The sequence below is a fragment of the Protopterus annectens genome, chromosome 5.part0 (assembly GCF_019279795.1).
Source record: "Protopterus annectens isolate FY-2018-M chromosome 5.part0, PAN1.0, whole genome shotgun sequence".
Classification (NCBI taxonomy): domain Eukaryota; kingdom Metazoa; phylum Chordata; order Ceratodontiformes; family Protopteridae; genus Protopterus; species Protopterus annectens.
In genome coordinates, this window is record NC_056735.1 from 891,819,622 (window position 1) to 891,891,710 (window position 72,089).

Sequence of the window (72,089 nt, forward strand, 5' to 3'; positions counted from 1 at the left end):
CTGTACTACATGCTGTATTCCACTGCTGCTGTGATATAAATGAAAAAGATGAGGGAAGGTTCTGGCTTTTTTAATGCAAGATGTTATGCCTGCTACTTTTTCTTAATTGGACCATCTTATCATAGCAACCATAGAAATGCAAAGCTATTAGAAGACACATGTGCCTTGCTAATAACCACAGTTCTAATAACCTTTTCAAGGACAGCAAAGCCTGTAACTCATGGACTGTAGTTTAGGGTGCCCATCTAAATGTCTAACTTATGTTTGAAGGCAGACAGGGAACCACACTGCTTGACATGCAAAGATAGAGGGCAGGATTCACGAAGGCTTGCATGGAGTCTAAGAGTAGTGTAAGACTCCATGCAGCCTTCGCGATCCAGGAACAGCCCAAAGTCCGTGTAAGAGACCAGCTAAAACGTCTCTTACACGGATTGGGCGTGCATTAGCTAATCACCTCACTTGCAGCCGAATAGCATGCAAATGAGGTTGATTAGCGATCCAGGAAGCCCAAAGCAGCCCGTGTAAGAGCCGTTTTAGCTGCAGAAATGTACTCAGTTGACAACTGAGTACGTTTCTACAAAACTCTAATGGAGCCATGTCAGCTCCAAATAAAGGATGCATATGTGTCAGGCAGCATGCCAATGGCGAAATATGTGGCCATTGGCAAGGTACCCCCATGCAAATATGAGAAATAATTTTTTTTTTTTCGGCGATCGCCGGTGTTTAAACGCAGCCAGCCCCGCGCAAACGGGCTGCGCTATATAAAACATAAAAACGAAGGTTATAAACCCACAAATGTGGGTTTTATGCAATACATGGATTTACAATGCAGGGACCAGCAGACCAAAAACAACATGGCCACAGTTTAGTGGTTGCTAAGGGGGGAAGCTGAGTCTAAGAGATGTAACTAAGTATTAGTAGGAAATCTGATGCAAATGAGTGTTAGGATACTGAATTCCACTGTCACATAGCAAATGAGCACATTCTGAGTAGTGTAAGAGATACATAAGGGGGAGGAATAGAGTAGGAGATAGGTGACATCACAGGGGGGAATGGCAGAAAGAAATGCAGTTCATTGGAGGTCAGAGTTACATGACAGATGTCAGACACATATCATGGAAAGAGGAGTGCCACAACATAAGCATGGGAAAGCCGAGAAATGGAAGGTGTACACTGTTGCCTACACCAAATTTTCTTGCTGGGCATGCATGCGCACGTGCGCGCACCATGAAGCACGAGTAAGAAAGTGTGCGCTCGTGTAAGGCAGACTGAGCATGTGGGAGCGTAGTGGGAGATGTTTAACACTGTTTGCACGGGTGTGCACGCGTCTTAACCCGAATAAGCAGATTCTGAACCGTGTAAGCATGTGTGCACGCATGTAAGCCACTGTGAGCGTGTTTCTGCTGGTATGCATGCTGCTCCCCCCTGAGGAAACAGAAAGGAAAAAGGAAGCAACAGAATCCGTAGGAAGCTAGCAGGGAATACTGCTGGAGCTAGCAGGTGAAAACAATTAGAAGCAGGCAATTACACAGGCAGAATAGTAGCCCAGCCCAGCACTTAAAACTCTGCAAACAGCAGTGCAGGATGTTTCTCTCAAGAGACACTGCAAGACAGGAGTAAGCTATTAGAAGTGAAAACTGAAAAAGCTGAACTCAGAGCAGAAATGTTAGGGGCTGCCATAGCTGTCATAATGAGACATAGGCGACTTGCTGAGGGTTGTGACAATGCAGATGGTGCCAGACAACCCACAGTGAGGAGACGGAGAAGAGTGTACAGGCCCAGGGTCACCTACCATGGGTTACATGAGCTGGAGATAGTAGAGCGCTATAGAGTGGACAGAGACCTCCTGCAGCAAATAGTTGAGCTGTGCAGGCCACACCTCACACACAGAACCAACAGAGGGGAACCCATCCCAGTGGAAACCAAGGTATGTGTTGGCCTAAGAATACTAGCAACAGGTACCTTCCAAAGACCAACTGGTGATATGATGGGGATATCACAGGCATCAGCCTCCGGGTACTGCACCAGTTCCTGGATGCCATGTCAGCACATGTCAGTGATCATGTATATTTCCCCAATGCCCGTGAGGTATTGGCCAGCAATATACGTCTCTTCCAGCAAATAGCCGAATACCCTGAGGTAGTGGGTGCAATAGACTGCACGCACATATGCATCAAAGCACCAGCTGGTGAGCGGGGTAGGGCATACATTAACCACAAGGGCTTCCCCTCCATCAACTGCCAGGTCGTGTGTGATGCCCAGGGCATAATAATGAATGTGTGTGCTGGCTGCCCTGGGAGCTACCATGATTCCCACATCTGGCATTTGACGCAGCTGTACCAGACATTTGCCAATGGGGACATCCCACACGGACACCTAGTGGGGGATGCAGGTTATGCACTGGAGCCGTGGCTGATGACACCCATCAGAAACGCACACACACCTGAACAGGAATGCCATAATGAGGCACACTCACAAACACGTAATGTAATAGAGCGTGTGTTTGGGCTGCTCAAGTCATGGTTCCGGTGACTGGACACATCTGGTGGAGCCTTGCAGTACACACCAACTACATGTACCCAAATTGTCATGGTATGTGTTATGCTACATAATATGATCTTGCAAAAACAGCTGCAGCAGGACCAGCACAGGGCTGGGCCAAACAGCCCCCCACCATTGCCAACGCTATCGCAGGCAGAGCGTGACTCGGAGGAGGAACAACCTGAGCCTGCCCCAGTAGGCAGAAGGAGGCATGCCCAGTATGCCCTGGCCTTGGCAAAGAGGCAACGCATAGCACATACACTGGCTCAGTAGGAACCCTAGGGATGATACCCCCTCTGACTCACTCAAATAATGAAAAAACACCAATGGCCAGCAAGATAGTTCCAAAGCTTTATTCCATACAAAATGGACATGAAAATGCCCCGAATAGTACCAATACAATTGTTCAAACCGGTTTCGGCATCAAGCCTTCATCAGTGAAGCTGAATAACTGAACCACTGATGTATGAAGCACACTTTATATATCCTGACCCATAATAATTCCACCAATCATATTGATTGTTGTGGTGCTGATTACAGCTAAACATATATATCCTCTATCTTTAGGCTTAGATACTCTATTAATGCATAGGAAATAACTAGGCAGCAAATAGCATAAAAATAAACATTATCACAATATATAATATATAATCAATGATACCTGCACAAGTATATCTATATATATATATATATATATATATATATATATATATATATATATATATATCTATATATATATATATATATATATATATATATATATGGGACAATAGAAATTAATATATTAATTCTAATAATCCTGTAACATCCACATGCAATCTAGAAAAAGCATTCTGTAAAAAAAGTGTATATTACTGAAAAAATATATACTACTAACAAAGCAGTGTATAATGCTAAGTATGGTAAATGGCTATTCCACACATAGTAGCCCTGATGTGTAACACTGTATTTATGGCAAAAATAACAATCACCCCAATATAAATAATATAATGGTAATATATGATAAGAAATAGAAAAACATCTGTGAGCCATCAGTGTTGTTTACCAATAGGACAACAACCCCTAAATGAATTATAATTCATAAATGGTCATTAAGACCTGGAGAAAACAAGGCGCCCAGATGGATTATCCAATATTTTTCTTTAAACGTCAATGTATTTTCCCAACCTTGTTGGTGACTTCTGTCCCCCACTATTCGGTCGATGATGGTAAACCTAAAGTTAGCTGTGGGGTGTTTAAGTGTATGTTGATACAAGGCATTAGTAGTTTTTTTATTTTTAATATTGCTCCTGTGTTCACCAATCCTAATTCTTAATGACCGTGAAGTTTTGCCTACATAAAACGATGAGCATTGACATGTAGCCAGGTAAATTACCCAGCTACTAGAACAATTTCCAAAGATTCTTAAATCATACACTTTGCTTGTGTTGGCACTACTGAATTCTTTCGTTTTATTCACCTGGTTGCAGGACATACAGTGCCCACATGGAAAAGTACCCACCAATTCATTACCACTGATAGTCAGCTGTTTGTATTTGGCTCCCCCACTATCATGATGTTTGTAATGTGAGAAAAGAGAACCTAATGTTCTACCCCTTCTATATGAAAATTGGCATCGATCACCCAATAGTTGTCAGAGATATTCATTGGCACATAAAATACTCCAATTATTATCCATGATATTTCTGATGATCTGATGGTTTCTCCCATATGTTGTAACAAATCTCAGGGCACAATCATCTTTCTTAGCTTTACTGGTCTTATACTCCAACAACTGGGTTCTAGGTTGTCTGTCCGAACATGTTTTGGCTGATATAATATCAAAGGGACGGTATCCTCTATCTAAAAATCGTTTAGTTAGATCATTGCTGGCATTCTCGTAATCATCCAATGAAGAGCTGATACGTTTCATGCGAAGAAACTGGGATTTTGGAATATTGCGGACGGTGTGGCGTGGATGCATGCTAGATGCATGTAGTAATGTATTATATTCCAGGTATTTACGATGTATTTTGGTACCCAATGTATTATCCGGGTTTCTATAAACCGTAACATCCAGAAATTCGATAGAGTTTGAATTGCTGTTAACTGTAAATTCAATGCCCCACACATTATTGTTGAGATATTCCAGGAATTCCTGAAGGTATTCAATATCAGCACACCACACCATCCAGCAATCATCCAGATATCTTCGCTATTTACTACCCAAAATACATAAATCTCTGACTTTTCCACCTGGAAGACCTATTGTTTCAGGCCATGGCTCATTGACTGAACCTCTATCAGTTTTCTTGACACGTCAATTGCAACCTCTTCTAGTCCATGTTTGAGCTAGAATCAAAGATACCACACAATTCTTACAGATTATAGAGGATTCACAAATTGAACCAGATTGGTTATTATGTACATTAGACGTAAAATCTCTATATACAAGCATCCCACATTGGGCAGGGTTACAAGCACTCCAATTCTGGCTTGAGAAATCAAACCTATATCCACCTGGCTTCAATACACTCATCATTTGCATGTCTGAAAATGTTTTAAACAAAAATGTTCTATACTTTCAAGTGGAATGTTACTGGCAACTCCAAGGCACAGCGATGGGAGCATCCTTTGCTCCCATTTATATGGACCTTTTTATGGCCTACTTGGAAGAATGTCTGATATATAATACATCGCATATTATCTATTTGGTCGAAATGGACATTTGCCGAAGATATCTGGATGATTGCTGGATGATGTGGCGTGCTGATATTGAATACCTTCAGGAATTCCTGGAATATCTCAACAATAATGTGTGGGGCATTGAATTTACAGTTAACAGCAATTCAAACTCTATCGAATTTCTGGATGTTATGGTTTATAGAAACCCGGATAATACATTGGGTACCAAAATACATCGTAAATACCCGGAATATAATACATTACTACATGCATCTAGCATGCATCCATGCCACACCGTCCGCAATATTCCAAAATCCCAGTTTCTTCGCATGAAACGTATCAGCTCTTCATTGGATGATTTTGAGAATGCCAGCAATGATCTAACTAAACGATTTTTAGATAGAGGATACCGTCCCTTTGATATTATATCAGCCAAAACATGTTCGGACAGACAACCTAGAACCCAGTTGTTGGAGTATAAGACCAGTAAAGCTAAGAAAGATGATTGTGCCCTGAGATTTGTTACAACATATGGGAGAAACCATCAGATCATCAGAAATATCATGGATAATAATTGGAGTATTTTACGTGCCAATGAATATCTCTGATAACTATTGGGTGATCGATGCCAATTTTCATATAGAAGGGGTAGAACATTAGGTTCTCTTTTCTCACATTACAAACATCATGATAGTGGGGGAGCCAAATACAAACAGCTGACTATCAGTGGTAATGAATTGGTGGGTACTTTTCCATGTGGGCACTGTATGTCCTGCAACCAGTTGAATAAAACTAAAGAATTCAGTAGTGCCAACACAAGCAAAGTGTATGATTTAAGAATCTTTGGAAATTGTTTTAGTAGCTGGGTAATTTACCTGGCTACATGTCAATGCTCATCGTTTTATGTAGGCAAAACTTCACAGTCATTAAGAATTAGGATTGGTGAACACAAGAGCAATATTAAAAATAAAAAAACTACTAATGCCTTGTATCAACATACACTTAAACACCCCACAGCTAACTTTAGGTTTACCATCATCGACCAAATAGTGGGGGACAGAAGTCACCAACAAGGTTGGGAAGATACATTGACGTTTAAAGAAAAATATTGGATAATCCGTCTGGGCGCCTTGTTTTCTCCAGGTCTTAATGACCATTTATGAATTATAATTCATTTAGGGGTTGTTGTCCTATTAGTAAACAACACTGATGGCTCACAGATGTTTTTCTATTTCTTATCATATATTACCATTATATTATTTATATTGGGGTGATTGTCATTTTTGCCATAAATACAGTGTTACACATCAGGGCTACTATGCGTGGAATAGCCATTTGCCATACTTAGCATTATACACTGCTTTGTTAGTAGTATATATTTTTTCAGTAATATACACTTTTTTTACAGAATGCTTTTTCTAGATTGCATGTGGATGTTACAGGATTATTAGAATTAATATATTAATTTCTATTGTCCCATATATATATATATATATATATATATATATATATATATATATATATATATATATATATATACTTGTGCAGGTATCATTGATTATATATTATATATTGTGATAATGTTTATTTTTATGCTATTTGCTGCCTAGTTATTTCCTATGCATTAATAGAGTATCTAAGCCTAAAGATAGAGGATATATATGTTTAGCTGTAATCAGCACCACAACAATCAATATGATTAGTGGAATTATTATGGGTCAGGATATATAAAGTGTGCTTCATACATCAGTGGTTCAGTTATTCAGCTTCACTGATGAAGGCTTGATGCCGAAACCGGTTTGAACAATTGTATTGGTACTATTTGGGGCATTTTCATGTCCATTTTGTATGGAATAAAGCTTTGGAACTATCTTGCTGGCCATTGGTGTTTTTTCATGGTTGGTTAGCCGTGCAAGCTCTACGTGAGGGGTATGGTGTTCTTCACTCAAATAATAACAGTGATGCCTAAAATGACATGACCTGCTCACAAACATGTACAGGGAGTGTAATATGTGCATCCGACAGAGGAAGCCCTGCAGCACTACCTGAGGCATGAATGCCATGTGTTATGTAATGTAACACCATGTACTATATGCACACCTGAGGACCGTGACTAACATCCTACCCTCACCAAGCATCATGCCACAATATGACAATGAGATGATCAATTGCAATAATTGGCTAAAGTATTGCAGTTAGTCAAAGGGGATCCAATGTGTGCCAGCCTGGGATGACATGCTGAGCATGACATGATGCTCCACCTGCTAGGACTGGCGTGCACCTATCAGTGCAGGCCGTATGGATACTGGCAAAGGCTGTTGTTACCCACAGCATGCCCTGAATAGGTAAGGCTCAAAACACAAACCTACCTCCATAGGTATCAGAAGGGATAAGAACCTAGATGTAATGCTACCCAATGCCAGACGTCTAAACAGCAAGATGCATGCAGTCCAAACTCACCCAATATGGAGAATGTTGATATCTGTGCTGTAACAGAAAACTGGGTCAAGGCTCAAAACAGCACCCTAACACTACCAGGTTACACCTCATACTGTGCTGTACAGCCTCAAAACATGGAACAAGCTACAAAAGGAGGGTGACTAGCAATAATTGTCAAGGATAACCACACCCCCATGTTGGTACCACAACAAGAAGCAACATGGACTAGCCATGGTCAAGTAACAGTGGCTAAAACTGCCCCCCAGTTTATAGCCTGCTACGGACTACCGTCCCAACACCAGGAACTGCACCTGGCCTATGTTGGAATACATGAATATATCAAGTCCTCCAAACCACATTATATTGGGTGACTGAAAATACCCAAACATATAATGGGAGCATTATACTAGCTCCAACACTGTAGGACAAAAGTTCATAGAATCCATAAACCAAAATGCCCAGGAACAATGTACCACTCCCACAAGAGGGGTAAGCATACTGGATGTGATAATCAGCAACATGGGTACTGGATGGCAAGATGAGAAGTGTATTGCTCACTGGCAAGACCAGACCATAGAGTAATCACACTGGATATACACATCCTGACCACAGTCCATGGCCAGAAAACCACAGTGAAAAACATGTGTAAAGCAAAATTTGCACTCCTCCAAACTGATGTGGAATCCATTAAAGGTCCTGTGCAGGTGCAAAATATGGGCCACACCTCAGAACCTGTTATACAGTCATTCCATCAACACTGCCAGGAATGCTTGGATTATGCAATCCTAAATGAAAAGAAGACACAATGCCATACACGCAGGCATCTGGCATGGTGGACACCAGCTATAACCAAACCATGCAAAAGAATGAGGACGCTACTACATGATAGAGCAAACATAAAAAAAGAAGTAATCACTGATCAGTAGTATGGCAATAAAATATGTCCACACATACAATCCACTAAGGCCAGCCACAACAAGTTGAATCTGTGAATCTTGAGGCAATGTTACACCTGCCCCAAGTACACAGACAACCCCCAACTCCCCCCAAGAAATACAAATATATGTGAGAGATGCAACCATCTATCCAAACTGGAGGCTGAGCTCCCTCAACTCAGTACTCCCAAAACTAGTCAGGAGGAGAAGGTAACCACACACACCACAAACTCAGTCCCACATAGACCTATCACAACTGCAAACCAAAGACATAAACACAGAAAAACATTCCCGGAGGCCCGAATTACAAACACACCACACCAACAGAGGCCTCTAAAGCAGACACCCAGTCAAACAACCTCCAAACATAGCACATGCAACACATAGTACACAAAGCTGGTGTGCCAAACAGTCACAGGCCAGAAGGAGAAACAACATGCCTGATACAGGTGTAATAGGTGACTCCATAGTGAGACACGCTGCTGTCCCGCACACCAGACCGAACAAGGAAAAGGGTACAGTAAGCTGCCTGTAGGCTGCTACAATACGCCACATAACACAAGTATGCAGGTCACCCAAAAGCAAGTAGAAATATGATGCAGTCATAGTCCATGCTGGTGTGAATGACCTGAGATGTACCTCCCCGGACTACATGAAAAGAGACATAGATGAGCTCTCTGATTATGTAGTCCAGGCCGGTATGACACTGACTGTTTGCAGCATCCTACCCTCACCAAGAATGATGCCACAGTACAAGCACGGAATGATCTGTTATAACAAGTGGCACAATGACTGGTGTCATTCCAAGGGGATCCAATGTCTGTCTGCTTGGGATGTCATGCTTGACAAGCCACGCAGCTGTTCCAGGGATGGCTTGCACCTGTTACCCCTGGGTGTCTGGATATTGGATAAGGCTTTTGCCACCTCCATAGAGCCTTTCATAGGCAAGGCTGAAAAGACTAACCCACCACCCTACAAAACATAAGTGGAAAGAAACATAAGGGTAATGCTGACCAATGCCAGATGTGTAAACCTCAATATGCATGCTCCCGAGGCCATCCCCAGTATGGAGAACATCAATGTCTGTGCAGTGACAGAAACCTGCTGCAAGCCTCCTGACAGCACACCAGCACTACCAGGTTATACCACATATCATGCGTTATGGCCCCAAAACCTGGAACAAAACATAAAAGGAGGTTGAGTATCCATATTCAGCACAGACACCCATACGTCCAGGTAACTGACAATGCACAAGGCATTGGAGTCCACCCATGTGCAACTAACCGTAGGCAAGACTGCTCTACAGTCTGTAGCATGCTACAGACCACACTCTCACACACAGGAACCCCACCCAGCCATCCTGAAGACACTGGACAGTATGAATGTCCCACCAAATACCAAACAAGGTACTCACAAATTACCACATAGGTGGTAAACCATTATGTATGGAAGGAGTAATCAGGGACCTAGGGACACAAGTGGACAGTAACCTGTTATGTGACACTCACATTGCCAATGTGGCTAGGAAGACTGTCTATATTGGACACCGTATCATGAAAGGATTCACAGCTACGTCAACAGAGGTCATTGTGCCCCTATACTGTTCTCTTATCACACCCATAATCTAGTACAATGCCTCATTTGGGAAGTACCTTACCTGACACCTGCAGCAGTTAGAAAGACCTCAAAGGTACCTCACCAAGAGGATAAAGGGTTTCAAATATATGTCATATGCTGCCTGGCTGTAGACACCCCAGCTGAATGCAGTCACATACTGCCTACACAGAGGCATTGTATGTCTGTTGTACAAGGCCATGTCCAACACAGGAGTAATGGACATGCTCCACCCCAGAAAACTCAAAGCCATCGGAGCTGTGAAAGTGAGAGATGTCAACCTCAACACATAATGAAATAGGATGTGCTGGAGGGACAGATACATAACCCAGGGGCTACCCACACCCTAGAACAGAATCCCACTCCATGTTAGGCAGAGCCCCTCACTGACACTCTTCATCAGGAACCTTGCCAAGTGGATGAATGATCATAGAGTTACACTGGGGATCTTCACTGTGTCACGTCCAGACAGAGGCACAGCAAAGCAAATCATAAATGGCCATAATATTCATATAGCAAGAGGTGGCGAAAGCCACACACACTCTGGCTAGGCTTACAAATACCCTAGGGTGGATAGCCTAGTATGAACCTATGAACCTATGAAGATACAAATTGTACAGGACACTAAGGATAATCCCAAGGCTTCCACAACTGATGGTAGGAACCGTGTTGGGAATTCACAGATATGCTCTGAATCACACAAATATTACAAACAACATACCAAACACACACACATATTGCCAACATACATCCTGACAGGTGCAGTGCAACCCCACCCCCAGAATGCAAAATATCTATCCCAGCAGACTGCTGGCCCCCTGACATTGCAGATGCTGAGGTAACAGCCAGCATCTACAAAGCAAAACACACAGCAGCAATGGTATGAGATGGTGTCCTGGGCTGAGTCCAACATGGACTCCAAGAAGAATGGAATGCCAAATCACACTACTGCTCAATGTCAGCCTTACCACAGGATATGTACCCAAAGAGCAGTGTACAACAACAGTGGTCCTTCTCAACAAAGGTGTTGCCTGAATGGATACTGAAAACTACCACCCCAGAATCCTGGGAAGCTCGTTCTGCACAGCTATGGAAAGGATCAGCATGTACCACAGACATAAAGATATTGGGGACCTACTGACACCAGACCCTACCCAGTGTGGCTTTCTTAAGTGCAGATCCTGCCCCTAAACATGTTTGACTCATTTGAAACAGTCATTAAGGTCATTGATGAGGGCAATGTGGTCCACACAGCGTAGCTGGATCTTGCAAAGGCTTCTATACAATACCCTACGTGTTCATTATAGATATGCTCACCAGCTTAAATATAAACCCCTATGTCAGTAGAGGGGTTGCAAACCAGACCAAGGACAGAACTGACATGGTCAGACATGCTGCAGCCATGTCAGACTACAAACCAGATATTACTGGCATCCCACAAGGCTTGGTCCTGGGACCTCCCTCGTTTGGTATCTATGTCCCATAGGTACAGGCCAGCATGGAAGGACTGTGTCTGAACATGTTTGCAGAGGACTACAAACTGCCCACCATATCTGACCCTCCAGCTGACACAAGCATCCCACAAAAGGGCCACATAGAAACAGACAACTGGTGCCATAGCCATGTCAGCAAGCTAATTGCAGAAAAGTGTATAGTCAACCCCCGTGGATATACAGTAAGTGCCCACCAATTACCACATAGGTGTGAACCCATTACGCACTTAACATGTAATGAGAGACTTGGGGACACAAGGTGATAGATATCCTGCATTGGACAACATGTGGCTGTAGTGTTTACAGAAACATACCATATACCCACCTAATCATGAAGGTTGTCAGATCTAGATAAGGGGAGGTCATTGTGGCTCTGCAGTCATCCTTCATCAGCATTACAATTGACTACAATAGCCCCTGTGGGATGTACCTCAGCAGACACCTCCATCAACTGTAAAGTCCCCAACAGTACCTCACCAGGAGTATCAAAGAGCTTGCACAGATGCCATGTGTTGCCTGATTAAACAAACTGCAGCTACACACACTGCCATACTGCCCACCCAGAGGCAAGCTGTGCCTGATGTATAAAGCCATGTCCAAGCTGGAATCAATAAACATGCTGCACCTTGTACAATCTGAATGGCAGTGAGCTATGCACATGACAGACCTGAACCCCAGCACTGACATACATAGGACAAGCTGTACTGCATGATCCATAACACAGAAGCCACCCCCACTCATGAGTAAACTCCCAGTACAGGCTATCCATAGAGTCACTCATCGATTCACCTCAAGAGGAATCTTGATGAGTGGATGGGAGATGGTAGGTTTACCCTGGGTATCATTGTTATGTCACAGGTAGACAGAGGCACAGTATACTAACCATGACATATGTCATGGCAAACTCCACTTACAATGTGTGTTGAAGGACAAACACACTCTCCGACTAGCATTAGAAATGGCCTAGGGCACGCTAGTGTTTGCAAATGTACACCTATGTTGTGGAATACACTACCAATGTTGGACAAGCCTGGTTTAAGTAGTTCATATCTGAACATAATGCAACATGGTCAGATGTGCACAACTGGCCCCTAACCAGGCTGTTCTGCTCACTATGGAAATGTAAAGCAGTGATAGGACTAAAGCCCAGGATACTGTCCACCACAGTCAAAGTACTGAACCAGTACACTATACGGTACTACAGTGTTAGGCCAGTATGAAAGGATGTTGACAACTGTATGCAAAATATCCCATGCAAACCCTGCAGGCACAGTATAATCCCTGTTGTGTTCACACACAAAGCAGTCGGACAGTAACTACACAACATGACACACAACACGCAACCATAAACGGGAGATATTTGTTGAAGTTCACACTCATCCACAAATGTGGTGGGCTGCAGAGTTCAAGATATGGAAAGCTCACACTGGGCATGCTCACACACTTTGATAAATGAGACATATGTCAGACAACATGCCATGGGAAGGCTGAACTGGGCATGCTCACACACTAAGGCCAAATCTCAGTTTAGCAGTTGGCCACACATGTCTGGTATTTGTACGTGTTATTCCAGGAACCAACCACATTACAGCAATCTGCCCAGTGCACACAGTTAAATGACTACAGAGACATACGTGATATAGTGGATCCCTCCCATATGCAAACATCTTCCACAGATACACAAGTTGTTCATACAAACAGGGAATGCTATGGCAATAAAGACCTGCAAACAGTCTATCAGCAACAAATAATGTGCATTTGACAATTAAACATATGGTTGTAGAGCTCAACACTAGGCTGTTTGCCCTAGGGAATGACAGCTTAGCCAGAGTGTGCTTGGCGTCTGCCTCCCCACAGGATGCACATTCCCCTTTCTAAACACTGATGATGTCAACACCCTATAAGTACAGCAGGAGAAAGAAAGCCTCCCAGTAATGTGGATAGCTTGCTCCGCTAATGCGCCTGCCTTGAGTGTTATAACATAGTTAGGTAGGGGTTTGAATCCTACAAATGCTCAGTGGGTGTGTATGAGTGAGGTTGGTCTGTGTGATGGAAATGTCCCGTTTGGCAACTGGGAAAACACACTACAAGATGCACATTCCCCTTTCTAAACACTGATGATGTCAGCACCCTATAAGTACAGCAGGAGAAGGGAAACCTCCCAGTAATGCGAATAGCGCCCTCTGATAATGCATTTATCTCGAGTGTCATAACATAGCTAGGTAGGGGTTTGAATCTTACAAATGCTCAGTATGCGTGGAGGGAGTCAGTGTGTGTGCAAGTCTGTATGAAAGAAATGCCCCTTTTGGCAACTAGGAGAACACACTACATGATGCACATTCCCCTTTCTAAACACTGATGATGTCAGCACCCTATAAGTTCAGCAGGAGAAGGAAAACCTCCTAGTAATACAAATAGCATGCTCCGCTAATGCGTCTGTCTGGAGTGTCATAACATAGTTAGGTAGGGGTTTGAATCCTGCAAATAGCAAGTGTGTGTGTTTGAATGAGGGGGATTAGTGTGTGTGCAATTCTGTGTGAGGAAAATGTTCCTTTTGGCAACTAGGAGAACACACTACAGGATGCATATTCCCCTTTCTAAACACTGATGATGTCAGCACCCTATAAGTACAGCAGGAGAAGGTATGTGGCATGGACAATGACTGAGTCATATGTGTCCATGCCTCTGACTGACCTCTATGCTTGTGTTATGTGGTGGACCATAGTGCCCCATGGGCATATCACTGTGACCTTCACCTTGTCCAGCCTGGTGAGCATGACCTTACTGTACCGGACAATAAAGGTACTTAACACAACTGTGACAGGTGTGTTGTCTAGCCGTACAGGCTGTGACTGTTTGGCACACAGGATTTGTGTGCTATGTGTTATGCGTGATGTGTTCAGGCATAATGTATGCCTGTGTGTCAGCTGCAGAGGTGTCTGCCGCTCAGGCAGGATGCTATTCTTAGACTCCATGAATGGCCCAGTGTGTTCATGTGCTTGTATTGCTGTCAGTGTAGGTCTACATCAGACTGGCATTGTAGTCATTGTAGTATTTCATGCCACCTGACAGATTATGCCAGTACTGAGTTCAGAGTGCTTAGTCCCCAGTTTGGCTATGTGGTTCCATCTCATACATGTGTTGTACACCCATGTGTAGGGGAGAGGGTTGACTGTGTACATGTGGCAGCTGTGACATTGCCACATGACCCACATATTCCACAACTGTACCATAGAGGTGACTGACAACTGACCTTTGCACATGCTACCATAGTATTGTGATTGCCATGGTGATTAACAGCACATAGAGCCAATGGTGAACAAGTTACATAGGTTCATAGGTTCATAGGTTCATACTAGGCTATCTACCCCAGGGCATTTATGAACCTAGCCAGAATGTGTTTGGCTGTTGCCATCCATTGTAAATATATCCTGCCATGCCCTTTTCCGAGGTTAGTATACTGTGCCTCTGTCTAACAGTGACACAGAAGTGATAACCGGGGTAAACCTACAATGTCCCATCCACTCATCAAGATTCCTCTTGAAGAGAGTCAATGAGGGACTCTGCCTAACCTGGACTGGGATTTTATTCCAGAGTGAAGTGAGCCTCTGGGTTATGAATCTGTCCCTCCAGCATGTCCTATTTATTTCAGTGCTGAGGTTCAAGTCTCTCAAGCGTGTAGCCTGATGGGATTTGGATATTCTCAGGTGAAGCATGCCCATTAATTCCGGGTTTGACATGGCTTTATACATCAGGCACAGATCGCCTCTGAACAGGCAGTATGCCACTGAGTAAAGCTGGGGTTTCTTTAACCGGTCAGCATATGGCATCTGTTTGAGCCCTTTGATCCTCTTGGTGAGGTACTTTTGGGGTCTTTCCAGTTGCTGCAGGTGTCTGGTAAGGTACATCCCAACAGGGGCATTGTACTCAAGTATGGGCCTGATGAGGGATGAGTAAAGAGGCACGATGTCCTCACCTGATCTAGATGTGAATCCCTTTATAATGGGGTGGGCTATATAAAATGTCTTTCTAACCACTTTGGCCACGTGATTGTCAAATGAGAGATTGCTATCAACTTGGGTCCCCAGGTTCCTAATTACTTCTTCTGTACTTAATGGATTACCACCCATGTGGTACTGTGTGGGCACTTTGTTTTTGCCAAAGGGGATGACTATACACTTTTTTGCATTCAGCTTGAGGCCATGGCTCTGGCACAAGTTGTCTGTTTCTATGAGGCCCTTTTGGAGGATGCTTGTGTCGGCTGGAGAGTCGATTATGGTGGCCAGTTTGCAGTCATCTGCATATTTGGTCAGCCACAGTCCTTCCATGTTGGCCTGTACCTACGATAAATATATACCAAATAAGAGAGGTCCCAGGACTGAGCCTTGTGAGACACCACTTGTAACTGGTTTGGAGTCTGGCATGGCTCCAGCAATTCTAACCATGTGGGTTCTGTCCTTGAGCCAGTGTGCAATCCATCTAGTGACATAGGGGCTTATATTTAAGCTGGTGAGCTTCTCTAGAATGCCAGAGTGGGGTATTGTATCGAAGGCTTCTGTGAGGTCCAGGTAGGCTGTGTGGACCACCTTCCCCTCGTCAATGGCCTTGGTGACTGTTTCAAAGAAATCAACCAGGTTTGAGAGGCAGGATGTGCCCCTAACAAAGCCAAACTGGGTATGATCCAGTGTCTGTAGGTCCCCAATATCTTTATTTATGAGGTCCATGATGATCCTTTCCATAGCTCTGCAGACCGAGCTAGTGTGGCTTATGGGGTGATAGTGTCCAGGATCCATTGAGGCACCACCTTTCTGTAGAGGGACCACTGTTGCTGTACGCCACTCTTTGGCCACATATCCTGTAGTAAGGCTGGGATTGAACAGTAGTTTTATGTTTGGTTGTAGCTCTTCTTGGAGTTCATGTAGGACACAGCCCGGGACACTGTCTGGTCCCATTGATGCAGTGTGTATTGCTTTGGAGAGGGCAGCTCTTACCTGAGCATCTGAGATGTCAGGGGGGCAGCACTCTGCTGGGATGCATATTTGCCCTTTCGGTGTGGATGGGGGGGAGACGTTTGCATTGAACCTGTCAGCTAGAATGTTGTCAATGTCTGTGGGTTTGGTGTTTCTATTGACATTTTGGACTACCTATGAGCATATCTGGGAATTACCACCCAGGTTCCTAACATAACTAAAGAAAGCCTTGTGATTATCCTTAGTGTCTTGTGCAATTTCTCTCGAAGTTGACCTTAGACAATCTTATGAGTGCCTGTAGTTATTTGCTAATACTGATCAGTGATGCCTTCCCTTTTTGGGATTTTGCTGTATCATTTAGTAGCTTCCTCCTTCTATTGTGTAGTTTGTTTATGGCTGGGGTCCACCAGACAGGACGTCTGCCTTTGGAAGATTGGGTCTTGGTCTTATTCAGGATCACATGATCCATGCATTCCTGAAGGTGTCCATAGAATGCGTTTATAGAGGAATCTGCGGTCTGGTCTGTAGTTTCCACAGGCCTTGGGGCTTTGAAGGTTTCCACCTCAGTTTTGAGGAGTGTGAATTTGCTTTAGAGAAGTTGTTCACTGTGGTGTTCTGGGCAGGGGGTGGGGTCAGGATGTGAATATCCAGTGAGATTAGTTTATGGTATGATCTTACCAGTGAGGGATACACTTCTGGTCTGGAGCATAGAGTCCCCATGTTGGTGATGATCAGGTCCAGTATGTTTCCCCTTCTTGTGGGAGTGGTAACAAGTTGTTCCATAACATTTGAGCTCATATATTCTAGGAATCTTTGGCCTAGGGTGTTGGAGCTAGAGTCATGCTTCCAGTCTATGTTTGGGTAGTTGATGTCACCCAATATAATGGTGTTTTGAGAGACCTTCATATTTTCCACTGTTCTCAGGAAGGCTGAGTGCAGTTCTTGGGTTTGGGAGGGTGGTCTGTAGCAGGCTATAACCTGGAAGGCAGTTTCACCCATTGTTAGTTGCACATGGATAGTCTCTGATGCTTGGTGCTTTGCCACCGACCTGGAGGTGTGGGTATCTTTGATGAATATCAATACTCCCCCTCCTTTTGTGGTTTGTTCCAAGTTTTGGGGCTGAAAAGCATGGTATGAGGTATAACCTGGTAGTGCTGGGGTGCTCTCAGTTGCCCTGAACCAGGCATCTGTTACTGCACAGATATCGATGTTCTCCATGCTAAGGAGAGTTTTGAGTGCATGCATCTTGAGGTTTACACCTCTGGCGTTGGGTAGCATTACTCTTAGTTTCTTATCCCTTGTGATACCTATGAAGGTGTGTTTGTCATTTGAGCCTTGCCTAACAAAGGCACTATGGGGGTAGCAAGAGCCTTTGCCAATATCCGAAAGCCCAGGGGTGACAGGTGCAAGCCGTCCCTAGCGAAGCAGGTGGTTCAACAGAAGATGAATATGTGAGGGTGTAGTGCCTGTGATTAGTTAGCAGTAGCATATATGACTGCTCACATGGACAAATGCCAGGTAAGTCATATGCAATGTGTCACAGGCAATGTACATGTGAACAGGACAAACAGTGACATTCTGTCAAGTGAGACATGGACATACATATAGTAAGCTATGCAGATGTCACTAGGAGTCCACAGAAGCTCTGTAACTATGCATTGCAGGTGGGATCAGTATTCCAGGGTAATTGCAAGCAAACATGCATGCAAACAAAGCTACAGTAAGCAGGGCTGCATGTAGTCCATTGTACAACAAACAAGCTGTACCACTTCCAGTAGGTAACACTGCAAATATGCAGGCACTATGCACATGTACATGGAAATACACAGGTCAGATGGCTAGGGTCCAGTCTCAGTGCACACAAGTGTACAGACCATGTACTGTCAGGATGTACAATAACTGGATGGAAACCCATGTACTCATACCTGCAGTAATACACATGTCAAATAACAGACACTGAGCCTTCACTCAGTGGTTCCATACTTAGTAGGATGTATGCTACCTGGCCTGCCACCACTGTATCCCTGACATGTATGGGGACTCTCCCTCCTGTGACAGTTAGTTTTGTGTGTTGGGGCTGTCTAGCATGGTATGAGATGTGAGCTTGCAGTGCTAGGGTGCTCCTGTGTGTCCTGTACCAGTCGTGTAGTACTGCACACATATCAACATCCTCAAACATCCGCATTGCAGAGTCCAGTGTGGGCAACATGCCACTTGCAGTTTACATGTCCATCATTGCGTATTAATACTTTCATTACCTTATCCCCTGTGCTACCTATGTGTGTAGCCTTCTGTTGACATCCTTACCACCAGTATGCCAACATGTGCAGATGATACACTATGGTACTTACCATGGGTGTAGACAACAGTACATGACAATCATACCCTTACTGCATCAGGCATGCTGTGATATACCCACAATTATTTCAGCACACAGTACTGTTAACAACATGATACTATTACTACATGTCTATGTAGTCACCCTGTGCATCAGCAACATGTTAACCTGTACCTGCACTGATGTGACAGATTGCAGGAGGTAGCACAGTTTCATCATATGCACAGGGTGTGAACTTGGTATGCCTGAGTCAGCCACCGATACCACCGATTGACATGTATGTGTATGTGTGTTGGTGAGGGACAGCAGTACAAGGTGGGGCAATATTGATGCAGTGTGTGCATGTATGCAGTAGCCCTAGGTGTTGTCAATTCACATGTGTGTATGGATGCACACAGTTCCACCTCATGGCTGCCATATACTGGTGTTTGTGGACAGCCACAGACTGTACCTGCCAGGTCATACAGATCAGTGTCTCTGGCCACGGACACGGTACCTGTGCCTTGCAGAGGTGCTATGGACCGTATCCAGTACCAACCCAGACTGGGTACTGTCATCAGAAGCAGGTGTTCATTGACTGGACACAGATCCCTGTTGGGCCTGGCCAGAGCCACGTGCACGTGGTCTCCTGAGGCAGTCTGATGACAGCACAGACCCAGCATTGCTGGGGCTGCTGCTGGCACTATGGGGGCGGCCGCGGCCCTGTTGTCATCCGCGACGACTGCCAGCTGCTGCTGTTGCTGGCATATGCCCACGTTGATGCCTCAACCATCCACCATCGCCCTGGCTCATGGACATGTAGTTGTGGAACCGGTCTAATATGTCCCCACAATGTCTGTCTATGACATCGGTGAAATTACGGATGGCAGCTGCAATGTCATGCATACTGTCAGTCATGGCTGTGCGACATGCTGTCAGCTCCCTCAGACCCTGTCTGGTGTACCATTCCATACGTGACTGTGCCTGCAAGACAGCCCGAAACATAGCTGAGGTTGTAAGACCTCTGTGGGCATGTCTGACAGGGGCAGTACGCCCACAGATGCTCCCACGAGAACCCCTGGACATCTGTCTGTGTGGTACCATCTCAGGGCCATGCCCATGGCTGCTGTGTGGGGAGGCATGTGCCACAGATACCACATTACCCTGGTCAATGCCCACTGTATGCTGTCCATCACCTAGGGACATTGGTGACAAAGGGTGTATTGGCAGGATAACTGTGCATTGATGGGGTTGACAGCTGTGTACTGTCAATCGGCTGACCAATGATGGACCCTGGCATACCTTCCTGTGCCATTACACAGATGTCATCTTTATCAGTACCCATGGCACCTGATTCAGGTTCCCTGCTGCATGACACCAGAGCAGCACCAGAACCTGTGGGAGGGAAACAGGAAACACAGTTTACAATGTCTACACAATATTACCAGTGATGCACACATCCACACATGCACAGGTCCAGACATGCACACATGCACACATGCACAGGTGCACAGGTGCACACATGCACAGGTGCACAGGTGCACACATGCACACATGCACAGGTGCACACATGCACACATGCACAGGTACACATGCACACACATGCACAGGTACACATGCACACACATGCACAGGTGCACACATGCACACATGCACACATGCACAGGTGCACACATGCACACATGTGCACATGCACACATGCACACATGCACACATGCACACATGCACACATGCACACATGCACACATGCACACATGCACATGCACACATGCACAAGCACATGCACACATGCACATGCACACATGCACATGTGCACACATGCACACATGCACACATGCGCACATGCACACATGCACACGTACACATGCACACAGTTGCACACAGTTGTACACTACTCAGTATGCGTGATATCAACACACAGACACAGACACACCTGCATGCATACAGAGAGCACTACTAAGTGAGCCTAATATTACTATTACTATCAAGACTATTAAAGGTATTGTTAATATACACTCACCAGCATGGATAGGCTGCATTGCTGTTACACCGGAGGGACCTGCAGAAGTGAGGAAACTAATGTCAGTGGGCACAACTGTGCCATTGTTACTGAATATGATACAGGTCAGTAGTACAACATTCACCTTTCACAGGTCAGCTGCTGATATTGAGGATATCACACTTGCACATTAAATACTATGATGACAGCTACAAACCAAGGACACACCTCACACATGCATTAACTTCCAGTGTACACAACAGTCAACTATACATATGGCATATTACCTGCACGCTCATAGTCTTGCTGCTGTGTGGCTCCAGCCTCCATCATAATGCATGTCTGCTGCTGTTGTTGTTGCTGGCGGACTGGAGCCACTACACTCATGAGTAGTCCCTCCAGTCTGGTGAGTGGGGGATGTGTAGCCACCCCACCACCTGTGGCGACCTGTTGCCTGTGGATATCCGACGCACGCTGATGGACATTTCTGATTAAATCACTGCAGTGATGTCGTACCTGCTCATATGTACTATTATGCATGCCTATGTCATTTACCCGACGGACCAGGTCTTGCCTCAGTGCAGCCCTCTCCTGCTGATTCTGGCTGGTGCGGGAAAAGAGTATTGCATAATTCCGCACCAGGCTCTGGTGTATCTCCTCATCCTCAGCTGCGGAGTAAGCTGGATTTCGCGGGTGAGCCATGTTCCTGAAAAAGAAAATAACCTGATATCAGCAATATATGTCATCAGAATTTTGCACACATACTACACATGCTACTCGACTGTTATGATACAACATATCTCACATATATAGCATCTGTCTGTCTATTGGTGGATACACATGTAAATGGCCAGGTATCAGTGCTCAGCCAGCAACTGTGCAACAGTACCTGGCACATTCCATATGACATACTACCAAACCCCAGCAGTCAGAACACTGATTCAGGTCCAGAGCACCTCCTCACGCTGTGGGTTTGTATCTAGGTACTGTATGGCCTACATCATCAACTACTGTGATCTGACCACAAACTAATTGCCCTGGATATACATATCCCACCTCCACCACCAGCACAAACAACTATAGTGAATAACATTGCAGATGCAAACTTTACACTTTGTAACAGTGACATGGTATCCTTTCAGCCCACTGGGCCAGTGGAAGACACAACCCACAATGCTGACCTCTACACAAATGCTTTCTACAGACATCTCCGAGAATGCATGGATCATGCAATCCCATATATGACCAAGACACTCTCCACAAAGGGATAGCATCCTGTCTGGTGGACCCCAGCCATAGACAGATTGTATTACAAAAGATGGCAGCTACTGCAAGACAGAGCATAATTCCATAAAGGGAAGGCATGTCTGAGCAGCACTAGTAAGGCTCTATTTTCCCTCATACAAACATCTATGGGCAACTTTGAGAGGGAAATCAAGAGGGACACTACAGATAACCAGAAGGCCTTCTTCAGTTATGTTAGCAACCTGGTCAGAATCCCTCCTCTATGCTCATAGTTAGTACACAACAACAAATAATTCACTGAAACCACAGATATTGACAACATTGTGGCAGACAGGTTCAGTGCAGGTGTCACCCCTCCCTCTCCCCCAAAATAAGACATAGTTATCCCAGCTGACTGTAACCTCCCTGTCATCACAGATGTCCAGGTGAGAGCCACCCTCAGGAAAGCAGAATACACAACATGACTGGGACCTGATGGTATCCCCAGTTGCATGCTACATGAACTCTGACAGGAGCTAAACACACATATAGAAGTGCTATGTAACACTAGCCTGACTACAGGATATGTACCTGTACACTGGCGCACAGCAGCAGTGGTTCCACTCCACAAAGGAGGCACCTCAACATACCAATACAATACAACACAATACATTACAATACAATACTATACAATATACTATTGCCCCTGGGACTACAGCAGCATACTGTTCTGCTACCCTGACCATTGTGACACGTGGTGTGATGGTACCTGCTGCTGTCACACAGTTACACAGGGTGACTCATATGGCATATTACCTATCTGGCTAACATTCAGCAGGGGTATGTGTGACATGTACTCATGGGGAGTCTTGCTTCTTAACACTGTGTGGTTTATTGCAGGGTATGTCTTACCTGTGGGTAGGAACCTTTACCTCCACATGTGCTCTCTATTGCAGTGGCATGGATGACACACAGCAGTCATTTAGGTTGTGGATGGTGTGAGGTGTTACAATGGTTGTTGGACATCTGTGTGACTTACGTATGTAAATCCAGGAGTGGTAACCTCTATGTGGGTAGTATGTGTGTACTCTGTGGTGTTGTCAGTCACTGTGCATTGGTAATGTGTTTGAGTGCATTGTCACAGTTTTGTACATGTCACTGTGTCCTTCTCCATATCTGTAGCTGTCATGTGAGGTACATACCATGGCATCCATTATGTGGTGTGGAGGGATACACTGACCTACATGTCCATAGCTGACACACCATGTCTGCTGACACATACCATGTACAGGTATTCCAGGAATAGTGTGCCACTGTGAATATCATTGGGGGGACTATTGTACACATTTATGACCCTGTTCACCCCTGACACATGCAGTGGTGGGCAGCCAATCACATATCTGGTGGTTACTGGTGTAGGTGATTTGAAATGGGGTATGGTACTCCAGTTCTGACACTGGTGTTCACTTCATGCCTTTGTCACCAGGCACCTGTTACAATACATCTGTACACATGTGCCTCACTCAGAATATATATACATCTCTCTCTCTCTCTCTCTATATATATATATATATATATATATATATATATATATATATATATATATATATATATGTCTGTATACATATACACATTTATATATTGATGTACATATATTGCTATAGATATGGAGAGGGGGGGACACAGAGGGGGTGAGAGTGACAGGGGGGGTGGGACAGGGGGTGTTGAGGTCGTCATATACAGTCATACCTGTAGATAGTCAGATCAGTCTGTCTATGTATATGTATCTACATATATCTATATCTGTATGTGTGTATTACATATATATGTTTGTACATATTCTATCTATCTATCTACATCTGTCTATGTATTCCTACATCTCTATGTATGTATACATATATGCATATTATATGGTTGCTTCTTGAACTGTTCTGTAGCTGTTTGCACCTTGCTTTAGCCCTAACAAATGCTGGTGTAACTCGCCAACTGCACGTGTCTGTGCTAGCTTCTCATTGCCCTGCCAGTCGCTACCGTATGGTGCTCTACGAACACATTGTTATTCTGCTTTCTGCAGTATTAATAGTTGAAATCTGCTTAGTTTTATCTTGTATTTAGCTATAGATTTTCTGATTTGATTTAGTGTCTTCGGAGGGAATTATTATCTCCAGACGACACTACTCTCTTCCATATTGCTTGGAATAGTTTTACTAGTCATTGACCTAGCCAGTTATGCACTTGTTCAAGTAGTAGCTCCGCTAGGCTTTAAATGTTTTTTAACCCAGTTTAACTGAGTCTGTTGTATTCTGAACATAGTATTACTCTTTGTATTACAGTTTGATAATACTTTTAGCATATTATTTTACCTGCTTAGTACCAATTTTAAGTATTGCAGTGTGTCTCTGTTACTCTGTTACTAACTCTTACTCATCTTTCCTCCTGTTTCCAGTTGTTTTTGCCCTGCTTTTCCCTTGGGACCTTGCCTGGGTGGATACATTCATTGAACTAAGGTCACCTACCTCATCCATACATTTTGCTTAGGCAATATACTTCTCTGCTGCCTCAAATCCCCACTTGGACATTGGAACAGAGTCTCCCAGAGGATACTAAGAAAGTATGTGTGTGTGATACTACTTGGGCCTCCACTGCTTCTAACTCTGTTTGTTAGTTATGCAAGCTATCTCCCTGCCAGGTCAGCCAGCAGCCTAGACACTTCTCTTTTCTCCCATCCACTTCTCTCCCATCTCTTCCTGGGTTTCACCAGCTCTTCCTTATTTTATCTTACTCAGCCCCTAGACCTACCTAGTTGGCCTAGTGCATTCTCTGCATTGACCACTAGAGGTCCCCTCCCATTGTCACTACTTTTCCTCACTTATGTCTTGCTTTTACTCTGCCAATATCTTCATTCCTACTTTCCCATCCATATTACATATAGAATTCCTTACTTACCCTGCCACTACTTACTCTCCTGTAACCTTTGCTCCACTGATTGGCTCTCGATCCTCTCCTGGTGTCTTCCCGCTCCGTTTCGCCCTTCGGCTCCTCCGCCTCCCCTACCCTCCCCCAAATTCCACCCGCCCCCAGTACATCTAGCTATATCCCTCTTGTTTCCACACCCACTTTTTCCCTACACCAATCACCTACCAACACCTTAGACACACCCCCATCAGCCTATTATCCAATTTCCAACCACTCCCACAGGTACTACATTTCAATACATCACACTTCTAATACACTCACTCACCTAAGTATCCTAATTACATCCAGCTCTACTCCCACAACTCTTTCTTTCTACACTACCTTAGCTAAACACTTCATATCCCCTACACAATTTCATACATATTAAACAACTACAACACTCAATACTAAGTAACCTTCTCAACATGCCTCCACACCCTTATTCCATCCTATGTCTTCTATCACTTTCTCTTAAACTATCATACCTTTATCACCTCACCCAACCTGAAACTTCTTACCATCTACAACTTTACCACACAACCTACCATCTGAATACCCCACTCTCACAATCACACTTTCCCATCTCTCCCCATCTTCACCCAATAACACAGCTCCTTACCTTCTCTTTCAAACTCTTCACCCCTCAGAAATACTCTATCCCCATAGCAAATAAACACCCCTTAATCATTTCAGCTGGCCCAAACCATTTTCATACTCTAATCAACTATCTTTCAAACCCCGTCTTCTATCTCTTTACCTGCCTTTTATCTGGTGATATCCATCCCAACCCTGGCCCCTCCTCCTCCCCCTCCTCACACAAGCCTATATACTTTACTTCTCTAAACTCACAAAGTATAGTGAATAAAGTCCCTACCCTCCATGCATGGCTCACACATAACAAACCTGATATACTATCTATTTCAGAAACTTGGTTAAAGCCCTCCATAAAAGACTCTGAAATAACTCCACCCAGCTACTCAATCATTAGAAAAGACAGGACCCAAAAGAAAGGCGGTGGAGTTGCCCTCCTTTACTCCTCTTCCTTGCTAGTTACCCCATATAACAAACCTACCCCCACATTTAACAATGCTGAATTACTCTCTCTCTCCAAGTTAATAAACACAAACACATTTGCCTAGCATCCCTCTACATTCCCCCAGGGGACAATATTTCAACACTTGAAAATATCCTCTCTTGGCTCTCTGATAACATTAGCAATGAAACCATAATTCTAGGAGATGTCAATATTAACTGGGCCTCCATCCAGTCTCCAACCAACCCTCTTAACATCAATCTATACAACTTCTCCCAGCTAATCAACACCATAACTCACCCTTCTAAAGACCCCTCCAGTGGCACCATCCTTGACTGGGTTCTAGTGTCACACCCCCACTATTTTTCAAGCAGCGGTACTCTTCCTGACCCTCTTGGTGATCACCTGCCCACTTTCACCCACCGACTCCCCTGCATCTCTAATCGCACCCACAACTACATCACTACCCGCAATGACAAAACTTTAACGATTCAATTTTCATTGATTGCCTGAAAGCAATTAATTGGAACAATTTGAAAACACTGCCCCTAGAAGAAGCAGTTGCCCACTTTAACTCCACATTTCTAGGAATACTTGATTCCCAAGCCCCTCTACGAACAAAAAGAATAAAAACTAACTCAGCCCCCTGGCTAACCAAAACTACTCTCTCTACCATGAGGCTTAGAGACAAAGCCTGGGGACTCTATCTGAGAAACAAGACACCAGACAAACATATTGCATATAAAACCCTTCGAAATAAAGTAAAAAAGCTAATAACCTCTGATAGACAAACATACTTCTTCACACTCCAGAACAATAATAAAACTAACCCCCAAAGATTCTGGAAGGGAATTTCCACCCTCCTCAACCCCAGCAAACCACACACCCCAACCCCAGACCCAAACATCCAAGACTTGGACTTAGCTATTAGGTTTAACTCCTTTTTCATCGACTCTATTAGCAAACTCACCTCTTCCTTCTCATGCTCCCCCCCGCCATCTAACACACCCCCTCCTCCAACCATAATCAACCCTATCCCCATTCCTACTTCACACAGCCCATCTTCCACCTCTTCCACTACTATTACTTCCCCGCCAACTGAACCCTCCTCAAATTTGCCATCTCTACTTCCCTCTCTATTCACTTTAAAACCTGTATCTACTACCACTATTAAGAAACTCCTCCAGAAATTAAAGCCGTGTACTAATGCCCCTGATAACATTCCCTCTTATTTCCTACACATAGCTGCAGATGCCATTGCCTATCCCATTAGCATTCTAATAAACCGTTCCATCCAAGAATGCACCGTGCCTCAACTGTGGAAGCAAGCATTCATTATCCCCTTCATAAAGGAGGCAACAATTGCAACATCAATAATTTTCGTCCTATCGCTATTCTATCCCCCATTTCAAAACTTCTGGAAAAGTGTATTCACCTCCAACTCTTGCCACATCTCTTAGATAACAACCTGCTAACCCCTACTCAACATGGATTCAGGCCAAACCACAGCACTATGACTGCCCTCTTATCCTTTCTTGAGACTGTCAATAATGCTCGTGATTCTGGCCACATTGTCTCTACCCTACTTCTTGACCTATCCAAGGCCTTTGACACCACCTCACACAATCTGCTTTTAACTAAACTGTCAAAACTTAACCTCTCTCCCTCTTCCATAAATTGGTTTTCTAGCTATCTGTCAAATAGACACCAAGCAGTTATATGGAAGAAGGCTACTTCCCCATTCCTTAGCACCCCCACTGGAGTTCCCCAAGGATCTATTCTGGGCCCCCTCCTCTTCAATATATTTGTCAATGACTTTCTTTCATAAATCTATCCCTTTTGCAAACATCATCCAATATGCAGATGATTCCACCATTATCTGCTCTGACATCTCCCCCTCACTGCTCCAAAAACTTACTCGGCAAGCCTTTTCAATAACTGAACATTGGATGAAAATAAACCACTTAGCACTCAATGCCTCCAAAACAAAACTCATGGTATTCACCCCTTCCAAAGCTACCTCCTTCAATACCAACTCCTTCTCAATTACCAGCCTAAATAACACACCCCTAGAACTAGTGTCTGAAACTAAGCTACTAGGTGTACTAATTGACAATCGGCTTAGTTACAATTCCCATCTTCTACTAAATATAAAAAAAACCCATCAAAAACTAGGCATGCTCTACCGTCAGAACCAATACCTTACAAGTTCCTCCAAAATTACACTCGCTTCCTCTTTTCTCATCCCCTCCCTTCTCTATGGTGCTCCATTACTGACTAATCTTCAGGCCTCCCTAAAAAAACAACTTTCTTCTTGCTATAACAAAATAGCTAAATTCGCCAACAGCCACAGGTCCTCTACCCACCATTGCTCTTCTCTTCAAAAATTAAATTGGCTTGAATTACCAAATCAGCTTACATATATTCAGCTGACTTTCGCTCACAAGCTCATTTTCAGCCCTTCTCTTTGTCCCTCCCTGTCTTCTGCCTTCAAAATGCACCTACCAAACAGAGTCCTAAGGTCTAACAATCAAAACCTATTAGTAGTACACAAACCATGTCATCCCACAGGCAAACACTTACTATCTTTTAACCTTGCCCGTCTCTGGAACTCACTTCCTCCATCCATTCGTACTATCACTAACAAATACATGTTCAAAAAATCACTTCATATATATCTAAGATCCCAATGGGATTGTTCTTGCTCCCTCCCCTCATAGATCTATAACATTCCATCCCCCTTACACTTATGACACACAACTCATCCTTTTAAAGCTTATATTCCCTCACAATATTTATTTAATAAAGACATTCTGTGTTTCTTCTTCAATAACTTCTCTGATAGCATATCCCAATACTGTTTTTATTTTTGAATGTTTCTCAAATTTATGCCTAAATGTATTAATGTTTTATCTCTACTCTGTATAATTATCTTGTAGTTATAGCACGTACCTAATTTTGTCTATATCACAGCTTTTCTCCCCATTTTTTGAATGTCTCTCAAATTTAAGCCTAAATGTACTAATGTTTTATCTCTACTCTGTATAATTATCTTATAGTTATTGTATGTACCTAATTTTGACTATATTGGAGCTTTTCTCCCCAGGACTCCATTGAAAACGGGTTCTTTTGGCCCAATGGACTATCCTGGTAAACCAACTGCAAATAAATAAATAATAAATAAATATATATATATACATACATACATACATATTTTGACATACATACGTATCCATATGATAAACAGGTATATCAACATGTTTCACGTGAAAGAAAACAAAAGCTGGATAAACGCCTGGTATTCACCTCAAGCGAAAAAAAAATGAAAAGACCAATGGTTTGACCACAGCTGAAGATAAAAATGGAATAATCCACATCAGGAAAAAAATCACTTGCAGCTTCACAGTAGTGCCCTTTATAAAACCAAAAGTTGTAACTGAGATGTAGTAGTCAAGGTAGGAAATGGTTCACTTGCAGTTTCACACCACTTTATTAAACAAGAGTAAGCGCTTTCGCGATCTAAGTCAGCTGATCGCTTCTTCAGACTCATAAAAACAGTTAAAACACTGGTATTTAAAATATGGTTCAACCAATGAAAACACATATAGAACTATGACATAGACTAATTAAAATTCCATACACCAGTACATTAATTTGCCTTATATTCTGCAAAAGATTAACTAAAAATATACATATAACAGACACATTTTATGTAATAATCCATATTACTTAATGTTTTAGTGGTCTGGATTTTAAAAAAGGTTTCAAGGAAACAGCATTGTTCAATCCAGGAGACCTATCAGCCTGAAGTAATAAAATCCATCTTTGTTCTGCTTCCTCTACCTTATTCCTTATATCACCTCCATTCTTACTTTTATTTATTATTTCTAAAACCATGAAATTAAAAATATGTTTCCTATCTTCCTCTTCCACATGTTTTGCTAAAGCACTTGTGTCTTTTTTATTTCTTATATCTGTAAGGTGTTCAAGGATACGTTCCTTTAGACACCTATTGGTTTTGCCTATATAAAAGGCATGACAGACAGTGCAGAAGCTGTAATAAACCAAATTTTGTGTTCTGCAGTCAGCATAAAAATCTATATCAATTATAAATCCCAGTGTAGGATGTTTATATGTTGATTTATTATATAAATAGTCACATGCTGTACAATTTCTGCAAGGAAAAGTCCCCTGTCTATCAGATAGGATCATTCTTTCATTGTTTCTGGATTTATAACAGTTGCCTTTTTAAGGACCTCTTATTTCTAAAAGAAAAGCTGGGCCTATCGTCTAACAATTCTCTCAAGTCAGGATCCAACAATAAAACATTCCAATTCTTCTCAAAAATATTACAGAACCTTCTGATGTCACTTGAATAGGTGATAGGGAATCTAACTTTAAAGTCATGACCTTCCTTGCTTTTAACATCTTCTATAGTATTTGAGAAGAGCGGTTTACATCTCCCATCCCTATTTTCAATGGTATATTTAGAGCTTTCATTTATGTCTTTCTTACTATAACCTCTGTTTAAGAAGTCTTTCTCTAATATATTCATCGTCTTCACAAAGCCTTCATCTGTGTTATGTAAGCGGCTTATTCTCATATATTGTCCTTTCACTACATTTTTGTGTACAAATGTTGGATGCATACTAGTCTTATGTAAGATACTATTTCTCCATGTAGATTTTCTATGCATCCCTGTTGTAAGTTCATCTAATGCTGTCTTCTTAACCAAAACATCTAGGAACTCAATAGAGTCCCTGGAATGTTGACTAGTGAATCTTAAAAATTCAGTGGTGCTATGTAAGTACTCCACCATCTCTTGCAACTCTTCACTAGTACCATCCCATAACAGCTGTGGTCTAACCATTGGTCTTTTCATATCAACATGTTTGTCTACCATACTGTATACACACACTAACATACTGCTAAACATACATAACTGTGAAACCTACTTTGTACATTGCACTACAACCTACAGTCAAACTACATTGATATGTGCACATAGATGCTCTCACATACAAATGTATGTACAGCCTTCACTGATAGTTGCTGTATGTCCCCTGCCCTTTGCACATCTTCATATACATATGGATACAGACCAATGACACATATGGAGGGTTCACAGTATGTAGACCTTTATAGTATTACTTTACATTACCTGTGTTTGTCACAGCTGCTTGTATTGCCATCTGGTTTTGTGTCCTGCTGCTCCACTTGCCAGTTGTCAGCTTTCAGGTGGCTGTTGCTGAACAGTTTTGTTTGTGTCTGTTTAATTTCATTTTTCTCTGTCTCTGTCTCTGTCTTTCTGTCTGTTTCTCACTTCCTCCTCAGGGTGCAATGAAAGTATTGCATGTGTGGACTGGGAGTACAGCATACTTTTGTAGGTATCTGCATATGTCCATGTGATGGCCTCTGCACCAATTGCTAGCCAGCATTTGCTAATTGCATGCAGCCAGTTGTGTACTGATTGCAGTTCTCACTGTGATTTCAGAACAGTGCTATAAAAAGGTATGTGAGATAGGCGTAGCCCTTTCAGATTTTAAGGGCAGGGGCCATGCTGGTATGCTGTGGACAATGTTCTGTGAGTGTAAAGGTTGGTATCTCTCTCATATTTCCAGCTGTGTTGTAGATTAACATTCCTCCATTCATTTCTCCAGTTTCCTGTACTAACTGTGTATGTACACTGACACCTACGACTACAACTACTGTTAATGTGTGTGTGTGCTTTCCTTGCACTTTTGCTTGCACTTTGTTGCTATGGCTTCCATATTTGCCCTTTACAGTCACTACTTGTATGCCTGCTAGGTGTCCTTGCTGTAGTGTGCTGCTGTGGCTTTCCTATTTTCCATGTACATTCACACCTTGGAATGCTTGCTATATCTGCTAGGGTGTTACAGCATGCAGTGTGGTCTGGCCATGGTGTGGGCCTTGACATCTATTAGGGTATTTGAGTATGCTGCTGAGCAGGCCCCAGAGACTCTCAGGTTCATCTGTTATCTGCCTCATGGAATGGTACATATCAGTGGGGTACACCCATTAAATTGTCTGGTATGCTGCAGTTGTGACTGTGGGATAGCATGAGCATATGTATTACTACACTTTTTCTGCCATGCAAGTGGTGCATAATTTCACGACTCCATAGTTACCATTGCTTGTGTTGTAACACCTTTCTGCCTACTGTTTGTACATTTCACATGGAGTCTGTGGGGCATCCCTGTAACTCATTCACTGTTGCTATGTCTAGGCTCTTAACTCTTCAAATATGGTGGTGTCAGACCTCTCATGTGTACATATATTTGCAGGTTGTCCACATTTCTGCCTCATATTTTGGTCAATATCTCATGCACAGCTTTTTCTGGCAAATCACTCTGGGCTCAAGTCAGAATATAGTGACAAACATTCAAGTTTCAGACTTCATACCCTTCCAAACATCCCACAAAATGCAGAACCTGTTACTCTCTGAACTGTCTGAGTTTGTTGTAACATTATTTGTAATGTGTCCCTGGTTTTGGCCTTTTGCTCCACATATTTTATTACTTGGTCCGGATGTGTTCCTGTAAGAGGTTGTGGGGTATGGGCAGTGATTATCCTGCTGTGAGTATGTGTGTGGCTTGCAAGGTGCTACAGTGACATTATTACCTACTAGCTACCAACTAGCATGGCTGTTTCTGTTCACACACTACTGTTATGGAAATCCACTAGTTTTGACAGTAATTCTACATGACATGCTTTGTGTACTACACATCCTATATTCCCTTTACATTCATTCCTACTATTACATGATATATTTATTTTAGCACAATGTTTTTTTGTAACAGTCATTGCTTAGTGGTAAGTCATGCAGACTACTGTTTCCAAGGTCCTGGGTTCGGGACTGACAGTGGGATTTTATTTTGCTTTTGAACTGACTACAGGACCTGTCAATCAAAGTGACTAAGGCACTTTTAAGCAGTTGTAACCGGGTTAGCGCTGGTTTGAGCGGAGCTCACGCATGCTCACTGGCATTTAGCTCCATGCACACACACACACACACACCCGCTTACAACCGCTTAAACGTGCTTACTCTTGTGCATACCCGCGCTATTTTCTTTGAAAGAAATGAAACCGGGGAGACAGGAAAGTGGTGAAAAAGGGGTCACAAAGAGGGTAAGACAGTAGGGAAACAAGCTTGGGTTTTTCAAGAGGGATGTAGGTAAGGCCCATAGCTGCCCATTTCGTCATCAGCAACAGCTGTGCATATGTTTGTAATTTGGTGTGACATTTGATACCTTCCACCCCTGAGAGAGGTGTAAGGACAACAATAATACTTGTTGTACAGCCAATTGTAATTGATAGTTTCCATGTCCGGCAGACATATGTGCGGAATGGGCAGCTATGTATGGGGCATAATTTTTTTGTGGGTACAGAGTGCCCTTTTTTTTTTCAGGTGAGAGTGGTATGTCAGGTGAAGGAAGTCGGTATAGCTGGGGAGGTAGGTTGGGTAGGTCAACAGACAAGACAAACAAGACGCATACAGGGGCGGTGTATGACACATGTGGGAGGGGTTACACAATTGACGGGGACAGAGGTTTGGATATCCAGAGCCCATGAGCCCACAGATGGCAACAGTGGAACTGATATCCCCACCCATGGGCAGTTGCCACTGTTCCTTCACTGCCCAGGACGGGGCTGTGCTGGGGGCTGTGTAGGTTGGGCAACAGGCATGCCCATAGGTTGTGCCACCTGTGCCTCAAGCTGGCGTAGGGGCCCAAGAAAAGAGTCCTGGATCTCCCTACGCACCACAGTCCGGACGCTATGGAGGGTGAGTGGTGGTTCTCCTCCGGCCACACTTGCAGAGGGGGGACGGGCCCCATCCCCTGCAGCACTTCCACCCGCAGGTGGCACAGGGCCACCAGAGGAGGGTCCAGACTGGGCACTAGTGCCAGGTGCACTCGCCAGCTGAGGTGGGAGAGGTGGGTCCGCTGGAACCCGCCTTCCCTGTTGTCCTATGTTTTGCATTATGTCATGACAGTTTGGGTTAGTAACATACAATACCATTTGCAATTAGTTGTAACAGCATGCATTAGTATTCCCATTAACCAAACACCCAGATATTCACACCATTGAACAGCGAGCATAACACATGCATAATTTGAACAGCAATACACAGTCCAACAACATGCAGGGTTGATTGATGGCAACATGCCATCAGGTTTGGATGTATGAACAGGGCAGATGCATCAATGGACATGCAAATATTTATGACCCAACAGGACAAATGCCCAGGGGTGTTAATTGTGATTGCACATACCAATTTCACGTGGAATGGATTATATGTGGTTATAGGGTGGGGTGAAGAAAATATTATTAACACCTTTGAATACCAATACATATGCTGTACATTTCTAATAGCTACAGATATATACACACGACTGTTCTAACTACAGTTTCCTATATGATAACTACTTCAATTTGGTGATAGGACTGTTACTGCTGCATCAATATACATTTTATTGTTATTAATACACGTTCATATCTGGCTTTGTTCAGCTGCATCATCCTGCTACATTTGCTTTATATAGCTATAGACAACTGTGGATGCTTGATATTTCAGACAGTCATACTATCTGCATATTGCAGACTGAGAGCAACATATCCATATTTTGGGATACACATTCCAGCTGCAGCAACACTTTGGACACATTTTGCAGTTTGGTTCTACTTGTCACATTCATTTCATTCTGTACTGACTGCAGTATACTTTATTCAGGGGTTATTACTACTTTATTGGTGGATTCATAACTCTTTCTCACACTCTCTCACTTGTTTTCATTTTACTATTCAGGATGGTACTTACTTCTAGGCTTTATTGACACGTTTTACCTGTAGTTATTACAATCCTTTCCAGCAGTCTCACTTCTGTCATGTTTCAGTATTTCAACAGGGATATATTTCACACATGTGGTTTGCTCATCTTCTGCAGCTGTACTTTTCAGCCTGCTGCAGGTTGTGTACTATTATATTACAGGTGGGGCATCTTTATTTCAGACTTTATTTCAGACATTTTCATTTTTCTGTTTGGATTACAGACTGCAACACACTTTTCTAATCAAGCAATACTTTCAAACACTTTTACACTGTTACTTGCACATTTTATTACTTAGTGACTACACTGCACTCTTTTGCTAACTGTCATACTTTGATATTTCTTTACAGTTACTGGTAGTGGATTACTGACCTGCCTGGTGGCGCAACCGCACCAGCCTATCGCCATAGGCTCTGCGGTTCACAGAACGGACACCTGCAGCTGTAATATAAATGAAGTAATATTGGAATACACATCTCCATAATATCAGCTGATTTAATTTCTTACATACGTAATTAAATGTAACTTACTCAGTAGTGGGGCGTTGGGCATTTGCCGGGCCTCCTGGAAGATCCAAAGGTTCAATTGGTCCTGCTTGCGTCTCCTCAGGTCCGCATGGTGGTGATGGACCTGCTCACCAGTCCTTAGAATCCCTGTGGCACTGGTGAGATCATGAGCCAACCGGTCCCATGCCTCAGCCCTATATGCTCCCCACAGGACCTGGCCCTGCATGAGTTGGGCCTCATGATTGTGGACTAGGAGCCAGACCATGTATCTGGACACCTCAATGCCCCACCTCTGTGCTCGAAAGCAACTACCCTCACCTACACCTGACATTCTGGCTGCAAGTCAGTTCTACAATCATTTATGCTGTGTATTCCCACCTGTGGGGCTTATATATGCCGTTTTTCCCACACTTATCTGTGAACTGGCCATTTTGGAATTGTATCCACTTCACAAAACCTGCTTTGTCATGCTCCACTTTCTATTCATTCCTATATATTTGCTATTACTGCATTTCTGAGTACAGCTGTCGTGGCTTAGTGGTTCAGTACCTTGACTATGGTGCATGGTATCCTGGGTTCGAACCTGGCCACTGCTTTTTATATTTTATGACTGTCTAGACAGGGTAGGGGGTGTGTCTGTGTAAAGGCAGTTTTGTTACAGCTTGCTCAACGTTGCCCGCCGGTTAGTTTGTTAGCGTGGTGCGCAGCTACGCGCAAATGGGGTGCACTGGTTCACGCCTCATTTGGCTGTCAGCACGCATATTACACTCAGCTCAGCTAGGGTCACACAGTTTCAGCGTGTGAAACAAGTGCTCAGCTACGGGCACTCATTTTGCACCTGTTAAACCACTGCTCAGCTACGGGCACTCATTTTGCACCTGTTAAACCACTGCTCAGCTATGGGCAGATGCACTCACCTTGTTAAACTGTAGCTCAGCTATAGGCACATCTGGCATTTTCTATTGTTTTGTTACCTCACATTTCTTCAAAATAAATGGACTATTTAATTACATTTTACATAAATTGTGATTTTATATGTGTACATATTTGTCAGGGACTTGTTTCGTGCTTATTTTACTAAAAAAAAAAATTGATGTTGTGGGGGCTTGAACCATGGATGCCTGCTCTTCAGCTGATGTCTCTACCGCTACGCTATTGCTTTTTGGTTTACTTTGCATATTTAGTTCTTATATGCTTTCCCACTGACTGCTAACTGTGGCTGCACTACTGGCACGCCCGCGCAAACGAGCGCACTCACGGGCAGACATCTTTACAATTTAAAAAAAATTATAAGATGTTCATTTGTACATTTTATGTTTGTAGTCTGTGAGGGCATGTGTTGTGTTGTGTTTATTCACATTTCCATGGACTCTGTCATGGGTGTTTACTTTGGGCACTTTTACTCTTCTGGGGGCATGTCCGCTTGCAGGGCTCGGCCTATGGACACACCCCCTACTGTCTTACACGGACCGTGTTAGCCTTAGGTGTGATTCAGCATGCTCTCATGAATATGCAGAGCATGCTGACATCACTCCGTTTAACTGCAGCCTCCGTGTAAGAGTTATAACTCTTACATGGAGGCTTCGTGAATCCTGCCCAGAGTCTATTCTAGAACAAGGGGAAGTGCAAGGTGTTCTATTCATTCCCTGATGCTGATTCAAGTTTCTTGTTCTAATGTTGGCTGTACTGTTTACACACTGAGAAAAAAGGAAGTCTCAGATAATGGAAACACTGAAAGCATGGAAAACAAGGCATAAATCTCCCCTCAAAAGTCCATATGAGTATAAAGAGAGTGACTCCAGCTTCTACTGATAGACAAGATTTTTGAAACCAGATCTTTGTTTTGTTAGTAATATCTATGGTCTTTTTTTGTGGTATCTAGTGAGATACATGGCAAAAGGTGCATTACATCCTATGGCTTGTCTAACCATGTCAGAGTACAGGAGAATGGTAATACAGGGCCTTAAGGTGATCTGTGTAGGACAGGGTATTCATACCATGGATTCTCCTGGTAAGGAACCTTTAAAGGCATTCTAACTACTACAAGTGCCTGGTTAGGGACATGCCAAAGGCATACCTCTCAACCTGGAAACATCAAAAATCTGGACAAGGCCCATAAAAAATAGGTACAAATCTGTACGCTGCTTAACATAAAATTTGCATACATATTTACAGAACCCCGCCCATTCCAATGGAATTGTGGGATACCACTTTTAAATGCAAACTGAAGAACAGACAACCAAAATATGGCACCAGAGTCCCCCTGCAGCCATTCCAATGTCCAATTACCTGGCTATTGCACCCCATTTACCATAAACACTAATGTATACACACACACACAAGCCTTCAGGTCAGAATACATTTCACTTCAGCATAATGAATACTGCCTTCAGTTCTGCATAATAAATTTCAGTTCAGCATAAATACAGCCTTCATTTCAGCATAATACAGCCTTCATTCAGCTTAATGTATACCTCAGGGCTTGTTTCCAGAAGTTCAACCACAACATAATAAATACCTCTGTTGTATTTCACAGCATAATCATTAGAATCATTTCAGCCACAGCATAAGAAATTAAATACCTCTGTTTCCACATTTTGCAGCCCTGGGGCTTGTTTCCAGAAATCTGCAAAGTCCTCAGGGTTCCTTTCCCACACACTACAGTGCAGCAATCACCTTGCAGCTTGTTCATTGAACCAGCAGCACATTCCTGCTTCTAAACAGCAAGAAATGCATTCACGTCAGCTCAATTGCTCAATTCCAACAGGCTATACTACATTTCTAAGAATGTATGTACTGGCTAATAGGTTCACACTCCATTTCACTAAAGCATTACTTAACTCTGTACATACTAGAGCAGCTAAACCTACAGCTAAAGCATTACTGAACTCTACACACACACACACACACACACACACACACACACACACACACACACACACACACACACACACACACACACACATGCACACAAACCATTCTCGCTAAAGAATTACTTAACTCTACAAAGCAGCTAAAAGGGAAGCATTACTGTACTCAGCTAAAGTGCACACCCACACACACTGTTCTCACTAAATAATTACTTAACTCTACAGACAGCTAAAACGTAAGCATTACTAAACTCAGCCAAAGCACACACACACACACACACACACACACACACACACACACACACACACACACACACACACACACACACACACACACACACACACACAAACACACACCATTCTCACTAAAGAATTACTTAACTCTACAGAGCAGCAATCTCTCGTCCCTTGATACGTGCACTTACTAGTTAATTGATCCATGATTCAACGAGTGCAGCTCCCGGGCCAAGCTGCTGCTTCCCCAATAATACTTGCTTCATACAACGACCACAGAAATCCAATGCTCGTAATAAATACGATGATGCAAAAGGAGCTGCTGCTGCTTTTCATTGATAATTCTGGCCCAAAATGAGCAAGTAATCCACAAAATTGCTTCCTCAATGATAGCAAGTAATCTAGATGAGTTCTTTTTTCCCGCTCGCATAACCAAACCAAGCAAGAAATCCAAATGAGCCAGAAATGATGACGTGAGCTACAGGAGCTCAATTCCGACTGGCTGACAGCCCTGATGGAGATGACGTCATTGCGCACGTGATGACATCAGCTCAACAGCGCAATATTTGAAAACATTAAGCAAACCAAAAGAAAAAAATCGGAAATGAAGGGGTGCCACTCGGGAATCGTGGCACCCCTTCATTTGGACCCCAAAACTCAGTAAAAACTGAGTAATTTGGTATGGTTGAGAGGTTTGGCCAAAGGGGGCATTGTACTCAATAATGGGTCTGATAAGGGCTGAATATAGTGGTACTATAACTTCCCTGGCTTGGATGCCATACCTTTGCTTATGAGTTGGGTGTCTAAATGGCTAAGTGTTGATCAAAGACCAGATTACTGTCTATATATATATATATATATATATATATATATATATATATATATATATATATATATGTTCCCAGATCTCCATCTGTTCAATTCATAGGGGTGTTTTATCAATGGAATAATTAGCCTGAGTGGACAATTTCCCAAAGGCACTAAAATACATTTCTTTGTGCTGAGTTGTAATCCTTGGCTTTGGCACCAGTTTGTCAGTGTCTTTAGCTTTATTGACAGTATCAGTAAGTGCTAGAATGCAGTGTAAGTACTATGGGAGGTATGGAACCTGTGTTGTGTGGGGGATAGGAGTTCTTCCCGCAAGAGATGGTTTAGCAGTTGTTTCTGAGTACATTTTTTAGGTATTTCAGTGAGGGTGGGCTCAGCATAATGGTTAAGAACTTCACCTCATATATACAAAGTACTGGGTTTGATGCTCACCTCTAGTTATTGGTTAAGCTTAAAATGGCACTTTAAGGCAATTAGCCTATTACCCTCCTATGAAGCTAAGACTACTGTAGGTCTAAAGTTAGTGATGTCTGTTGAACTTCCTAGTTTGTGTAGAAAGATAATGTGTGATTTTTACATAGAGAGGGAATGTGGGATTCCTGGACTGACCTATTTATAAGGACTTATACAGGATGAGCAGTGCTTTTGGCTGCTATTGTAAGGTACTCACTTGGAAGGTTATCAGATGAAGTTGCCATGGTTTAGGTTGTTTTATATATGATGAGGGCACATGTTTGAAGGTGAAAGTGGACTTAGTGCTATGTGGCTTTTGGGTAGGGGAGGGATTGGGTGTGAGAATCCTTGGTTAGGGATGCAATAATATGTATGAAATAAGAGTTGAATTCTATTACAGTTTTGAGTGTTGAGTGGGAGAGGGATTATGGTTGAGTTTTTGGCCAGGATGTAAGATTTCTTTAATGGTTAACCCGAATGTTTGGGGTTGTGTTGACTATTGCTCTGAATGTTGCTGTAGTATAGATTTTGTCTTCATTTATTTGCCTTTTTAGTATAGATGTGAAGCAGTCTGAAGTTTTCAAGATATTGTGATGATGTGTATTTCTGCCATTATTTCCATATTTTTTTGTCCTGCAGTAGCATTCTACTCTGTTTGGATAGCCAAATCTCATTATTTGTTTTTTAGTCTCTTCCATTTAAGAGGTGAAAGGCTGTTTGGGAAAATTGCATTGAATTCATTTACAGTATCATCTAAGGGGTGGATTTTTAGGATTGCCAGTTAATAGATGAAAGGATAGTAATGAACATGTCTGGGTTAAACTTAGGTTGTGTGTTTTTTGTAAGCATACCATTTAGGTGGCTGTGTGAGATGTCTGGTTTAATTTCTTCAAATATTTTGGGTTTCTAATACCATTATGAGGATAGATCAATTCCTAAGTCAGGTTATGATTGAAGTTCATGGAATTAGTATTGTTTCAATCTTGTATAGCCAAAAGTTCTTGTCACAACACCCACAATGGGCCCAGATATGACTCCTGCAATTCATACAGAGTTACATGTATTGGTAGCATATCAACATATGACTGTAGATCTTTTTTTAGACCCACTTTCCTACTACTATTGTCTGGGTATCTTGCATCCATATTGCTGTCATTTCTGCCACCCTTTCATTGTCACCGCTTCATTTGGGTCCAGAGCTGCTAAGCAGGCACCAGCTTCTCTGGAGGTTCTTCGCACAACTGATTCAAGACAAAAAACAATATCTTCACCTCTGACTACCGCATCCCAATGACAAATGGATTTATTAAGGTCTAAAAGCATGACCACCCCTAAGAAACCACTCTCTTATCGCCATCTTACTCCTCCTCCACTGCTTCAGATGCAGTTACTGAAAATGGTGGAGGACCTCATCATTTTCATCAGAGGTAGCCATACCACTCATTCTAAAAGAAAAAGGGATACTTACCCTGAAGTTCACACAGAACTGGATTCTGAAATTTCAGACTACCTTGATTCAGATGCGGAACAACAACCTCTCACCTCCTTTGAAAATTCAAATGCAGAGGAATCCATTCCTTCTGCCCCCCCCCCCCATGGATCTTTAATTTGGGGAAACCCTACACACTCAGAGAGCATTTCCACTGGGAAGCCCAAGATTATCCTCAGTCTAAGAAAAGACTAAGAGAATTTCTAGACCTTCCTCAGCACAGACCCTTGGCCATCCCTCCTATTCCGGATGTGATGCATGATGTTTTCAATTAATCTAGCCTCACCCCTGATGCCCTATCCCCTGCTCCTAGAAAACCTGACAGGTACTACAGGGTGCCTGATTCCCATAAATTTTTGTTTAAAAACCCTGCAGCAGACCCAAAGGTCATCATAGAGGGGCCCAAAGGGGCCAAGGCTAGCTCATCTAAAAACCCAGTTCCCTCTGACAAGGACTTAAGAGCTCTAGACAGATGTGGTAAGAAAGTGTACACCTCCTCAACTTTAGCTATTAGAGCTCTTAACTGCCAGTCCTATATGCTAAAATATCAACAGCACACCTTGGAACTTATGAAACAAAAAATTTCATCTTTACCTTACACTAATACTTCCAAGGAGTTAGCAGATCTTCTGCACGCTACTTCTCAAGTAGCTAAACACTCCCTGCACTGTGGATTTGATGCCCTAGAAGCCAAAAGTAGGGCCACTGTGGCAGGTTCAGTCATCAGGAGGCACGCATTGCTAAAAGAACAGCCACTGCCTGATCATGTAAAATCTAGACTACTTGATGCCCTACTTGATAAAGACCATTTGTTTGGATCAAAAGCAGAGGAGGTCATCAAAAAGATGGAGAATAAAGCTAAATCCTTGCAAACAGTAAATACTTCCTCCCAGATTCAGCAGAAACTTTCTCTCTAAGCACTGGTCTTTCCCAGCCCCCAATGGGCAGGTTCAAGGGAGGCCTCACAGAACCACAAACCACAAAACTAAGGCCAGGGAAAAACTAAGCAGTGGCCCTCCACCACTCTCATAACACGGAGTTCTAAGTCCACTCACTACTCTAAGAACATACAATGACTCTCAAGCCACCTCCCATCAAAGGATAGGAGGAAGGCTATCCCTTTACAAACAAAATTGCTGTCTGTAACAAAGGACCAATGGGTTTTACAAATCATTTTCCAGGGCTACAAATTTGCCTTCCAACAAGTCCCAACCTTATCAGGTTACCCAAATCTACCTCAAGATCAATGGGCAGAAGCATTAAAAGAAGTGCACTTACTCCATGCCCAATGTGAAGTGGAGCCTGTACTACAGGAGCAAGCAGGAAAAGGATTTTAGTCCAGACAGGTCAGAAGGAGTTGCATTGTGTTTTTGTAGAGGAAGTCGGGAGTGTCAGAGAAGTATGTAAGAGTGGTACAGGATATGTATGAGGGTAGTGTGACAGTGGTGAGGTTTGCAGTGGGAGTGACGGATGCGTTTAAAGTGGAGGTGGGATTGCATCAAGGATCAGCTCTGAACCCTTTCTCATTTGCAATGGTGATGGACAGGTTGGCAGATGAGATCAGACAGGAGTCCCCGTGGACTATGATGTTTGCAGATGACATTGTAATCTGTAGTGAGAGTAGGGAACAGGTGGAGGAGACCCTGGAGAGATGGAGATATGCTCTAGAGAGAAGAGGAATGAAGGTCAGCAGGACTAAGACAGAATATATGTGTGTGAATGAGAGGGAGGATAGAGGAATGGTGAGGATGCAAGGAGTAGAGGTGGCGAAGGTGAATGAGTTTAAATACTTGGGATCAGTAGTTCAGAGTAATGGTGAGTGTGGAAAAGAGGTGAAGAAGAGAGTACAAGCAGGATGGAGTGCATGGAGAAGACTGTCAGGAGTGATTTATGACAGACGAGTACCAGTAAGAGTAAAAGGGAAGGTCTACAAGAGGGTAGTGAGACCAGCTATGTTATATGGGTTGGAGACAGTGGCATTGACAAAAAGGCAGGAGTTAGAGCTGGATGTGGCAGAGTTAAAGATGTTAAGAATTGCACTGGGTGTGACAAGGGTGGACAGGATTAGGAATAAGTATATTAGTGGGTCAGCTCAGGTTGGAAGGCTTGGAGACAAAACCAGAGAGGCAAGATTACATTGGTTTGGACATGTGCTGAGGAGGGATGCTGAGTATATTGAGAAAAAGATATTAAGGATGAAGCTACCAGGTAACAGGAAAAGAGGAAGGCCTAAGATAAGGTTTATGGATGTAGTGAGAGAGGGCATGCAGGTGATTGGTGTGACAGAGCAAGATGCAGAGGACAGGAAGAAATGGAAACAGATGATCCGCTGTGGCAACCCCGAACGGAACAGCCAAAAGAAGATGATGACTGTTCCTAGTGCCAAGGAAAGAAGGCACTTGGTGACCCATCCTCAACTTGTCCACTCTAAGCACCTTCCAAGAGGTCCCAAAACTCAAAATGTTAACTCTTCAAATATTTTTACCAATGCTGGGCAAAAATGCATGGCTAGCCACTCTAGACCTGAAGGATGCCTACCTTCATATACCCATAAGGGAATCTTGCAGAAAATACCTATGCTTTGGAGCAGGTTCACAACACTTTCAATTCTCCACACTACCCTTTGGCTTATCTATGGCTCCCAGGGTCTTCACAAAATGCCTGGCCCCAGTGGTTGCCTTCTGCAGACAGCAAAACATCCATATTTACCTTTATCTGGACGACTGCCTAATACAAGCAGACAAAGAGAAGATGTTCTTCGTGTTTCACTGTTGCAGTCATTACATTTGGGTAATCTGCTGGCTGGTTGACCTCAGTCAGCCTGATTAACAAAGTCTTGGGTCCTGCGTTGGTTGCTGTCCCTTCTTTCATGATGTCAGGTCATCAGGGGTATAAAACATGCAGCTGATGACATTTTATCAGTCTTTCTTGCCACGCGGTGCCCAAAGCAGAAGCAGTTCGCAAGTGCCAGTCGGCCGACTCCTGAAATTTTCATTTTCGAGTTTCAGAACCAAAGTCTTCTGTTGGGGAAACTTTTTCTTGCTCCTTACCGATGTCAGTAAAAGTTATAATTGCATTACATGTGGAAAGCAAATACCTCACAAAGATTTTCATTCGTACTGTATTCCTTGCCTAGGCCCTGACCAAGACGTACCTTGCTTTTGATTTTGCGCTTTATTTAATCAGCGCACTATCCGTCGTCGGTACATTTTTGCCTCTAAATATTTCGGTACTCGATTTAATTATCCAGAAATGTCATCGGTTAGCATTCCGACTACCAGGATTCCATAAAAATGCAAAGATAAAGACAGAGACAGGCCGATGAGGTCTAAAACTGCCAACGATACTTCTCCTAAGCCAGTTGCCCATTCGCAGGTACTCAGTGAGGTGCTTTTGCAGTTCTGATACCTGCTACTTCTGATTCACAGGCCTCTACTGAGACCCATTCGGAGTCCGGTATGCTGCAAGATACATCAACTTTGGAACCCGCGAATGTCTCTACCTTGGATGGGTCTGGAGCCACTGTGTAGGCACCGGCTTCTGAGGGTGTATTCAGGCTTACAGACTTGCGTATTAAACCAACACTGCCTTCTTTGCTAAGGCCTAAATCTCGATCCATGTCTAAAAAAAATGATGCCCAGGCCGCATGCTCAGGCCCCTATGCCAAAAAAACAAATGATAAAAATGGCTGAAGATTTAATTACTCTAATCAGAGGTAGTCAATCACCCCCCCCCCCTCTAAGAGGCCTAGGGCTGAGCTTGATTATGAATCTTCTATTCAAGATTATGTTTCTTCTGACTCCTCTGATGATTTAGATTTGTCCTTACCTGCCTATGAGGATTCTGATGCAGAGAATTCCATTCCTTCTGCTTCCCCTCCTGAGGATTTCTCGTTTGGGGAAACTTTACATGCTTTAAGGGAACATTTCCACTGGAAAAGCCATGAATTTTCCGATTCTAAGAAGAGGCTTAGGGATTTCCTTCTTCTACCTCAGCGTAAGACTTTGGCTATACCTCCTGTACTAGACATTGTTGATGATGTGTTCTCGGAATCCAGTTTGGCCTCTGATTCCCTGCCTCCAGCTCCAAGTAAACCTGATCATTGCTACAGGGTTCCTGAGCCCCACAAGTTTCTTTTCAAAAATCCTGTTGCAGATCCAGAAACTATTTCTCAGGGGCCCAAGGGCATTAAGGCTTCTACTGCTAAAAATACTACCCCTTCAGATAGAGATTCCAGGGCCCTGGATAGATGAGGTAAAAAAGGTTTATACTTCTGCAACCTTGGCAATCAGAGCCTTAAGCTGTCAATTTCATATGTTAAAATATCAACAACATATTATTGGACTGCTTAAACAGAAAATGATGTTGATTCCTGACTGTGTGGAAAATCAAGATTTACAGGATTTAATGCATTCTGCTGAACAAGTCGGAAACATACTTTACAATGTGGTTTTAACTCTTTAGAGGCTTCTTGCAGGGCTACTGTTACTGGATCTGTGCTTAGAAGGCATGCTTGGCTTAAGGAGCAATTTTTGCCTGATCATGTTAAAGCTAAACTGTTTGATGCTCCTTTAATTCAGGATCGCCTGTTTGGCAATAAGGCTGAAGAAGTTCTTAAAAAGATGGAAGATAAAGATAAATCTATGCAAACTGTTAAAGATTTTTTACAAGTACAACCTCCAAGATTTAGTAGGCACTGGTCTACTAAGAATTGGTCCTTTCCAGTCCCTTCCAGGTCCTCTCAAGCCAAAGCCAGACATGGCAAAAACCCCAGGTTTCAGTCCGAGGGGTCTCTCAGAACTAAGCAGTGGGGGGCCTCCACTTCCAAATCTGGAAATAACAAGACACCCCTATGGTAAACAGTCTCAATGACGTTCCTTTAAATTTTCCAAGCACTTCTCTTTTGACCGCCCCTTTGGGGGGAAAGATTTCTCTTCATGCAAAGAACTGGGAACTCATAACCAAGGACAAATGGGTTTTAAATATAGAGTCCCAGGGATACAGATTTCATTTCCACATGTTGCCAACACCAAACAGGTGGCCAGAAGCTCAAAAACAAATTCTTTCCCTCTTAACCTTGGGGGTTATTCAACTGGTACCAGAAGAGGAAAAGGGACAAGGTGTTTACTCCAGGCTCTTTCTGGTACCCAGAAAAGACAAATCATAGCATCCAATACTGGACTTGTCCACTCTAAATACCTTTCTGGAGATTCCAAAATTCAAGATGCTGACTCTTCACCAATTACTTCCTATGCTAGGCAACGACTCCTGGTTTCAACTCTAGATTTAAAAAAAGCATACCTGCACATCCCAATCAGGGAATCTTGCAGGAGATACCTATGCTTCAAAGCAGGCTACTTGCATTATCAGTTCTCTGCACTGCCCTTTGGCTTGTCTACGCGCAGGGTATTCACAAAGTGCCTGGCTCCAGTTATTGCATTTTTGCAGGCAAGAAATATTCAAATATATCCATACCTGAATGATTGACTAATTCAGGCAGAAAACCAGGGCATACTTTTAAATCATCTGGCATTTGTAAAAAGGGTTCTAATTTGTCTGGGGTGCACCATAAATGAAAAGAAATCACAACTGGTACCCTGTCAATAGATTACATTCCTGGGTGCAAGCTTAAATACAACTGCCCAGATGGCCTTCCTCACGCCAAAAAAACAAACTCATTTGATAACTTACTTCAAACAAGTGGCCACAAAAACCCTGCTATCAACAAGACAAACACTGCAAACCTTGGGGTTAATGGCATCCTGCATTCTTCTAATTCCATATGCAAGACTGCATAAGAGGAAACTACAGTGGCATCTAAAAAGTCTATGGAGTCAACATTGTCACAGCCTGGAAACAATGATTCCTATCACACCTTGCCTATGACTGGAGTTCCTATGGTGGGCAGAGGTCTGCCACCAAAACAAGGGTCTTCCATTCATATTACCCCCTGCTGCCCAAACTCTAACTACAGATGCATCAGAATATGCATGGGGGGGGGGGGGCTCACCTGCAGGGAAGTGCATTCAGGGCAAATGGAACCCAAATCAAATGCACCTACATATCAATCAAAAAGAAATGTTAGCTGTACAGAATGCTCTGACAGCCTTCGAAGACTACATTCTTCCAGGACAACTAATGGTAAAGACAGACAACACCACGGTGATGTGGTACACAAACAAGCAAGGAGGTACACATTCCTACCCCCTCTGCAGACTAGCCATGGCATTATGGAACACAGCCTTGAGCTACCAAGTACATCTACAAGCTCAATTCCTGCCAGGAAACATGAATACACTGGCAGACGGACTAAGCAGAAATCTCATGGACCCACATGAGTGGAAACCGGATCTACAGATTTTCAACATGTTGACAAGCGAATGCGGGAGCCCAGACACAGATCTATTTGCCTCCCCCCAGAACTACCAGTTGGATTCCACACAAACAAGCCTGGAAAGTGGATGCTCTGTCCTTCAGCTGGAAAAATCTATCAGTCTATGCCTTTCCCCCTCTGCCTCTGCTCTCCAAAGGTCTACTAAAAGTCAAACAAGACAAACCAAGGATGATTTTGATTGCTCCAGACTGACTGCGCCAACACTGGTACCCCCTCCTGTGCAGTGTGTCACAACTACCTCCATGGCGCCTGCCTCAGACCCTTCCCTGCTGTCTCAGCAGGAGAACCAAATTTTTTCACCCTCAGCTTCCAACATTGAACCTTGCAGCCTGGCTAATCACTTAATATCCTTAATATCTTAATATTAACACTTAATATCACCCTTCTCATCCCTCAGCAAACTTGTGTTGGATGTCATCTTGGAGGCAAGGAGACCTAGTACTAGAAAATCTTATGCTGACAAGTGGAAAATATTCTGTGCCTGGAACCAATCTTTAGGAATGAGTACAGCAGTGCCCAATTTACCTCAGATTTTGCAGTATTTAACTGAGATGTTCCACAAGGGCCTGTCTTTTTCCTCTATTACAATCCACGCCTCAGATATTTCAGCTCATTATAACACAGAACCTCCCCTCTTTTCTCATCCTCTACTCAGGCAGTATCCCAGAGGGGCAAAAAAGACCACCCAGGAGAGCTCCTACCCCTTCCTGGGACCTTAACTTTGTTTCGGAGAAACTCACCCTACCTCCTTTCGAGACAGCTGCCACTGCTGATTTAAAAGCTCTTTCCTGGAAAACAGCCTTCCTTTTAGCAATCACTTCAGCTAGAAGGGTATCTGAATTACAGGCCCTTATGGCGGTGGAGCATTTCATCATCTTTCATGCAGACAGGGTATCTCTGAGGACCAATCGATCCTTCATGCCCAAGGTGGTTTCCAGTGTGGCTCTTAATCAGTCCATTCATTTGCCAACCTTCTTTCCCAAACCACAGAAAAAAGGGGAACGGATTCTGCATTCTTTGGATGTGCACAGACAACTTAGATTCTACTTGGACAGGACTAAGCCACAAAGAAAATCTGAACAACTGCTGGTAACATTTTCTTCAGGAGCAGAGGGGAAGGCTATTTCAAAACAAACCATTTCTAAATGGATAAGCCATTGCATTTATTTCTGCTATAAGCACCATGGAAAACCTATCCCCCAGGGGATCAGATCTCATTCCACCAGGGCTGCATCTACTTCTACAGCCTTTCTCAGAGGTGTTCCCACCAGGGACATCCTAGAAGCTGCTACCTGGAGCTCTGTACATACTTTCACCAAGCATTATCATTTACCAATTTTCTCTAAATCCAGAGCTGGCTTTGCCACTGCTGTCTTGCAGGGCCTTTTAGCTGACCCTAATGCTGTTTAATGTCTTCCTCCCAACCATAACTTTGGGAATCTACCCAAATGTAATGACTGCAACAGTGAAACACGAAGAACATAGTACAGTTGTGTACACTTACCATAAATGTAGATGTTCGAGTGTATTCACTGTTGCAGTCCTGGTTACCCTCCCTCCAGCCCCTGGACTTCTGTTGTCTATACCTCTATTCTTGTTCACTATGCTTAAAGCTTTTTGGTGTATTTGCTTTTTGATAGAGGTTTAACCATGTATATAATTGCTTCCCATTATGGGGGCACCTGACATCTGGGGCAAGAAAAACTGATAAAATGGCTTTGGCTGCATGTTTTATACCCCTGACAAACTGATGTCATGGAAGAAGGGACAGCAACTGACACAAGACTTTGTTAATCAGGCTGACTGAGGGCAACCTGCCAGCAGATTACCCAAATTTAATGACTGCAACAGTGAATACACTCAAAGTTCTACATTTATGGTACGTGTACACAACTGTACTTTACTACAGGACCTGCCCTTTGTACAAACAACCCTATACTCTCTAGGGTTCACTATCAACAGGAAAAAATGAAACCTAAACCCCTCCAGGCAGATCACCTTCTGGGACACTACTCCTGGACACAGCCTCCCAGACAGCCTTCCTCTCACCACAAAAACAAAGCTTTCTTTGAAATTAGTTTTCCCAGTTAGCTCTCAGAAAAAAAAAACACTCACATCAAGGAAAATTCTGCAAGCTCTGGGTTACATGTCACCTGCAGTCTAATGATCCCCCTGGCCAGGCTGCACATGAGAAAACTCCAATGGTACCTAAAGAACCTTTGGTGCCAACACTCTCAAGCAATGGAGACCACTCTCCCCCTCATTCCATGCATAAGGAACAAATTTCTTTGGTGGGCAGAGGCCTGCACTCAGAACAAGGTCCTTCCCTTCACCTACCTACCACAAGGCCAGACTATCACTACAGACACCTCAGACCTAGCCTGGAGCACTCATTTAGACACCCAGTGCACCCAAGGCTCTTGGGACTTCAGGCACCTTCATTGGCATATCAACCTAAAAAGAAATGATGGCAGGTCACAAGGCTATCACATCCTTCCAAGACAACCTAAAACCAGGGGTCCTCCTCATAAAAACAGACAACACCACAGTCATGTGGTACATCAACAAGTGGGGGGGGGACACACTCTTACCTTCTCTACTGACTATCCATGACCTTGAAGCAGACAGCCTCATCCTTGGGCCTACACCTGATAGCTCAGTACATCCCAGGAGTATACGACACCCTAACAAACCATCTAAGCAGAAACTGGTTAGCCCCCTTGAGTGGAAACTCCAAAAGGTGACATTCCCCCCAATCATCCAGGCCTGGAGACACCAGAGGTGGACCTCTTTACTTCCCAACAAAACAATCAGCTGCAAAAATGTTGCACAAGGGAGTTCCACCCCATAGCTTGGAAAGTAGATGCTCTTTCATTCCACTGGACCAGTCTGTTCATTTATGCAGTCCCTCTGCATTTACTCCTAAGAGTACTTCTTAAAATAAGGCAGGAAGGACCAAAAGCCATCCTTATTGCACCACATTGGCTCAGGCAACATTGGTACCCTTTGCTGCGCAGCCTGGCCAAGGAGTTACAGGCCCCTGCCATTAACTGCATACCTCCTGACCCAAGCCAGAGGGGAGATTCTACATCCAAACCTGCACACACTCAAACTTTCTGTATGGCTTATCCCCCAGGGACCAGGGATCAGGGATAGCCCACAGATGAGTAAGCAGGACCTAGACATTATTAAGGAAGCTAGAAAGCCCAGCACCAGGAAATCTTACTCAGAGAAATTGAAAAGATTCAACTCCTGGTGTCTATCTAGATGTCACAGCAGCTCCCAGTTGTCCCTTCCACTTATTCTGAACTACCTAGTAGAGCTACTTAACAAGTGCCTCTCCTTTCCCCCCATTAAAATCCACACCTCAGCCATTTCAGCACACTTCCATGCTGAACAGCCTGTCTTCTTTCACCCTTTGATTAAGCAACTCCTCAGAGGTGTATCTAACATTAGGCCCCCCCTAGAAGGGCACACACTCTAGCCTGGGGCCTGAACTATGTCTTAGAAAAACTGACATTGCCTCCCTTTGAACCTGCTGCATCAGTAGACCTAAAAAGTACAGTTGTGCACACCTACCATAAATGTAGATGTTCGAGTGTATTCACTGTTGCAGTCATTACATTTGGGTAATCTGCTGGCAGGTTGCCCTCAGTCGGCCTGAATTCCAAAGTCTTGGGTCCTGCATTGGTTGCTGTCTTCTCTTCTATGACATCGGGTCATCAGGGGTATAAAACATGCAGCCAACGCCATTTTCTTTAGTTTTTTTTGCCGCCGATGTCAGGTGCCCCCAAAAAGGTAGCAAAAATATATATATACATATATACATGCATCAATATAAACTTTACCTTCATCTACAAGCAAATACACCACATAGGTTATAGAAGATAGAGAAGGAAAGATAAACTCCAGAATGACAGTGGGATGGCGGGAGGACAACCTGGACTGCAAAAGTGAATACACTCGAACATCTGCATTTATGATGTGTACACAACTGTACTATGTTCTTCATGTTTCACTGCTGCAGTCATTACATTTGGGTAGAATCACAAAACTATGGTTGAGAGTCTGGAGCTAAACAGCATTAGGTGTGGCTATAAGGCCCTGCAGAACTGCAGTGGTAAAGCCTGCCCTGGACCTAGAGAAGAGAGGCAAATGATAATGATTTGTGAAGGTGTGAACAGAACTCCAAGTAGCAGCCTCTAGAATGTCGTTGGTTGGTACTCCTCTGAGAAAGGCTGCTGAAGTAGCTGCAGTTCTGGTGGAATGAGACCTAATGCCCTTGGGCACAGGTTTACCATGGTGTAGGTATCGGAAACGGATGCAGTGGCTTATCCACTTTTGAAATTGTCTGCTTTAAAATAGCCTTTCCTTCTGATCCTACAGCATATGACACCAGTAATTGCTCAGTTTTCTTAGAGCTTTAGTCCTGCTCAAGTAGAATCTTAGCTGTCTGTGTACATCCAAGGAATCCAGAATTCTCTCCCCCTTGTTCTACAGATTTGGATAAAAGGTTGGCAGATGAATTGTTTGGTTAAGAGCCACACTGGAAACCACCTTAGGCATAAAAGAAGGATTTGTCCTCAGAGACACACTGTCTGTGTAAAATATGATAAAAGGCTCTACAGCCATGAGTGCCTGTAGCTCTGAAACTCTTCTTGCTGAAGTAATTGCTAGTAGCAGAGCTGTTTTCCATGATAAGAACTTTATATCAGTGGTAGCAGCTGGTTCAAATGGAGTCAAGGTGAGCTTTTCCAACACATAATTGAGGTCCCATGCAGGTAATGGTGATTTTCTAGGAGGCCTTAAATTTTTGGCTCCTCTAAGATACTGCTTTAGTAAAGGATGAGAAAAGATTGGTGGCTCTGTATTGTAATGAGCTGAAATGGCAGAGGCGTGGATTTTAATTGATGAGAAAGATAGGCCTTTGTCAAGCATCTCAGTTAAGTATTGTAATATCTGAGGAACATTTGGTTCTGCTGTATCAGTTCCTTGTGCTTGATTCCAAGCACAGAATCTCTTCCATTTGTCAGCATAAGATTTTCTAGTACTAGGCCTTCTGGCTTCCAAAATGACATCCGTCACAGCTTTACTGAGAGGTATTGTTTGTATGACTGCATGTTTAGCCATGCTGCCAGGTTCAGATTCTGTAGTTGATTGTGCAGGATCTGATTGTTTTGCTGGGACAGTAGTTGAGGTCTTTGAGGTAAGGTCCAAGCTGGGTTTTGAGACAAGTTCCTTAGGATTGGGTACCAGTACTGGTGGGGCCAGTCCAGGACAATTAGTATCATCTTTGGTTTCTCTTGTCTGACTTTTAGGAGGACCTTGGGTAGAAGAGGCAGAGGAGGAAAGGCGTAAACTGATAGGTTTTTCCAACTGAAGGTTAGGGCATCCACTTTCCATGCTTGTCTGCGATAAGTCCTTGTGCAGAATCTTTTTAATTGATAATTTTGAGGACAGGCAAATAGATCTATGTCTGGGCTCCCCCATTTCTCTGTTATCATGCTGAAGACTTGTGGATTTAGTTTCCACTCGTGAGGATCCATAAGGTTTCTGCTTAAATCGTCTGCCAGTGTATTTTGTTTTCCTGGCAGGAATTGAGCTTGAAGATGTATTTGATAGGTCAAAGCTGTGTCCCACAGTGCCATGGCTAATCTGCAAAGGGGGTATGAGTGTGTGCCCCCTTGCTTGTTTATATACCACATGACTGTGGTGTTGTCCGTCTTTATCAGTAGTTGTCCTGGATGAAGTAAGTCCTTGAAGGCTGTTAGGGCATTTTGAACAGCTAGCATCTCTTTCTAGTTGATATGTAGATGCATTTGTTTTGGGGTCCATATGCCCTGAATGCATCTTCCTGCCATATGGGCCCCCCAGGCATAATCCGAGGCATCTGTTGTTAAGGTTTGGCTGGCAGGGGGGAGAGTGAAGGCCTGTCCCATGTTTTGGTGACATGCCTTTGCCCACCATAGACACTCTTGTTGTAGGCAGGGAATGAGAGGAATCATTGCTTCCAGACTGTGAGAATGTTGACTCCATAAACTTTTCAGGTACCATTGAAATTTCCTCATGTGCAGTCTTGCATATGGAATCAGTAGGATGCAGGATTCCATGAAGCCCAGAGCCTGCAGAATTTGTCTTGCAGATAACTAGGTTTTTGTTGCCATCAGTTTGAAGTAAGTAGTCAGTTGCCTTTGCTTGTCTGGCGTGAGGTAAGCCATCTGGGCAGTTGTATTCAAGCTTGCACCCAGGAATGTTATCTTTTGAGAGGGTACCAGTTGTGATTTATTTTCATTTATTGTGTACCCTAGGCATGTTAGAAGCCTTTTCACAAATGCCAGGCGTTGAAGAAGAATGTCCTTGTTCTCTGCTTGAATGAGACAGTCATCTAAGTAAGGATATATTTATATACTTCTTTGTCTGCAAAATGCAATTACTGGTGCCAGGCATTTTGTAAAGACCCTAGGCGCAGTAGATAAGCCAAAGGGCAGTGCAGAGAATTGGCAATGCATTAAGCCATCCTTGAATTTGAGGTATCTTCTGCACGATTGTCTTATTGGGACATGCAGGTATGCCCCTTTTAGGTCTAGTGTCACCAGCCAAGCACTCTTGCCCAGCATTGGCAGAAGCTGCTGCAAAGTCAGCATTTTGAATTTTGGAATGTCCAGGTATGTGCTTAAAATCAATAAATCCAATATTGGCCCTTCCTAACTATAGATGTCATCAACTTATTTACTGTAATTCCACAAGATGTGGGGGTTGAATATTTCACCCAAAGTTTGGTAAAAAGTGGTAAATTAAACGCTGCCAAAATAAATATGATGACAACAAGCATGAAAATGGTGTTGAAGAGCAATTTTGTAACATTTGAAGGTGAATTGTTTCAGCAAATTTCAGGTGTGGTTATGGGGACAAAATGTGCCCCTGGATTTGCCAACCTAGTTCTTCTATATTGGGAAGAAGTATATGTATTTGGGTCACCATATAAAGACATAATTGCTCTTTATAACAGATTTCTAGATGACATACTAATTTTGTGGAAGGGAAGTGAGGATGATGCCAAGTCGTTTGCTGAATATTTAAATAGTACAACTACTTTTTTCAAATTTACTAGTAAATGGAACAATAATGAGATAGAATTTTTGGATATTAAACTGGCCAAATTAGAAAACATTTTACATAGCAACATATTTAGGAAGAAGTCTCACAGTAATTCCCTGTTACATTATAATAGTTGCCACCCTCAACATCAAAAAAGAGGAATAGTAAAGGGCCAGATGCTAAGACTTTCTAGACTAGTGAGTGACGATGACACTTGTAACAAGTAAGTGTATACCTTAATTGGCTTCTTTTTAGACAGGTGATATCCATTAAAGTTGTTGTTAAAAATAAGAAACTAAGTTTTGGGAAAAAGGAGGAGTAGATATCAACCCATTCTAAGGGGTAACAACACAGAAATAGTGGAGAAGATCATCACCTTTGAAGGCAAGGCATTAATTTTGAGATACAATAGTCAAACTTCTGGTGTTGTTGAAGTGGTGAATAAAATATGGGACACAATATTTAATGAAACTTTGAGGAATGATTTAGGAAGCTTCCCCAAAATAATATACTCAAGGGGGAAGAACATCAAAGAAATATTGGAAGGAAAAAGAATTATATACAAATGTTCCAGGATGTACAAGTGTGGAACTTATACATTTTGTAGGTTCATTAATGAAGGACCTTATGTGGTGGTGACTATTTTAAGACCATTGGGTGCCCTGGTAGGTGCAGTTGCAACACACAGAATTTGGTATACATTGCCACCTGTGTTAGCTGCAAAGCATTCTATGTGGGCAAAACTGTCCGTAGGTTAAAGAACAGGATTGCAGAACATCTGAGGGCCATTATCAATCACGACATACACAATGCATTGTATATGCATAGTACACACTGCATGGACTTTAAGAAATGTATTTTCTTTATGATTGATAGAGTAGGAAGTCTTGAAAGGGGTGGTGATGTCAGGTTGAGGGTGGAATTATTGGAATATAGATGGCAAATAACATTGGATGCTACTACTCCACCAGGCCTGAATGAACACATCTCCTTAAAGCCTGTTTTGAAGGATAGGGCCAACAGAATTTAGTTTCAATAGGTGAATATTATGTATTTTCTAAACACTTGTTTCATTAAGTTGTTTACAGTTTCAACATAATTATTTTAAAAACTTTTTTATTAGCATTTTATTTAAATGTTTTTCTAGTGGATTTTTGAGAGATGATATTATAATTATAGACAGGATGCTTTTTTAACTATTTTTTGTTAGGGTATGTATAACATATTTTTTCTACTGTGCGTGTACACATTCAGTTGTTTAAACTTTTGTAATTATTGTATAATTGCTCAATAATGTTTCTCATTGGATGACTGAATGATTGGTTGAGTATTTAATGTAAGATATGGATGCTTTTCACTCACTGTGAAGAAGCTATTTGTTATGGTGAAAGCACTTAGTTGGTGAATTCGGATGCATTTGGATTAAAAGTTTCTGCCTAGAGCCTTGGACGTGGTTCCTTTTGTTTCTTACTAGTTTTGTACCCAGTGGGTATTTTTAATTCCATAAAATAATCTGATTTTTATTCCACAAGAAAAATATTTGCATAGATACTTCTTTAGCACAGATAAGATAATAAAAGCTGCAATGTCTCCCATATTAGTTCAGCTGCAGTTGCAAGGAGAATCCATACAATTTCCTCCTGTCTGGATTCTTGGTAGAAAGCTTCCATGCTCTTTAGGTTCTTCCAGCTTGTCACTTCTTTTGTTACAATTCACTTACCAGAACCTCTGTTCAAGGCAGAAATGTCCCTGCATCAATAAGGCAGCATGCCTAATTACCAGGGACACAGCTCTCTTTTTAATACATCACACAATAAGATTATTGCTTTGCAACAGGACTCTCTTTGGCAACCTCTCTAACACAAACCCATTTAAAACAGTTTACAACATATTATTTACAATATATTTGCTATTTACAACAAAATACTTTATGGTACCACAACATTATTTTATCATTCTTACACTCACAGGGTAGGTACCACTAGTACCTTAACTACATGGGCTAAAGGGGACAGCTGTCCTGGTTGTAAGATGTCAGGAATCACAATCAGCAGACAATTGTCATTCATTGCTAGTGATTAAGCTCTGTCAAATGAATAGGTTTAGTAGATTAGAGTGATTAGACTGCAGCTTTTGCTGCTACAGTTTAGCAATTTAAAGGAGGTATTTTCCTTTTCTTTTTGGTATTCAGCTTAGTAAGTGTGGACTGCTCAGTGCACCAAATAGGATTCATATGAGTTTCAAGGCTGTTTCAGCCTAATAACCATGTAGGCCTTGCCAATAGTCACTGTCATGCCTTAGCTTTGGTATAAATGACCCTGTAGACAGTGTCCGTGCAGCAAGCTTTGGTATGGGTTGTATGTGTACAAAATGTGTGAATCATATGAATTGTCTGGGTGATACACAGACACATTACATATAGTAGCCTGGGCATTACAGACCACCTAGCATGATATGGAGTGAAACCCCTTCCAATTAATATATTTCAGGCCATCTGCATCTGATTAATCCTTGATAGTAACATGGGTACACTCTATACTTCCTGGCACATCAGAGAAATGAATGATGTCACAAAATAGCCCATACACTGTTGGTTCTCAACTCCCCGCTGTGTTGAGCAACCATTTATGCTCTTCCACATACTGTAGCATAATGTTTTGGAAATGGTATGGCTGTGGTGCACCTAATATGACACCCCTAGCTTCATGGAATGTCCCTGTAGCTAAGACGATCAGTGCTACCCATACAATTGTATCCACATGATTGGGCACACCAGACAACCACCAGGATTTTGATTGTGGATGGGCAAGTTTGGCTAGGCCCCTTACTGCATGCCTATCTACTCAGAGAAATTGGTCCATGTCTTATCAGACTTTTGTGTGATAGTAGGACAGGTGTCATTTTCTCCTTCTGTATAGTATAGGTAGTCATGACACACAACATTGTGAACACTGGCTTTAACAGTGGCTCTCAACATAAGCTACTGCTGCTATTCCTGTCATGGCTTCCATCATCCACACCATGATTCTTGCAGTTCAGAATTGGTATGCACTTCTCTGCAGTACCAAATTTTTATATAATTTTAAATAGTCCACCATTTGGTCTGCCATTTTGGATTCCTTCATTTTGATAGGACAGAATCAGTCCATTGACCATAATCACTTTGTCAATACTCACCCTCATAGGGTGTCACTTGTCAGCAGAATGCAAAACAAATCAGATGTATGATGAATTTGCAGGCACCCATCCAATCAGCATGGTTTGATTTAAAAGGAATTATGGTTATCACTTGTTTTGTACATAATAGAAAGATTGATGACTGTAGCAGCTTAACCTGAAACAATGAACACATTGAGTAATAATAAATCTGTCCACCTATCTTGTCTTATTTATTTATTGCTAGAGATAAAATGGTTCTAGTTTGAGGGTTTTTGAACACATTTGATTTTTAGAAGTGTAGAAAACCAAAGGAGGTTGGGTCCTTAGTACAAAATAGTAGTGTATAAGGTTTTGTATTGATAGCTGAGAGACTTTAGTTTAGCACCTTTTTTCTTCTTTTTGTAGTTAGAAATCTTTGGGCTTTTTTAGCTGTATGATGTATTATAGATATATACTAATAGAGGCTTTATGTTTTTGGTTGGATCAGGGCAAAGTGTAGTGAAATGAGAACTTTTTTTGTCCTATATGAAATACATATTAAATGTTTAATTGGGCTATACAGAAGGATTTCCTAAGTACTGTTACTATGTAGTGTTCAAAGGCTAGAGAGTAGTCTGCAAAGGTACAGAGATGTCTGACTCTGTATGACTGGAGTCAAACTTTTGTCTATACTGTAGGTTGGTGCTGAGATTGATGCATTGAATGACTGATGTATTTGTTGACAGGGTAAAGCACTGATCCATGTGGACCATTTTGAGGTTCAGTCCAGGGTTTACAACCAGATAGAAACATATATAAGTTCATAGGTAGGTACTAGGCTATCGTCCCACGGGCCTAAGTAAGCCTAGCCAACAAGGTTCCCTGGCTTACGCCACCCAAGAAAGTTATTTTCCGGTGCCCCTGTTGAGCAGAGCCACAGAAGTGATCCACAGGGTGTATTTCCTATTTCTCATCCACTCATCAAGATTTTTCATAAAGAGTGCTAATGAAGAACTTTGCTTGACATACATGGGTAGCTTGTTCCAGAGTATGGGAAGTCTCTGGGACAGGAATCTATCCCTCCAGCATGTCCTGTTTATTGTGGTGACAAGGTTTAGGTCCCTAGAGCATGTTGCTTGGAGGGATTGGGATTTACTTAGGTGTAGCATGTCCAACAGCTCTGGGTCTGACACAGCTTTATATGTTAGGCAGATATCTCCTTGAAGTAGGTGATATGCTATGGAGTAAAGCTAGAGTTTTTTGAGATGGTCAGTGTAGGGCATCTGTTTGAGGCTAGTAATCCTCTTTGTGAGGTACTTTTGTGGCCTTTCCAGCTGCTGCAGCTGTCTTGTGAGGTGCATTCCAAAAGGGGCATTGTACTCTATAATGGGTCTAATGAGTGTCGAGTAGAGGGGAACAATGACCTCTTTTTTCCTGGATGAGAACCCTTTTGTGATGAGGTGTGCCATGTAGAAGGATTTCCTGACTACTGTGGTGATGCCATTATCAAAGGATAGACTACTGTCCACCTGGGTCCCAAGGTCTCTTATCACACATTCGGTGTTAAGTAGACTGCAGAGTATGTGGTAGTTCATGGGTACAGAGGTTTTACCAAAGGGGATGACAATGCACATTTTGGCATTGAGCTTGAGACCATGGCTCTGACACCAGGCATCTGTCTCAGTGAGGCCCTTCTGTAGGATGTCCACATCATTTGGGGACTCAACTATGGCTCCTAGTTTGCAGTCACCTGTGAACTTCATTAGCCAAAGGCCTTCTGTGTTAGCCTGTACTTCAGAGAAGTAGATACCAAACAGGAGAGGTCCCAGTACTGAACCCTGTGGTACTCCACTTGTCACTGGTTTGAAGTCAGATTTGGAGTCTGCAACTTTTACAGTGTGGGTTCTGTCAGTGAGCCAATTGGCAACCTATCTTGTGACATAGGGATTTATACCTAGTTTAGTGAGTTTAGCTATAATTCCAGAAAGATGGATGGTGTCAAAAGCCTTGGCAAGATCAAGATAGGCTGTGTGAACCACCTTACCCTCGTCTACGGCTTTGGTGACTACCTCAAAGAAGTCGATCAGGTTCAGGAGGCATGATCTGCCTTTCACAAACCCGAACTGGGTGGGGTCCAGACTTTGGAGGTTACCAATGTCTTTGATTATGAGTTCCATGATGATACGTTCCATGGCCTTACAGACCAGGCTCATCAGGATAATAGGGCGATAGTTCCCTGGATCAGTGGTGGCTCCCCCTTTGTGGAGTGGGATAACTGTTGCTGTGTGCCATTCAGTGGGCACAAAGCCTGATGTGAGACTATGATTGAGCATGTAGCTTAGGTGGGGAGCCAGTTCATTCTGAAGTTCATGTAAAGGGCAGCCTGGGATGTTGTCCAGTCCCATGGATGCTGTATTTTTGGCTTTAGAGAGTGCAGCTTTTACCTGCGTAGTTGTGATTACAGAGACTCTGCATTCTTCCTGTATAGATATGGACCCTTTAGTGGGTGAGAGGGGGGTAAAGTTAGCACTGAACCTATCTGCCAGGATATTTGCAATATCAGTTGGTTCAGTAATTTTCATGCCATTGTGCTGTAACTCAGAGCAGATTTGGGTGTTGCCATTGGGATTCTTGACATAGCTATAGAATGCTTTGTGGTTGTTCCTAGAATCAGTGGCAATTTTGTTTTTGTAGTTAGCTTTGCAGGATCTTATAAGGGATTTCAGCTTCTTACTGAGGCTGACCAGGGAACTCCTCCACTCATGGGATTTTACTCTCTTTTGCAACAGTTTTTTCCTTCTGTTGTAGAGTTTATTTATAGCTGGGGACCACCAGATTGGCTTCCTTTTTTTGGAGGATAGCATCTTGGTTCTGTTTGGGATGGCACGATCCATGCACTCGTGTAAGTGCTTATAGAGTGCATCTGTGTAGGATCTGGCAGTCGTAACTGTATTGTCCATCTGCATGGGTGTCATGAAGTTCACCACTTCTGTCTTAATTTTTTACCCTGGTTCCCTTAATGGGGAGTAGGGGCAGGATGTGGATATCTAGGGTGATTAGCTTATGGTCAGATCTGACCAACGAGGAATTGACTTCAGTTGTGGAACACTGGTCACTCATGTTGGTAATGACTAGGTCTAGGATATTGTTGCCCCTGGTGGGAGTGTGGATAAGTTCATCCAGGTCACTGAAATTTATGAATTCCAGAAAGCGTTGAGCAAAGGAGTTGGTACATGAGCAAGGTCAAGATAGGCTGTGTGAACCACCTTACCCAGTTAATGGTGGGGTAGTTGAAATCACCCATTATTAGGGTGTTTGGTTGAACCCTAATATTTTCCAGTATATCAAGAAAAGAGGAGTGGAAATCCTGGGGCATGGTGAGGGATCTGTAGCAAGCTACAGTTTGGATTGCAGTTTTGCCCAGAGTTAGTTGCACTTGGATAACCTCAGATGCATTATGCTGAGCAACTAGGCTGGAGGTGTGGATATCCTTAATGAGTATGGACACACCTCCACCTTTGGTGTTCTGGTCCAGGTTAGGTGGCTAAAAAGTATGGTATGAGTTATAGCCTGGTAATGCAGGAGTGTGGTCTGGAGCCTTGAACCAGGTCTCAGTCAATGCACATATATCCTCGAGGGAGTGCATTTTGAGATTTAGACTTCTAGCATTGAGTAGCATTACCCTCAGTATTTGCCTGCCTGTTCCTGCTAAGGTGGTGAATTTGTCATTTTTATCTTGCCTGAAAAAGGCACTATAGGGACAGCAAGAGCCTTAGCCAGTATCCGGAGTCCCCAGGGGTGGCAGGTGCAGGCCATCTCTGGCAAAGCATCGTGGTCTGTCGACCATGTCATCCCAGGCAGACAGATACTGGATCCCCTTAGAATGACACCAGAAGCTTAGCCAATTGTTGGTCAATCATTATGTCCTTGTACTGCTGTATCATTCTGGGTGATGGCAGAATGCTACTCAGGGCTAGGGTTGTACCTGCCTGGGCTGCAAGATCGGAGAGCTCTTCCATGTATCTCTTCATATAGTCCAGGGAGGTATGTCTTAGGTCACTCACACCAACATGGGCAGTGACAGAGTCATATTTGTACTTGTGGAGTGACCTGAGTATGTAGGTTATGTGGCGGATCCTGGCACCCGACAGGCAGCTGACAGTAACCTTCTCCTTGTCTAGCCTGGTGAGTGGGACATCAGTGTGCCTGACTATAGAGTCACCTGTGACTAGTGTGTTGGGTACGTTGGTTTGCCTTATGGGCTGTGGTTCATTGGCACACTGAGTCTGTGGGCTATGTGTCATTTGGATTGTGTTGTGGGGTGGAGGTTGCTTGCGTTTCTTCTTTGGAGGTCTCTGTTGCTTGAGCAGATTACTATCGAGGGCCTCTGCGAAGGTTTTTGTGTTTCTATGTGTGGATTTTGGTGGTGTAGGTTTAGTAGGACTATGTGATGAGTGTGGTGTGGTGCAAGTGTTTAACTTCTCCTCTAGACTGTCAAGTTCAGTCATGGTTGAAGAGAGCTTTACCTCCAGTTTGGCTAGATAAGTGCATCTCTCACAGGTTGTAGAGTTGGGTGGCAGGAGGAGAGGGTTGTCTGTGTACATGAGGCAATTGCTACATTGCCCCAAGATGCCCAGATTCATCAGATAGACAGGAGAGAACACTGGGAGCTGATCTTTGGACATGCCTTTATAAAAAAATATTTTCCTCTGGACAAGTGAGGAAAGTGAGTACAAGAGCTGTTTTTCTCTAAGCAAGTGAGGAACGTAAGTACAAAAACTGTTTTCCTCTAGGTAATGAGGAAGGTTGAGTGCTATAGTAATTTGTAGCTTATTTAGTGCTTACAACAAGTTCTGAACAAGTGCTGAGCACAAATAAGCAAATTTAAGTACTAAAACTAAGAATCTGTATCTGATACAGAAGTTACAGTTACAGAAAAGAAACAAGTGCAAATATGGGCTTTTAAATCAGATAGTTGAAAGAGATGGAAAATTTGCCCAAAAGGCCAATAACTACACTTTCTGGACCAGAAACCACTCCTTATGTGGTAGATAGGTTACCTAGTGCTTACCACTCCCACTGATAAGCTAGCAGGCTTCCCTCCAACAGAGAAAGGCTTGGGGGCCTAGGAGCTTACAAACAGTCCTGGATACAGCAAATCTGTATCTGGACTAGACCAATTATAAGAAAGGGGGAAAAGTGAAAATATGGGCTTTTAAATCAGAAAGTTGAGAGAGATGGAAAAACTGCCCAAATGGCCAGTAACTACAATTTCTGGGCCAGAACCACTCCTTATGTGGTAGATAGGTTACCTAGTGCTTAGCACTCCCACTGATAAGCTAGAAGACTTCCCTCCAACACAGAAAGGCTTGAGGTGGCTCAGGAGCTTACAAACAGTCCTGGATACAACAAGTCTGTATCTGGACTAGACTAGTTACAGGAAGGGGGGAACAAGTGCAAATGTGGGCTTTTAAATCAGGAAGTTGATAGAGATGGAAATGGCCAATAACTACAATTTCTGGGCCAGAAACCACTCCTTATATGGTAGATAGGTTACCTAGTGCTTAGAAGGCTTGCCTCCAACACAGAAAGGGGAGCTCAGAAGCTTACAAACAGATCTGGGTATAGCAAATCTGTATCTGGACTAGACTAGTTACAGGAAAGGAAGGAAACAAGTGTAATTTGTTGTTACAGTTAAGCAGAACACAGGGAGAGTCTAGCAAAGATTTTTTTTTTGGTAAAGGAAAGGGAGAGAGAAGAAGCAGAAGATAACTCAAGGTTAGGAAACTAAGTGGGTTGGCCTTCTCAAATGTTCTCTCTATATTAGGTAAAATGAGCTAATGCACTAGACTGGGAGGATTGTCCCAAATCAAATTTACAGTAGGGGCAGGCAACTGTAAAGACACCAATTATAACTCCAAAGACACCAACACAGGGGGAGGGTGAGGAACAATACTGAAGCTAGTAGCCTACACTCTTTTAGACAGTAAACACTACAGAAATGTTTATCACAGCAGAAGAACAGCAGTGAGACACAAAATTAAAGTTTTTAAACTGATAAAGGAGCAAGGAGACTCTACAGAATGCTTTTAACTGCAAACAAATCAGTTATATGATACACTCCTTGGCAGGAAATCAGAACAAACAAATAGGTGTTTAACTAGTAGAGAAAATTTCCCGTTAATACATTTCACACAGTGAAACTAGCTATAAAGCTTTACAAACAGTGTGACAGTAAAAAACTTATTTCTCAGGCCCTGTAAGGCAGACAATTTTAGTTCAACCGTACAGATTTGTTAATAGCAATAGAAAACAGTAAAAAGTATGCAGCAGGCAATAAAAAGTGCTATATATATAAATTACTAGAAGCAATAACCAGTAAAAATAAGCCAAAAAAAGGATACTTATTGTTATAAATCTCAGATCAGAGTTGTAGTCAATGCCCCTCCTCCACTCGGCTCAGTGTGTATAGACCCACTGTTAATATAAGCTGTTGGTCACATTGTAATTTACATTGAGAAATAATACAATCAAGGGTTCAAAAACAATTGCAGAATTAAGCAGTACAAGATTGGCAATAGATTGCTAAACATTTTACTGTATCAGGACATAGAGCAGCCTTTGCTATACCGCATAATGAATATTGTACCACACTGTGAACTCTAGTTACACATACTATGTTATATTGATCATACCTCTTAACCTTGTAGTACAAGATATCTAGGCAAAGCCAAAATTAATGGGGAACAAAGGCCAAAACTAGGGACAAATTTTAAATATTGCTTGTACAATCTTAGAAAGTTGTTGGAATAAAAGGTTTTGTGCTACCATACATTTTCTGAAGGATATGAAGGCTGAAACTGAAATGGCTGTCATTATTTTATTAATTTAGTCCTCAGTGATTTGCCAAAAAAACAAATGTTTTATCAAGAACTTATAAACAAAGACAATGGCAACCTTCTAACACTGGACCCCACCCAGTTTAGTTTCGTGAAGGGTCGATCTTGTCTCATCAACCTTATTGATTTCTTCAAATCAGTCTCCAGAGCCATGGACGAGGGTAAGACGGTCCACACAGCCTACCTGGACCTCACCAAGGCATTTGACACCATCCCCCACTCTAGAATCATAGATAAACTTACTAAGCTGGGCATTAATCCCTACGTCACTCAACAGGTCGCAAATTGGCTTACTGACAGAACCCACACTGTAAAAGTAGTCGACTCCAAATCCAGCTCCAGACACATGACAAGTGGAATACCACAGGGTTCAGTCCTGGGACCTCTCTTGTCTGGCATCTACTTCTTCAAAGTACAGACCAACACCAAGGGACTCTGGCTAACAAAGTTCACAGATGACTGCAAAGTGGGAGCCATTATTGAATCCCCAAGTGATGTGGATATTCTGCAAAAGGGCCTTACAGAGACAAATGCTTGGTGACACAGCCATGGGCTCAAGCTCAATGCCAAGAAATGTATAGTTATTCCCTTTGGGAAAAAACATGTACCCATGAATTACCACATAAGTGGGAGTACACTAAACACTGAACGTGGAATAAAAGACTTAGGGACACATGTGGACAGTGGTCTCACCTTCGATAACCACATCGCCACAACAGTCAGTAAATCCTTCTATGTGGCATATCTCATCACTAAGGGCTTTTCATCCATAAAAAAGGAGGTCATTGTCTCACTGTACTCATCCCTCATTAGACGCATTATAGAGTACAATGCCCCATTCAGTATGTACCTCACAAGACACCTCCAACAATTGGAAAGGCTGCAGAAATACCTCACTAAAAGAATCACAGGCCTAAAGCAGATGCCTTATGCTGACCGTCTAAAAAACTTCAGCTATACTCTGTCACATATTGTCTACTCAGAGGCGATCTCTGCTTAATATACAAGGCCATGTCAAACCCAGCGCTGTTGGACATGCTGCACTTAAAGAAATCCCAGTCCCTCAGAGCCACGTGTTCCAGGGATCTAAACCTGGTCATCACAATGAACAAAACATGCTGGAAGGATAGGCTCCTGTCCCAGAGAGTGTCCATACATGTCAAACAGAGTGCCTCTTTGGCCCTCTTCAAAAGGAACCTTGACAGCTCGATGGGAGATAGGAAATTCACCCTGGGGATCACGTCAGTCGCCCTGCTAGACAGGGGACCAGGGAAGTAAATGTCCTGGGTAGAAATAGCTGTTATGGCTGGGCTTGTATAGACCTTAGAGCCGTTAGCCTAGTACCAACCTATGAACCGATCAACCTAGGAACAGCTCTAAAATATGAGACAAAAATCTAGATATTCTGCGAAAATCTGAACAGTTGGGAGCTGTCATTGATATACTGTATGTTCAACAAAACTAAGAAAACGTAAATTCACACAACTTCTCATTGAAAGACTAGTAAACACACACTATTTTACATTGAGATATATAAATCTGGAAGGGGAGGCAGTAGGAGAAGGATTTCTGGATGAAACAGGTGAGAAGGGAAAGTATAGCTAGGTGTGGTGAGGTTGGGAGGAGTGAGAAAGTTGAAGGCTTGGTAAGCAAAGATTCAGGGTAATGAATTATACAAGTAGAGGAGGAAAAAGACAGAAAGGGGAGATTTATGAAAAGGACCTTTATAGAGGATGGCAGCAAATTGTTTGTTATCTGAGGTAGTCCAGACACCACTACATTTCTACCAGTACATGCATAGTCTGTAGAAAAACAAAGTACTCTAAATATCTTTGAGGTGCATATGCAGAATCAGATGGAGTTTCCTATCTGCCAGTTCTGCTCATACTGAGCATTCTTGGTACAAACGAGATATGCCATGGAAGGCCAGGTTGGTTTTGCAAGTAATGCTGCCATAGGAGAGGAAGTATTGCTCTTAGACCATTCCTTATGTATAGAAGTTGGTGTCCACCACCATAGTAGATCCCATGGTTCTTTGTGGAGCAATGGCATATCTTATGATGTTTCCCACAGAAAGGTTGGCATTCACTACATTTTGGCATAGTTGGACTTTCACAGTAAATGAATTTTAATAAATAATAGAGAAGATGGCAACACCAGTCAGACTGGGCATTTTGTTGTAGCGAGCGTATACAATCACAGTATTTACAGAGTCTGTGGCTCTGCCATAGAAGCTAAGACCACCTGAATCAATGTGAATGACTAAAAATATTTTTGACAAGTGCAAGTGTATACTATGTTTTCTCTTTTGTGAGTCCACCACTGAAGTGGGTGTCCATTATGTGATAAAGGCTGGTAAAATGATAGGGGACACAGAGCAGGCATTACTAAAAGAAACTAAGAAGTTGTCTTTCTGTACAGACATTTATTCAAGCCACGCAGGGTACTCTCTATTTCTTCCCTCTCGTTACTTTATGAATATACAGTGGAGTGTTCTGCCTTACTAGAAGTGCACAGCCAGCATATAAGAACATGCATCCACAGACCCCAGGATTATAAACCTCTATAATTGTTGCACTGTTGCAAAGCTATGACTACAGTACTACCATAAAGAAAAAATATATGCTGTTTTATTGTGCAGGGTACTGTCACCAAGAATAACACAAATGCTATCATTCCTAAACAGTGATGGATGTGTGTAGCAGTCTAATCAAAGAAATACCACATGCAGAAGCAATGTCACCTGTGAAAGAGGTATTGGACTGAAATGGGATAGCAAGTATGAGAGGCTGGTTTTAAAAATGCTGGCTGTGCATGAACTTGACCATAGTGGCAGCTTTGGAATTGAACTGATCTGCATGGCCATTTATTCATTATCTATCATCAAAGTATATTGTTTTGTATTGTTTTACTGCACTTACAGTTTCATTACATAAGCAGTCATACTCTAGTTATACTTTCATAGGAAGCCTTATAGCTTTATTGTTTAGTTTATATGTTAGTCCCAGGTTAGCTTACGTTTGAGTAAAACATTAAGTATTTTCCAGTATCATTACCACCAGCACATATAATTTGTGCACTGGGTGTGTTGTACCAGTTTTCTTTGACTGTGACCATGATTTTATATCACAGATTTCCATGTTCCACCATTCGGCTTCATGCTTGTTCTGTCTGTGCTGCATTCTACTTGAAGATCTTAGGATCATCTGAAGAAATACAGCAGAATCTCTCTATGCAGTCATAGATGCTAACATAGAAATGGACCAGTACTTGATTATATATCACTGCTAGTTGATAGTAAATTGGGTCTGGCCCCATATCTCTGATATACAGAGACAGTCAGTAATACCCAAACTAAAATATCCTTCACATAATCTCTAGAAACTTCCCAACTAACATACCTCTCCTAATAAATGTCTATGATACATAGGGACACAATTGGGTTGTGTTGCATGACTAGGCTTGGGTTGCGTGACTAGGCTTATTAAGGCCATGGTAGTTGTTAGCCTATATACTTGTGAACCTTTGTTAACTTGAGGCTGAAATCCCATAATAAGCCAGTTGTAAGTCCAGTGCTAACCTCCATTTTTATTCTCTTTGGATTTAATTTATTCTTTTTAGGCCTGATAGGGCTGACAGGACATCATTCATTTGAGACATTCTCAGCTCCCAATATGCTTATATGGTACAGTTAACTACTTGACCAAAGGCCATGTAGCATATGCCAACTATCTCTTGGAGTCATCTGACCAAAGAATGCTGTCATTTTATCCAAACTGTCCTACATGAGGAATTCCTTTGCATCTCTGAAAAAAAATCTCTCATTCATACATGGCAATCAGTACATGAAAACTAACACAACCATAAAACAGAAACAGTAGTAGCAGTGGTTACTTTTGGCAACAAAGGGCACAGGCAGCATAGTAGTAGAATCTTATAATTTGGTTTCCTTACCCACAAATGGTGCAACCCTGAAGGATATTCATATTAGTTAGAGGGATTTGTGAGGTGCAGCCACCCACAACATGTAAGACGGCCTTTATGGAATCATTTGCGTAACAGGGGAGTTATATATAAAGGCAAAGTAGTTAAGAAGTTGGCACTTGAGCAGTACAAATAACTAGTACTAAAGAACATTAACATAGAGGTAAAAGACTACCCTTCCCCCACACTATTTTAAGATTCCCCTTCCAAGGCTGCATAGTTTTTTGGGACAAGCACTTGTTACTATAAACTCTATAATTCACTTTGTACAAAGTTGTGTGAGTTCAGACTAGTGGGCTTTTTCAAGTAGAAGGCCTGGGTGGAACAGTCCCGACATGGGGTGCAGCAGAACTGCCAAGGTGCATTACTGTTCTTTCTTTGTTTTTATTTGTCAGGTTATTATTTCACATTTTTTTATATCACTTTTCAGCAGCAGCTTTGTTTATGTTTGGTATGTTGTTTTTCAATGACATGTGAGTTGGGATTATAAAACAGCCTTTTATAAGTTTATTGCAAACCCTAATTCCTTTTGGTGTGGTGTTTGTTAGACAGGAGGAATGCATTTCATCCACTTTCTGAAACTTTGTAATGATGGCACAGTGAGCTTTTAGGTTGCATATGATTTGTAATGCAATGTGGTAAGCTGCATAAACAAGCAGAAAAGAAAAAAAATACTGTCTGTGTGTATTAACACAGCTTTAAGAGAGTTCAGATTTTACAGCATTCTTGAATAAGCTCACTAAAATTCTTTCTGGGTGGTACCCATGCTGAACGGTTTTACAGATGGGTCTATATTAGAAAACCGAAAGTTGTTTTCAGTGAATGCTCACATGAGCAAAAACGCTGGACATCGAACTCCTTATTGTGGGGGGCTGTGCCCCCCCACATCCCCTCTAACTATATATTCCAACTCTGAGCTTGCACTACAGTGAGGAAAGGGCAAACATCCCACTCCTCACTGTACCAGACCCCACAAACACTCTTTCGATTTCCAGCATTTTCGCTCATGTGAGAGTTCACTGAAAATAACTTTTGGTTATCTGATATAGACCCTTTACAGATGACCTTCCTGAAGCACTCTTTGCATGTTAGGACCAGGGATAATTCTTTAGCAATGTGGAACAGTAGTCTGTCTTTTCCACATGTCTACTATTGAAAGCTGACTTAGCTATTGAGTGTTTCTAATGCAACAGTGCACCTTTTGTTCTGTCACATTCTGATTAGTCCTCTTCCAACAACAGTAATGCATCCTGTACTGCTCATCTAGGGACATAGTTGTGGTGCTCTTTTCTCATATAACAAACAGCAGTAGGACATTATGTAAAAGCACATCAATGAGCAATAAAATCCATTACATCTTTTTCCATTAGATGTACATCCAAACAAGTGTGCTGCAGAAAATATTTTAAAAAAATCACATTTATGTCTGCCTCCAAAGTGAAAGATGCAAAAAAAAAAAAAAACAGTAGCTCATATAAGCACTTCTTCCCTACATTTCAAAGTGTAGTGATATGGTTTTACTATGGGGCTGTAAATAAAATGAGCACACAGAGGAAACTGTTAGAATTTCCTGGAGTTAAATTACCCTTCCCCCAAGGTACTGAAACCTGAGCCATCACACTAAAAGCTGTCTGAATGTAAACAATAGGATTACCTGACCTACCAGCTTAATCAAAACAATGAGATCTGCAGGGAATCTTGACACTCTCCCTTTAAAGTCTGATGAAGCATCTGAAGGGATGTGAAAGCACTTATTTGTGGAATTAAAAGGTTGGCTTCGATTGTCGTGGTGTGCCTCTTTTTGATTTTTATTAATTTGCAGTTTGTTTCTTGGAGGGGCACTTTACCCTGGAAGTTTTTTCATTTTACTGAATTTTGTTTTGTTTAACCAAAAGGGGACATGACAGAAGAAACCTATCAAACCTTACCTCTGGGAGAGATCCCTTCTAAAGGTACTGTTACTTTTTCACAATTGTTGAAGGCAGAAGAAAATCCTTTACTGAAGTTTTCACTTAAAGACTTACTTGCTAATGCTCAAAAGGCAGCCTTGAAACCAGTCAATACTGAGGCTTTACAACTGACAAGAAAACTGGAAGGCATTATGACTAAACTTAAACACATGGACTCTTGCATGTGTTTCCAAATTGTCCCGAGAGGCTTACGCATCTTGAAGATGATGACTTTTGGTTCTACCTACCCTGAACTTTTGATTAACTGGCAAAAGCTAAACTTGAAGACCAGTTCTGGCTACATAAAATTCTTGATGGCGAACTATGTAGCTATTGAGACTGTCTTAAGTGATGAAGCCAACCAAGTTCAACAGCAATTAGCCTCTTTGGTTTCACATGCCGAATGACTTGTTGCAAGAAATAAATGATACATAAGTGGTTCTTAAAAACAAGTTATTGCAAGCTAAAAGGAAAAAGTTGGAAAGAGATTCCCTCGATTTCATCAATGGGAATGTGTTCTCATGGCCAAAACAACTACCACGTAATAGAGAGACTGATTCTCAGTCTTTCACTAAATCGACACTCCCTGTAAAGCAAGCACCGCCTCCTGATGCTAAGACATACACTACAGCAGTGACAGGAAGTAATGGGAACAAGGGATGTGCAGTAGAGAAGACACCGTCTTTGCCAACAGATAATAGGGATATTGTCACAGATATCTCACCGACAGTGGAGCCAGTCATGAGAAGGAAACGAACATCACCTGAACTGGTGGCTTCAACATCCATACAAGATTTTTCCCTTCCTTTTCCGTTCCTCTACAAAGTCACTACCAAACCAACATGGAGTCCAAGTTATTCGGGGAGGAAACGGATATCATCCGAAGAGAGACACGAGTTTCAGAGGAAAATTTTGAAACCAGTACCCAAGGTTTGACTCTTAATTTGTCCAAATATGTATTAACGGACTCAGAGAAAACTGTTTTAGATGAGGGATTATCTTATATTCCCTCACAGAGTGCCGATATCTCAGACATTGTTGTTGATCTAAAATGTTTCTCTAGAAATGTTTGTTTGAAACTTTTGTATGCTAATGATTGTAGTATAATACAAAATAAGGAAAATGCTTTCAGGAACCATCTATTTTTACACCACAGTTTCATCCATTGCTTGATTCATTTGAGAAAGCATGTGATAAAGATTTGTTAAATATTTT